The 69261-nt window shown below is 48.2% G+C and overlaps 15 protein-coding genes across 15 annotated transcripts; 10 read left to right on the top strand and 5 right to left on the bottom strand.

Annotated features, from left to right (window-relative positions):
* Positions 1 to 333: 333 nt before the first annotated feature.
* LOZ57_001841 (uncharacterized protein) lies at positions 334 to 2684 on the top strand (the record flags this gene model as incomplete). The annotated part of the gene is made up of 5 exons (XM_049250923.1): positions 334 to 892; positions 952 to 1149; positions 1219 to 1351; positions 1400 to 2017; positions 2105 to 2684. The coding sequence occupies 5 exons, from the start codon at positions 334 to 336 to the stop codon at positions 2682 to 2684; spliced, it is 2088 nt and encodes a 695-aa protein (XP_049110507.1).
* Positions 2685 to 6845: 4161 nt separating this feature from the next.
* On the top strand, positions 6846 to 7830 carry LOZ57_001840 (uncharacterized protein; the record flags this gene model as incomplete). The annotated part of the gene is made up of 2 exons (XM_049250922.1): positions 6846 to 7657; positions 7722 to 7830. The coding sequence occupies 2 exons, from the start codon at positions 6846 to 6848 to the stop codon at positions 7828 to 7830; spliced, it is 921 nt and encodes a 306-aa protein (XP_049110506.1).
* A 1777-nt stretch (positions 7831 to 9607) lies between these two features.
* Positions 9608 to 10708, top strand: LOZ57_001839 (uncharacterized protein; the record flags this gene model as incomplete). The annotated part of the gene is made up of 2 exons (XM_049250921.1): positions 9608 to 9641; positions 9696 to 10708. The coding sequence occupies 2 exons, from the start codon at positions 9608 to 9610 to the stop codon at positions 10706 to 10708; spliced, it is 1047 nt and encodes a 348-aa protein (XP_049110505.1).
* A 742-nt stretch (positions 10709 to 11450) lies between these two features.
* Positions 11451 to 27488, top strand: LOZ57_001838 (uncharacterized protein; the record flags this gene model as incomplete). The annotated part of the gene is made up of 2 exons (XM_049250920.1): positions 11451 to 25889; positions 25947 to 27488. The coding sequence occupies 2 exons, from the start codon at positions 11451 to 11453 to the stop codon at positions 27486 to 27488; spliced, it is 15981 nt and encodes a 5326-aa protein (XP_049110504.1).
* A 591-nt stretch (positions 27489 to 28079) lies between these two features.
* MNR2 (CorA metal ion transporter) lies at positions 28080 to 30809 on the top strand (the record flags this gene model as incomplete). The annotated part of the gene is made up of 4 exons (XM_049250919.1): positions 28080 to 28483; positions 28541 to 30427; positions 30478 to 30680; positions 30739 to 30809. The coding sequence occupies 4 exons, from the start codon at positions 28080 to 28082 to the stop codon at positions 30807 to 30809; spliced, it is 2565 nt and encodes an 854-aa protein (XP_049110503.1).
* A 1176-nt stretch (positions 30810 to 31985) lies between these two features.
* VAC7 (Vacuolar inheritance and morphology protein) lies at positions 31986 to 34632 on the bottom strand (the record flags this gene model as incomplete). Its single annotated transcript, XM_049250918.1, has 2 exons — positions 31986 to 33403; positions 33462 to 34632. The coding sequence occupies 2 exons, from the start codon at positions 34630 to 34632 to the stop codon at positions 31986 to 31988; spliced, it is 2589 nt and encodes an 862-aa protein (XP_049110502.1).
* Positions 34633 to 39267: 4635 nt separating this feature from the next.
* On the top strand, positions 39268 to 42022 carry LOZ57_001835 (uncharacterized protein; the record flags this gene model as incomplete). Its single annotated transcript, XM_049250917.1, has 4 exons — positions 39268 to 39505; positions 39632 to 41038; positions 41133 to 41543; positions 41601 to 42022. 4 exons carry the CDS (start codon positions 39268 to 39270, stop codon positions 42020 to 42022), a joined length of 2478 nt encoding a protein of 825 aa, XP_049110501.1.
* Positions 42023 to 46468: 4446 nt separating this feature from the next.
* LOZ57_001834 (uncharacterized protein) lies at positions 46469 to 47699 on the bottom strand (the record flags this gene model as incomplete). The annotated part of the gene is made up of 3 exons (XM_049250916.1): positions 46469 to 47419; positions 47499 to 47575; positions 47642 to 47699. 3 exons carry the CDS (start codon positions 47697 to 47699, stop codon positions 46469 to 46471), a joined length of 1086 nt encoding a protein of 361 aa, XP_049110500.1.
* Positions 47700 to 50626: 2927 nt separating this feature from the next.
* LOZ57_001833 (uncharacterized protein) lies at positions 50627 to 52079 on the bottom strand (the record flags this gene model as incomplete). Its single annotated transcript, XM_049250915.1, has 4 exons — positions 50627 to 50832; positions 50891 to 51118; positions 51187 to 51704; positions 51766 to 52079. 4 exons carry the CDS (start codon positions 52077 to 52079, stop codon positions 50627 to 50629), a joined length of 1266 nt encoding a protein of 421 aa, XP_049110499.1.
* Positions 52080 to 53257: 1178 nt separating this feature from the next.
* On the top strand, positions 53258 to 54007 carry LOZ57_001832 (uncharacterized protein; the record flags this gene model as incomplete). Its single annotated transcript, XM_049250914.1, has 1 exon — positions 53258 to 54007. One exon carries the CDS (start codon positions 53258 to 53260, stop codon positions 54005 to 54007), a length of 750 nt encoding a protein of 249 aa, XP_049110498.1.
* Positions 54008 to 54510: 503 nt separating this feature from the next.
* On the top strand, positions 54511 to 55060 carry RBL2 (tubulin folding cofactor A; the record flags this gene model as incomplete). Its single annotated transcript, XM_049250913.1, has 3 exons — positions 54511 to 54711; positions 54789 to 54875; positions 54953 to 55060. The coding sequence occupies 3 exons, from the start codon at positions 54511 to 54513 to the stop codon at positions 55058 to 55060; spliced, it is 396 nt and encodes a 131-aa protein (XP_049110497.1).
* A 312-nt stretch (positions 55061 to 55372) lies between these two features.
* Positions 55373 to 56516, bottom strand: LOZ57_001830 (uncharacterized protein; the record flags this gene model as incomplete). The annotated part of the gene is made up of 2 exons (XM_049250912.1): positions 55373 to 56424; positions 56480 to 56516. The coding sequence occupies 2 exons, from the start codon at positions 56514 to 56516 to the stop codon at positions 55373 to 55375; spliced, it is 1089 nt and encodes a 362-aa protein (XP_049110496.1).
* Positions 56517 to 57710: 1194 nt separating this feature from the next.
* PTR2_1 (peptide transporter ptr2) lies at positions 57711 to 59873 on the top strand (the record flags this gene model as incomplete). Its single annotated transcript, XM_049250911.1, has 8 exons — positions 57711 to 57986; positions 58044 to 58095; positions 58142 to 58185; positions 58243 to 58570; positions 58625 to 58976; positions 59026 to 59204; positions 59258 to 59625; positions 59691 to 59873. 8 exons carry the CDS (start codon positions 57711 to 57713, stop codon positions 59871 to 59873), a joined length of 1782 nt encoding a protein of 593 aa, XP_049110495.1.
* A 1448-nt stretch (positions 59874 to 61321) lies between these two features.
* LOZ57_001828 (uncharacterized protein) lies at positions 61322 to 63235 on the top strand (the record flags this gene model as incomplete). Its single annotated transcript, XM_049250910.1, has 5 exons — positions 61322 to 61457; positions 61512 to 61582; positions 61648 to 61775; positions 61826 to 62007; positions 62070 to 63235. The coding sequence occupies 5 exons, from the start codon at positions 61322 to 61324 to the stop codon at positions 63233 to 63235; spliced, it is 1683 nt and encodes a 560-aa protein (XP_049110494.1).
* A 1410-nt stretch (positions 63236 to 64645) lies between these two features.
* Positions 64646 to 66755, bottom strand: LOZ57_001827 (uncharacterized protein; the record flags this gene model as incomplete). Its single annotated transcript, XM_049250909.1, has 6 exons — positions 64646 to 65717; positions 65773 to 66121; positions 66190 to 66268; positions 66337 to 66449; positions 66510 to 66616; positions 66682 to 66755. 6 exons carry the CDS (start codon positions 66753 to 66755, stop codon positions 64646 to 64648), a joined length of 1794 nt encoding a protein of 597 aa, XP_049110493.1.
* Between the last annotated feature and the right edge of the window lie 2506 nt (positions 66756 to 69261).

The following is a 69261-nucleotide window of genomic DNA, read 5'->3' as shown; positions in this document are numbered from 1 at the left end:
AATAACGCGACGAAACCTCCAGCGTTGACCGGCGTTACTGCGGAATCCGTCTGATTTTGTTCGAAAAAAAAAAAAAGATCTCCCGACACCTTCCTACGTACGACTTGCTTGTTTTTTTATTTTTCTATTTTTTATTTTTTTGCCTCCCCCAGCTCGCACAGTTATCCTTCGGCTAGCGTTCGCTCCTCGCCCCGGAAGCTTCCCTCCTAGCGCCCTTTTCAAGAAGTTTTGTTTTAGACCGGAAAGCTGGAGCTACCATCGATATCCCAAGTTCACACCCGGGGCCTCCTTGACGTTCCCTTTTACAATCATCACGCCGCCCAGCGTCCCTCTATGAGCGGCGACAGGTTGCGCTCATTCTGCCTCCCAGAGCCGAGTTCGTCAACTCAATCTTCCCTCCCGGGTGCAAAACAGGACTTCTCCGCTATTTTTGCCGCGCCGTCACAGACCACCAGTGCTGAAACCGATCCCGCAGCCTATTCGACCTACAATTCGGATATCAAGGTTGCCCAATCGTCATCGGCCGAGGGACCTGGTGTGTTGCATAGCCAGCCTTCGTCGGAGTCCGCTCGCCATATCGACTACATCGGCTCGGGAGACGGCTATCTGCATAACCCAACCAGCCTGGGAACGATGAACCAAACCCAGTCTTACATGGACGTGCACTCGTCGCATCTGGCCTCAGCGCCCCCATATACCACCCAAGCGGGACCGGTGGAAACACTGCCCCATTATCCTTACCAGCAGCCTCCTCTTTTGCAGCCCGGGCCAACTGCTTACGCTCCAACGACAAGCGCATATCAGTATGGGTATTCCAATTCCACCACCTCCGGCCAACCCGTGAGCAACTCTCTCGCACCGCACATGCCTGCGCAAATCCTGCCGTTGCCTGGTAAGCTTTCCCCTTCCTACTATATACCTCTTAACTACGAACTAACTTTGCTCCTTTAGCAATGACCACTGCTCCGCCTGGCTATCCTGGATCCAACAACCATGGTTCTCCATACAACCCCCCACATACCTTTGATACCACCGGCCAGGTCGCTCCTCCGGGCATGAAGCCAAGGGTTACGGCAACCTTGTGGGAGGACGAAGGTAGTTTGTGCTTTCAGGTTGAAGCAAAGGGTGTTTGCGTTGCTCGCCGCGAAGGTAAATTTGGGCAATGCGCTTTTTTTTTTTGACTGATTGGAAGAACTTGTATTAATACGTGGCCTACAGATAACCATATGATCAACGGCACCAAGCTTTTGAATGTTGCTGGTATGACGAGAGGAAGAAGAGACGGTATTCTTAAGAGTGAGAAAGTTAGACACGTTGTGAAAATCGGCCCAATGCATCTTAAAGGCGTATGGTATGTTCCCTGTCGTCCTCCACAAGGTTACACATACTGACTCTTCAGGATCCCGTTTGAGCGTGCTCTTGAGTTTGCCAACAAAGAGAAGATTACCGACCAGCTGTATCCCCTGTTTGTGCACAATATCGGGGGACTCTTATACCATCCGTCAAACCAAACACGGCCAAATTCGATCGTTGCGGCTACAGAGCGGAGAAGACTTGAAGCCAGCCAACAACAGGGTCGTCCTATTCCTGGACCCCCACCTTCTTTACATCACCACCACTCGATGCATAATCCCGTCACATCGCAAGTCTCGCAGTCTTCCACTCCAGCACACAACTCTGTTGGCAGACCCAATTTCGAGCGTGCTCACACGTTTCCTACCCCGCCTGCCAGCGCTTCAAGCTTAGTCGGCGTGACCACCCAAAGCAATTCCTATGATTGGACAGGAAACGTGCAAAACTCTCATCCTCTCTCTATTGACACTGGGTTGGGGAATTCGAGGTCGATGCCTACAACTCCCGCAACGACTCCTCCAGGATCTAATCTCCAACCCATGCAACCCTACCAAAACCAGCAGAGTTATGACTCCAAACCCTATTATTCTTCTGCGCCCTCGAGTCACCCACATTATGCATCACATCAGCCCACTCAGCCCACTCCCCCCCAGAATATGACTAGGTACGTGAAACCGACCCCGGGTACGACCACAACGGAGATTGTGGAGAAGGACCTGTACTCCAGATATACTAACGTATTTTGTCACAGCCAGGGGACTGCTGAAGTTTCTCATGGTGCCACAGTTGGCGACGGAAACCAGGAGCACGAACCAGAATTTATAAACGATACTAACGGCGCGTATAATGGTAATCGTGGTTCATACAGCTATAATACCAATCCTTCCAACGGGAACATGCAAGGGGAGCAGAACCATGCACCCGACGTACCAAACTCGACTACCGCTGACAGGATACTTTCTCGACCAAGTCAAGGCCAGTGGAGCTCAGGCTACTCGACACCCCGTCTTGGCCCGCCAAGTAGCCTTTACAACGTCGTGAGCGATACGAGAAGCACGTCCAATGGAAACAGCACAGATGCGTATTCCGCTCCGCCGAACAGCGCGCCGGTATATTCCTCTTCCGCTTCCTCTTTAAACGGCTCCACCAAGCGCTCCAGGGACGATGACGAGCAGGACGAACCTCCACGGCCCGAGAGCCAAAAATGCGACGTGAGCTTTGAGCACAAACGCCGAAAAACCCTAACGGAAAATCCTGTTGGGGGGCCCGTTGGCAGCTCTGCCCTACCTCATCAAACTCTCAAGAATGGAATTTCGTCTCGCCGTCGTTAAAACGCGACGAGCTAGCTACATTTCTCTACCCCGCTCTCTCTCGTCCCAGGCCTTAGCAGTTGGCATACACTTGAACATTGTATGTTTTGAGAGTGTTGCCAACCCTTTTGACCTACCATAAACTCGAAAGTAGCCCTTAAATGTCTTTCAAGGCATTTTTGCTCCGAGACCTAGTGTCCTTCATCTCATCTACAATGGAAACATTAATTGCAGGCTGGGCTGGTGTATCTCATCACTTTTATTTCTCTTATTCTCTTCATATTTTCCTTTTTCTTCTATTTTCCGCAGCTACCTTGTTTTCTTCATCTCTTGCCACATTTCCATCAACACGCCATCCTTTCGCTGTTTGAATTGCCGCCGTTTTTTTTACTCTTCGTGATCTATACAAAAAATCGTTGACGATGACACGAATCTCCTTGACGCAGCCTTTTTTTTTTTTTTTGAACAAACAAGCCACCACACCTAAATGTCTACACTTCGTTTTTGTCGAGCATGCCTTTACTCCTTAGATCGAGGCTGGTCGTTTTGCTTTTTTTTCTCCCCAAAGATATGCAAACTTGCACTTAATTCTCTCCACTTTGATAATTCGGACGAGGACACGCTCGATGAAATCGGCTGACCGTCTTTGTACCAGTCAGCAAAAAAAAAACATTGTTTCTTGAAAAAAAAAAAAGCGCTTCAAACTTGGATGCATGGTAACGATTATGAATTGTAGCGAAGACCAAATATTTTTAACAACGCCTCTCCCCCTCATGCTGCCTTCTGCCTCTATTCTCCCTCGCTCTCTTTGTTTTATTTCTAAGACCTTTGCCGTTTCTAATCAGTCTCTTCCACCTACCCTTTTTTTTTTCCCCTATAATTTTTTTCCTTTTGCCCGATACGGGTTGGTGCAGACTTGGAAACGGGGATTGACATATATGTTTTCTTTCTCTTTCCTTCTCTCTATGTGTTTCTTTCATACTCCTTGCTTCGCCATGTCATATAGATCTACGGGTGAATGAATGAATGATAATGGCCTTCAAAAAACCGCAATTCTCGGCGTCTGCTCTTGGACCTTGGTAATTTCCCTCTGAACCCCCCCTCCTCCCCTCGTCTTTTCGCTTTCTTGTTCGTGTTCGTTGAAGGATGATGGGGGTATCTTCAAAATTTACAAAACCCGTGCCGAGAAGGGTAACGTTTTGTTTGAGAGGGGGGAAGGGGAGAGGGAGATCAGTTAACTAGTTATATTTGGATAGGACACCGATGATGCTTCCCTCCTTCCAAGAGTACATCCTGCTCAATGTATATCATAGAGGTGGAGGGCCCCTCAGATCCCTTGTTCATACGCGAATCACACTATAATTAAATAAATAACAATAATACCATAACAAGAAAGGCGAGCGAGAATAATACAGGGCAGATGGGATTTCTCAGGCGGTGGAGGATGATGGATGTGGTCTCTAACGAAACCCTGCAACCGAACCTTGGCCGGTTTCATTGGGCCCTCCCCCCCGCCTCCGAGAAAAAGAACAGGGAATAGCATGGTCGGCTATTTTGAGTGGGTGGGGTTTGTTTTCCTTATTTCTTTCTTTCTCTGTTTGTATAACTACCGGTGTAAATTTCGGTTTTTATATTATTATTATTGAGATTGGTAGTTCTCTGTATGGTTAAGAACGGCTAGGATTGAATCAAGAGCAGATCATTCCGGAGTCTCCAAGTAACTCTAAACCAACTAGTAACTAGCTAGGAGGTCATGGCCTATTTCGTCTTTTTCAAATCGTCAATAATAATAGTCCTTTCAAAAGCGCCGACAATCGGCCCCATAGGGTGAGGGGGGGTGGGAAATGTCTGGATCCTTTGGCGTGTCGATAGACCGCCGCTCCAAAGGGGAAGTATATTCCCTGCTATAATCCTATGCAAATGTGGCTTGACACAGTCACAATCACCTCGGTGGGAAATTCCGCCAGGGAAGATTATCAGCCCGTGAGTAGATTTGCAGTTTTGGCGTTTGTACTCCGTACATGATAAACATCTGTTAGTAGAAACCTCTGTGTACGAACAAAAAATAAAAAAAATATAAATTGACAAGGCAGACTAAATATTTATTATCATTGACAACTAAGCCTACTTACCAACCTTCTCATAACCTCGAGTTTGGCGTTCGAATTAATGAGGAGTTTTGATTTGAATCCGAGCTTCGCCGCCCGCTGTTTGCCCTTTCCCAATCACAAGTAACATGGAGATCTCTAAAGGTAGTGCAAATTGATAATATGATAGTAGCTTGGAACGGCGGGTCTTGTGGAAGTTGCGTTGCTGCTGGTCGCTTTTCTGGACTGTAGTCGAAGCACTTGTGTGCGATGGACAGTACAAGTTCAACTTTCCTATAATAGATAAGTCTTGCAGCGAGACCACTGTCAGTCATAATTGGAGATCCGGTGTAACAACTGTCAAGATCGTATTTAGATGAAAAATAGTGGCCCTTGTACTCCTCTGGCAATGGCCCTAGTTCCTCAACAAGGGAGCTCACAATCCCGCCTTGAACAAAAGCACGACAAAGAGTGTATCCAGCCCAAAGTTCCAGGAAGAGACAAATGTGGTTCCACATATCAAAAACCGTGCTCGGCCCTTGGTTAAAACCATGATCTGGGGAGTAATATTGGGAGGATGGTCGACACCATGATCTGGGGAGTAATATTGGGAGGATGGTCGACAAAGTTCAACTCTTCAAGCACTGAGCTTCATTGGTCTTGATCTGTGAAAGTCACTCAAATAGAAAGCATCCAGGCATAAATTTGCTGGGGTTTCAACAGCTTCGACCATTTTCTCTAACTTCCAAGGTATCTTCAAGGGCCCTCTTCTGCGGACGACCAAGTAATTTGTATTTCGCATCTTTCTCAAGATGGCCTAAAGGAGTCATACCCTACATTCCAACTATTTCTGTATAAGACATATCAGCAAGTTTTGAACGTAGGCTCGTGGATTCATTCCTTACTTCCAGACAATGTTCCGCCTGGATGGAGGCTCTCTGAAGCTTCAAGAAACAGTTTAGCTGTAGACATAAGAGTACATATTGATTGTTTTGTAAATAGAATACATCTAAGCATAGTGAACATACAAACCTGATAGCTCGTTCCATCTCCATCCCCACAAAGAATAAATTGACCCAGACAGGTAACAAGATGTGCGATTTCTTCCACAGATTTGGCAATCAACTTCTGAATATCAAGCTCACTGTCTCCATGTCCTTCAGCCAAATTATGAGAGCAACATCTTTCCTTTCAAAAATACCATGGGCCATAAAAACCATTGAAAATTTACCATACCCAGGTTTAACACGGTATTGGGATTTTAGCACTTCACCCAGGCAAATCGTACATGTTCAGGCACAGATTTGTCTGCGTATATCCAAGGTTGCTCGGTGAAGTCGTCAAGGCCATGGTACTCATAAGTATCAGGGTAAAGGAAGACACCGCAGTCCCGCCCGTGCTGTAAAATCGGAAGGGTAGGCGGAGAAACAGTGATAAGTAGGGTGATAGTGGTCAAGATCCATGGAAGTCCTTGGGACGGTCGCGTGCGTATCGGTGACCGAGCAGTCAACCGGCTCCTGTTATCATGTAGATAGAGCTCGACTCCATCTAAGAGCATTTGACTACAGTAACCACATAACCATGTAGCTCACCGACAGTAAAAAATTTCATGCATATATCATGCTGCATGGCAAGTTAACAGGGCAGTCAAGTCTTGTGCATAAATATAGAAGAGACGGCTGCCTGGAAGTGGTTGCCTAGGCAACCAAGGAGCATCATCAAACATTAAAGAAAACGGGGAGCAGAGAATGGGAGTAAAGCATGCACACTCTTTAAGGCCAAAGGTGATTCTTTGTGTCCTTAACACCTAAGGTGTGGGATGAGAAATTAATTACGGGGAGATGCGTTGTAAAACGCGTTGTCGTGTCTAAGCTAAGAAGGGTGGCAACTCAACCATAAATATCAGAATCTTGGCATCACTAACTGCCTGCCTATGGGATGGGATCCCGACTCCAGGCAATTGTTCTCTATATATGTGAGGGTACTCTACAGGATTAAGGGTATATCTGAGGAGCCAAGGCGTCAAGCAGCCTTCAGAATTGTCCCCTTTGGCTTCGACGACGACACCTGGATTTTCAGCATTCTACGAGGCAGAATGCCCCACAATAATAGCTCGAAAATTCCCCCGTCTCTTCGGAATATCCTTTCAGCACCCTCCCCTGCAAATCTGAGCCGCTTTGACCCATGGAATTCGTCATCTACCGGCCATCAACGAGCTGAGAATCGGTCTGCAGGTACTGCCTGGCGTGAGATAAGAGCCCAAAAGCTTGCAGCGCAACACGAATCAGGAACAGACTGTAACCATACTGGGCAAAATGGTGAATGGAAATGGGTAACTCCTACGCATATCGAGCACGAGGAGAGGAGAGTGCAAGGAAAACAGGATATAAGATCCTTTTTTGGTGTTCGGAAAGGAAACTCGGCCAGGAAGCCGGCCAGCGAAACAAAACCCGCGCAACAGTTGGCTGTGATGAGTACTGTCGGGAAGACGAAAGAATATCGTACAGGACATGCATATGGTATAGAGTACGGAAATGACCGGGCGCTCCCTGAAATACAAGAGCCACGGGCGTGTTGGGATGCTACGCCTACCGAGATTTCCTTGCCGTCATCCACGCATCCTCCGGTCACAAATAAGGGTATCTTTAGGAACCTTACTATCTATGTCAATGGATCCACATTTCCCGCGGTGTCAGACCATAAGCTCAAGCAGATTCTTGTGGATAATGGTGCGAAAATTTCTATCTATCTTGAAAGACGGAAGGTTACCCATGTCATCCTCGGCCGTCCAAATATCAATGCGAAATCTGGGAGGGACGGATGCGGAGGGGGGCTTGCTGGGAGCAAACTTGAACGGGAAGTTAAACGAGTAGGGGGCCAGGGCATCAAGTTTGTTGGGGTTGAGTGGTTCGTGGCTCTTAAGCTCTTTTGATTTCTCTTGGGTTTATATATTGATACTTATTCTCTACAGGGTTCTGGAAAGCGTCAAAGCAGGGCTCCGCCTACCGGAGGCGCGATTTTCAAACTTGCATATGGCATCAGCGAGACAAAGAAGTGTTCTGGATGACTTTGGCGGTTGAGGTAATGTTACGAAATAGGAGCTGCCGCGACATACTTTGACCATCTCTGCTTGTGAATCGGGCCAGGATGCTTCATCACTATGTCGAGGCTTATGTACTTCGACACCACATCTGGTCGTATTAAAGCAAGTAATAAGTAAGCCAACAAGTTTCATACTGCGTTGAGCCTATGATTTCTTGTTGGTATTACGTAGTAAAGCAGCTCGGAAAAACATATTTCAATGGTATGTTGTTTAACTATCCAACTGTGTATTGTTAACTAACCAACTCCGTAGTTACGTCGAAAATTCGAGTTCCTGTGTGGTGCTGATGTTGCGGTCGAAGGCAAAACTGCCACTACCGCCAGTCACTACGGAAGTACCCGCCGCACCGTATGGAAACACGCAAAGAACAGGCACTTATGACTGTTGCTGATAACTGTGTTTTTAGGGTTAAGGCTATGCACATGGTTGCATACATAACTTGCACAAGGAACTTCCAAGTTCAGTGAAGGCCCATTGGACTTGGAATGGTGGAGTCATCTAACGACTTCATTGCAGGTTGCCTGGCACCGGCGAGCACGCCGTTTTTATGAACAGCAATTGTTTCTTCTTTTATCTCCATACCCTTCTTTCTACCTCTTCCTATAGTGCACCTATATCAATAGTTTCGCAAACATGGTTGAGCTTTTTGACTTCCTCCCCTCTTCTTTCTTATTCCTAAAATTCCTTAAATGGCAAGAATTCTTTGACGCGGATTGCAACGCGCAAGGCATGCCGGTTTTTGTTTGGAAGAGACTCGTAGGAGTGCGAAGATGCATATGCTAAACCGGACGAATGTGTTAGAGCTAGTTGATCGTGCTATGAAACTTCTGTATGCAGAGCATCATGGACTGAAGCCCTCACATCTCATTTCTAGCCTCCACTACTCAGATTGCTATACAACAGCAGTGGTATTATCAATCCGGAAAATAGTATCTCGGTGGTCAGACGAAGAAACAGTGGCACAAGAATTTTATGGAGTATGGAGTATGGAACTTTTACTCAACTCACCATCCGCCGTCCACTCCCGAGCTTTAGTGTGCTTTCTGAGAAACTCCACCCCCTACATGTGCACTTGAGGTGTCCATGAATGTTCGCACGGTGCTAGTTTCATTAGGCATCTCAATTAGCTTGTGTTGTTCATTCCATTTTAGATGTCATCTAGTTCGGTTGAATTCATTTCTTTCCTGAGGTCAGCATTTCTTTTTACACAATGCTCGCCATACGGAGCACTGGACTCAAAACTGGGTTAAACTTTACTAGCGTTATGTTACATAAGACAAGTTCTGCTCAGTCGGTAACTATACTCCGTACTCCGTACACCTAACTGCTCCGTAATGGAGGACGGCGTAAGGCCAGATCTGCGCCCTTCATATCCCTAGCTTTTTCTTCGATCTAAACACTTAGCAACTACTCCCTACACCGTACAGAGTACTCCGTAGTTAACCATGGTTTAAGTGCACGGGCCAGAAAAGTGGCTATGGGGAAGTCAGATTCAAGCACATGAAAAATTGGACCTGGGACTCCGCACTACCGCGCGTGGCCCTGTTCCCACTACTGGTTAGACTTCGCAGCCCCTTGAGCTTTACATATGCTGGCCCGAGGTACAGACCTGATGGGGACCAGATATTTGTCTGATGCACATGTGTGTCCAAATCTTCTATGGGCGACGAGACGCTGTTCCGTTGACTTCTGCTTCTACTGATTTCATTAAATCCATGAAGCTTGCCCTTCTTTCTTGATACCGCATCGCGACAATGGCTTCTCCAAAACGCTGGCAGCCCCGCGAAGGTATGTTTTGCAACCACCCAAAAGCCGCCTCTTTGCTAAGTTGATGATGATTAGGATTCTCAGCCGACGTTATCGCTCGCCTGGTCAACGGTACGCTGCTGTCAACCTCCTTAACCCTACCTTTGTTCCTCCTCACGAAATTCACAAGCTGGGGGCAAGAATACGGCGAAAGGCGGCCAGGGGTTGTTCGAGTGTTGAGGCTTTTGCTCTCGATTGGGCTGTACCGCACTATCAATGCCTGGTTGAGCCGCCGTTCGCTGAACAACGGAGTTTCAGACACATATAACTGGCGAGCGGAGATTGCCGTCGTTACAGGTGGAAGCGATGGAATTGGAAAAAGAATCGCACTTCTGCTTGCCGCACGAGGACTGAAAGTGGCGGTGTTAGATGTTCAGCCGTTGAAATATGAACATCCAGCCAATATCGAATTCTTTTTGTGTGACATTTGCTCTAGCGAGCAGATCGCGGGTGTAGCTCAGCAGATTCGAGCAAAAATGGGCGAGCCGACTATTTTAGTCAACAATGCTGGTATCCTGAAAGGAAAGACAATCCTCGGAGGGACAGAAGCGGAGACCCGTCAGACTTTTGAAGTGAATACAATGTCGCACTACTGGCTCACCCGTCAATTTTTACCACATATGGTATCCCGAAACCACGGAATGGTCGTTACTGTTGCGTCACTCGCCTCCCATGTCACCAGCGCCAATCTAGTGGACTACTCTGCCAGCAAAGCGGCAGCGCTTGCATTCCATGAAGGTCTTGCTGGCGAACTGCGGAGTTGCTACAGTGCACCTAAAGTGAGAACGGTGCTAGTGACGCCGGGCTTCGTCAACACTCAGCTTGTGGATGTGATTAGGCCTGGAGGAAGCTTGCTGACTCCGCTGTTGCACCCAGACACTGTTGCCGAAGCTGTTACAGACCAAATTCTAACCGGTCGCAGCGGCAACGTTATCTTGCCGATTTTTTCTGGAAACATTGTCAGCAATGTCCGGTCTTTTCCTCATTGGCTCCAGAAGCGGTTTAGGAACGAGGGTGCGCGCTTGATGTCGCCGCGTAGCAGGGGTTAATGCGTTCTTAGCATCGTAAATGCGCGAAACTTGTCCATTTTGTTTGGCGCTCTGTTTTGACCTTCTTTGAAATGTTTTGGAAACTCGCTTCATTTAGAACACAATATACAGTGTGATCCTTGGAATAAACTTTCAAACTCAAGCCCAGTGCGTGTACAGTAACTATGCCATTAGAGTGCATATACGGGGTATTTGCGCAATACCTACTTAATTCCGAGTAACTATACGTACAGCACATTTGGATTATGATGAACCGGTCATCCTAGATCGTTTGCTCGATATTCCGTGCTCAGCGCAGCATCCTAAATGTCGTCGCCAGCAGCAACGCCTCCATCCGCCCTGCTGCCTGTCAGCTGAATCGATCGCTGCATAAAGTTGCCACAACGTCCTCTTGACATGCTTGGCTGCCCGCATCTATCGCCCCCAGTCTTTCATCAATCCTTCTGTTGTCGACGCCCGCCAAAAGCTACCACTATCGATTTCCTCGGTTGATTGCGACATTCATTTATCTCTTCACTTTATGCTTTGATTCATGGTTTCGACCCGCCCGGCTTGACCAGGGAAAACACCCGAGCGGCGGACCCACGGTTGCGGCTGCCGGCCACCAGCCACCCCAACCACAACACCAACCAAAACAACAACCCTCCCGCATCAACAAATGAACTGATTCTGCAGCGAACTGGACTCCCTTGCAGATACATTTTTTTGCACTCGTTTCCACATTCGAATCATTTTGTTCGCCATGTTACGAGGCTTGTTCATCAAGCCTTCCAATCGCTCATCCACATCCAGCTCCAGCTCCAGATCCGATCGCCATCGGCATCGCGATCGCGACGAGCGATCCTCCACTTCCTCATCACGCCGCAAAACAAAGAGCCGTCCCGAAGATGACCTTTCTCCAGCAACGCGAAAATCTACTCGGAGCGAAGAGCCCGAGCGCTCAAGAACCACAAGTTCATATCCCGAATACTCCGAGAACGCTGCAAGGTCGGCGGTGTCTAGTAGTTATGTGACGGCAATAGACGATGATTATGACGATTATACTCGATCGAAAGACAAAAACGATATTTCTGATGACGATAAAGCCGGTGAAGGTCCCGCTTCACCGAGATCTCTGCGATCGGAGGTGCGAAGACAAGAGCGACGTGCTCGTGCTGGCGAAGGTGAGCTTTCTGGCACTAGAGAACAGCGGAGATGGCGTAAGGAGGATGCAGACGAAGCTGCGCAAATATATGACCTAGAGGGTAGAGACTATCGCCCGCGAAGAAACGATGACGAGTTTGGAATCGACGAGGAGCAAGAATTGAGAAACTTGGAACGCGATCCCGATTCTCAGGAAACAGGATATGAACGGCGACGAAGTGATCGTGACAGAGTCGTTGTTAGTGACCGGGCGGATAGGAGACGTCACCGAAATGAATTTGACGCCGAAGATCCGCTGGCATATCTAGATGAGCGGAAATACAAACAACGAAGGGCAAAAGCCGAACCCGTCGATGAAGATATGTCATTTCCATATTCTTCTCGCTCCATACCCGATATACCAAGAGGCTATCCTACAGCATATTTTGCGCCTGAGACTACGCCAACGAATGACATTTCGGTGCCGCCGAATCTCTCTCGTGCTGCTGCGACTCCAGCCCAAAGAGCAGACAACATGTCTCCTTCAGCAGCCTACGGTTTGGCTGCCGATTACTATAATGATCAAGGTCAGTCTGTTTCAACACAGCCTGGCGTAAGGCCAGATTCGCAACCTGTCATTGCTGGGACTCAGCCGCATTTGATGTCGCCTTTGGAAACACCGGCTCCCCCGGTTGAGCCCAGTGCATTGGGACAACCAGGCGCGGCAGAGTCTTTCTACACTACCCCTACACCACAAAATAATCAGCCGCATAACGGTTCGCCAGCTTCTTCTACGGCAACCTATGGCATTGATCCCATTTTATTGGATGAGAACCCTGCCCAAGAACCGCCCCATACGTCGAGCCTACCAGCTTCACACTCTCAGGGTCAGACAGATATGTCTCATCAACATCACTCTAAATTTTCTTCTGCTCATGCCGGCATGGCTGCCTTAGGTGTAGGTGCCGGACTTTCAGCTGCGTCAGCCCTCGGACAGAACACTACCCAAGGCATGCACTATCCTAGTAATCAGTTGTATTACCCGGGGAAGCCGGGGTACCAGCGCAAGTATCACGGGCCCTTGGGTCGATTTATCAATTTCTGGAGAGACCCCGAGGCAGTCGCCCAATATGAAGAGTATTCCGAAATAATTGGTGTTTGCAAATACTGTTTTGAGCCTGGTACGACATCTCGAGATGCACCTAGAAAGCACCATTATCGGCAGAAGAATTTCAATAATAATTTCAACGGAAGATCTAAAGTCGATAAGTATAGTCGATATGCGTCATCCTCTGACGAAAGCCGTCGTAGGAAGCGATCAGGCATGAAACCTTGGATTGGCGCTGGCCTGGCTGCTGCTGCTGGAAAATCGATTTACGATATCACGAGATCGAATGCCAGCGGCAACTCTAGTAAGAGATACGCACGTTCGGCAAGTCCAACCTCCTCAACAAGTGGTTATAGCGCAAACCCAGGAACAAGAAGTTATGTATCTCAAGGTGTAACTACTGTGTCGAGTAACAGCCATCCAGCAACTTCTGCAGTTAGCGGGTACGGACTTCCACCAGCTCAATATGCTTATCCACACCATCCTCGATCTAGGGAACGGACACGACCGGGATCCAGCGGATCTTCTTCATTTTCTTCAGAAGAGTCTCGTGGTGTTGGTAGAAAAGGCCTTGCTCTAGGTGCGGCAGCTGTAGGAGCGGGAGCTTTGGCATCCAGAGCTCGACGTCGAAGCCGCACCAAATCTCCAAAAAAGCACCCACGGAGGAGAAGACGGTCGTCGTCTAGTTCTTCGGGCTCCCTTGTTGATATATCCCGCGTCTCTGGGAAGAGCGGAATGGCTGGCCTATCGTATTTCTTTACAGCACCATCAGAAAAGCGAATAAAGGACAGACCCGAGGGATCCAAAAAGAAGCAGAGAGGATTCTTCAGCTTTCGATCTGCATCGTCCTCTTCTTCAGATGATGATCTAGCATTTGGTCCTGGGTTCTACAAAGGGCCTTCCCGCCGATCGACAAAAAACAAAGACGACGGCAACGTGGACGCCAAACTGCTCGCACTGGGGGGCACTGCTGTCTCACTTGCTGGCGCAGCAGCTTATATGGATGGACGACGACGCCGTCGGCCAGATCTTGTAGCTGTGAAGGAGCGACGCCATGGCTACCCGAGCAATGCACCTATGATATCCACGGCCGGCCACAAATATGACGATGATGACGGGTGGGAATCGATGTCCGAGTCAAGCCTAGATTCAGCTCTAGCATATGGCGGCGATTCGTCAGATTCAGGAACTTCGAAATGGGGCTGGCGATGGGGGAAACGTAGAAAGCAGCCAAAGCCAGTGGCTAAGCTTGGGGCGCCGGCCTTGGCGCCAGCTTTAGCGCTAATCCCAGCAGCGGCAGCCATAGAAAGTTCTGCGAGCCAACCATCGATGCATAATGTGTACCCCGTTTCTACCTCTGACCCGTCTCGCTTTGAGACTGTGACAGAAACTCAAGCTTTGGAGCCATCTGATCGCCGTGAGCGAGAGCCTTTGCGTTTGACATCGTCAGAGCCACTGCTTCAAGAAGGGCCCGAAGCCACTGGACATCCCCAGCCCACTTATCCTCAAGGTCAGGCTGCGCAGCCTCTAACCCGCAGAAATGACGTCGATCACCCGATGACCACTACTGGGCCATTTAGTGAGCCTATTGATACCTACCGAAATAGACGAGAAGAATTTGACGACCGCCATGCCAGAGATTTACGAGGGGACAGGGGACATAGAAGAAGGGAATCGTCTCCTGCCTTTTCCTCAACCCAATTTGATACGTCTGATTATCGTTTACCAAAACGGCATTCGGCATCGCAAGTTCAATTTAATTTGACTCAAGAGCAGGAGGAAAAAGAACTGCGTCAGGAGCTGGATGATGAAAGAAGAGCCCGCCGTAGAGAACGTGCTTCTCGTCCGCCAGTAGATGACTCGTATCGGGACTGGCCTGAATATGAGGATGATCGTTCTAGCAAGAACGGAGAACGCGAAACATCGTCCCGTTACTATCGAGCCATACCAGTAGGCGCTGCTCTTGTCGGTGCAGCAGCAACTTCTGCCATTTTAAGCGACCTAGGAGACAAGCAAAGTCGCAAGCTGATAGACGAGAGCCAGGAGCGAAATAGCTCTAAACGCCATGATTATTCCGAATCTGACGACGATGGCAGGAAAAGTTCTAGGGTGCCTCGACGTGACTTTGATTCGGATGATGGCGACACAGACCACGCTCGACGAATCGCGGTGGAAGCTACCAAGCGCATCATTGCATCGCCTGCATATGACAGCTATGTGGAGTACTTCACTCCTGAGGAATTTAGATCATCTAAAAATCATTCTCGATCAGATACGAGTTCTGATCCTTCTTTGAAGGATCCACCCAAGGTTCGCTTTGATAAAGAGGCTGCCAAAATTTCTGATGGTGTGGATCCTAGTCGTCTTCCGTGGCCCGTTCCACATCTGAATTTGATAGAACCCACTCCTCCCCATAGTACTGATGGGTCTGTTATTTCGGACGGGTACCATGAAAACGAATCTCCCATCGAGCCCGTGAGAGATCAGTCGTCAACCGCGAGTGACAAGACCGAGGATGCTAGAGACCACAAAACCACCGAAGGGCCACAAGGCATAACCCGTGATCCTATTGTTGGTCTTGCGGAAGTGCGGGGACCGGAGAATACAGACATTCCAAAGGAATTTCAGCAAGAATCAGCTATGACACGCAGCACTGAAACACCAAAAGCGGAAATGGTGAAGGATGATGATAGTCCTATCGAAGAAGTTGTGTCCCAACGCATACCCGGAGGATTTGATGATGATATTGAATTTGCAGCTACTCTGGCTGCCGGCGCTGTACTTGCTGGTTTTGATCCTTCCATTGTCACAAATGAACCCATGTATCATTCACGCACCTCCCCTCCTAGCTCTGAACCCGAAAATGTTTCTGTGGAAACGGCAATTTTCGGGGAATTGCCCGATTTATCGACCACCGGAAGTCCTTCACATATTCACGGATTTGTGGAGCCCGAGTCACTACCTTCTTCCGACACAGAAGATTTCTATGGCAAGAAAAAGTCGGCACGGAATGTTGACGATCGCTCCTCTAAGATTGTACCGACGAAAGAAAAAGACGACATGAGTGAAGAACTAACTCATCAGGTGCCGGAATATTTACCAGCGCATAAAGTTGCATCAGATACTCGAGAATTCTTCGATGCCCAGGAAGAACAGGCGCCTAAGAGTCTTATCACTGAGGAACGTGGTTCTCAAAAATTTGTTCCCCTCATTGACGATCATTCTGGCGAGGGCTTAGTTTCTTCCGACACTTTTGATAATGAAGCAGAGACCGGCTTGAAATTGAAATCTCAAGCGCCTGTAGAGGAACCTATCCAACCTGAACCCGAAACTAAAACAATCAGCAGCAAGAAACAAAAACGAAAGAACAAGAACAAACAAGTGCGCAGTGAGGTAGAAGCTGATCCTGTTGAGCCTACTGAATTTTCAACTCAACGCCGTGAAGTCGATTTTCAAGAGCCGACGGACATCAAATTAGATGAAAAACAGAGTTTTGTGCGTGGCGATCTAGGCCCTGATTCAAATCTTGAGGCTCAAAAGGAAGATTCACTTCCAGAAGGTGAAAATGACGAAGTTGTTGATGTGCCAGGAATTTCGACCTCAAAGAGCAAGCGAAAGAAAAGAAAACAGAGACGTGCCGATGTGGCGCCTGAACAAGTCCAGCTGCCTTTTGGGGTCCATGAGGGGCAGCTAGCAGATTGCAGCGAAACCGACCACGGTACTTCTCTTACTGAAGACCATGTAATCGACAGTGTGGGAGGTGATATACGCCGGAGATCGCCGGATGAACCGGTCTGGGATGAGGTAGAGTCGTCGGGCCGAAAAAGAAACCGTAAAGAACGTACAAAAGACCGAAAGAGTCGGTATGAGGAAATAGTTGGATCTGGAAAACCGACAGATGATGAGGTACGATTTTCTGTCATTTTAACTGGGCAAGTTCTAATTTCAAGGCAGACTGAAGCTTCGACAACCAAATCTTTGCCAGATTCTTTTTTAGGCGAGCGCCCCGAAATACTATCGATGGGTGATAGTGCTTCGGGGATCGATGCCGAAACTCCTGCTTTTGTGAAGGCGCCTACTACGCCTGTCACCTCGACCCCGCCTGATACGCTTTTGGGCCAACGTGGCCGTAGCCGCTCAAGCTCTCCTTTTCCTGGAGAGAAATTCGACCTCCCACCTCTCTCACGGAGTCGACCTTCCTCTCCTTCACCTGGTATGGTCACACCAAGAAGAATTTCTCTTCGCGGCGATCATGATCTGTCTCCAAGTGCAACCCCTTCTCCAACCGCTGTACCTTTACATTTTCGCCGCCCATTCAGTGCGCACAGTGCATCTCCCACAGCGCCGCCCGCACCAGAATCCTCTGGCTCTTCCCCAGCCACGGCGAGGGCCCATAAACGACCTAAATCTACTGAATTTAAATTTGATAGAGAACTGCGTCCTCTCTGGCTAGTAGAAAGACATAGCTATTCCAAGCCAGAAGAACAAACTGAAGGCCCCTATCCGTCTCTACCATCAAGCCGAGCAACATCTCGAAGCCCCTCAGTAGAAGGCCAAAGGGCTTCAAGTGAAGCAGATTTTGCGTATGACCAATCAGCGGGGATTCCACGTCGACAGCCAATAGAACTACGCCTTGATACTAATCAAATGCCGGAGAACGACGATGTACTGGATTCTAAGGAAGCAACGCCCACGGCAGCCACATACCAGGACGCTATGAAGAAGCAGAAGCCAAAATACGAATTCCATTCACCTTCAGAACTTCTTATGGGACATTTTGACGAAAGTTTAGACTCCTTGCCTCCTTTACCCGAATCTCCAAAATCGGCATCTATTCCTGATGAGGAGCTTCCACCACTGCCAGACAGCATTCCTGAGAGTCCAGCCACAGAGGCCGAGTCGTGGCGCACAGCTGGTGATAGGTCAAGCATCAGTGTGCAATCCGATGTGACTGCGATTCCTAACTTCGGCCATGAATCTTTTGAAGCCGATCAACCCGAATCTCGGGATCTTGGGAGTCGTCCATCCACTGCCTTCAGTGCGTACGAATCAGCCGTTGAATACGACGCCCTAGAAGCCACCACACCTGTTCCAATCTCACCTGTATCGACCTCGGGGATTTACGTTCAAAAGCATCTTCATGATAATCTTGAGACGAGCCGAGGGGTTGAAGGGCCTGCTACTATTCCATTTACTGTTAACGATGCTTTGAACACAACTGCACCTCCGGCAGACGAGCTATTTCAAGAAGCAAATGACCACATAGTTGATCCCGTATCTGCCGAGGAAAAACAATATCAAGGTGTGGTGGGGGCCGTAAATACGAATGAAATGGGCTCGGTCTTACCTGAATATCAAGGTGAAGATGCTATGCATAGCCGAGATGGTGATACGTCTAATTTTCAGGATCCAGCCTCTGTAGCTGAAACGATATCCCCGGAGCAGGAAACTGAGGAGCCAACATCAATTTTGGCCCATGAGCCGTCCCCAAATATCTTTCCTCAGAAAGTAAAAGCGCTACAGGATCCTGACAATCAACTCATTACCTCAACGGATGATCATGACGGTGAAACTTCGGCCAAGGCGGCTGTGATCGAAACCGAGCCCATTCTTCCAGATGCAGTTACAGAGGCCCCGAAGAATGCCCCCTTGCAGCAAACAGGCGTAGAGTCGAAACCTACGGAGCCAACTGCAGTAGAAGACCCAGAGAAGGCACTAATAAGTGGAGAAGAGATGGGTATTGAGACTTCACGACAAATTGGCCATATTTCAACCCCAGATCCTGTTTTTAACTCTTTCTTTCCCCAGGTAGCCGACATCTCAATTGAAGAGGCCTTCGGACCCGGACTTCCTGATGTTGTCCAAAGAGGGCCTCAATCGAACGAACAGAACATGCCTCCCGAAACATCAATTTCTGAAGTTTCAATCCCGTTCCCACTTGTCAAGGATCGTGATGTAAGCCCTGAAGCGGTCGCCAGCGATGATAAACCTTATGAATCCCCTGTCACATTTTCAATCAAGCCGACCAAATCAAAGAAAGGGAAAAGGGGGAAGAGGAAAGGACGAGGGTCTGTTGCAACTTCTGGGAAGGACGATGCCGGACTTCTCGAAGGAGACTCCGACGCGCCCATTGCTGAGGCGGAAGAAGCAACGGTATTAGCCAAACAGGGGCAAACGCCACCGTTCGACGGCCATATTTTTACTACACACGATGTGAATAATCCCTTGGAATTTCCTACTCCTAGCAGGAAGGAAGCTGTCGAGATGAATGACCCAACCCTTACAGCAGAATTGAGCCACAAGGATGAAAATCATCCATTTACAGCTATTACCATTAGCCCTGAAGATATTGCTTCTCCTGAGGCCGCGGCTGATCAGGTGGACCGTTCTTCCCAAGATTTTGACCGAAACACGGATACTGCAGAAGCGCTGACGACTTCCTCCGTCGCTGAACAACCTCAACTGTCATCTGCTAAGGATTTTATACTTGAAAGTAAAGAAATTGCCCCTACTACTTCTCCAACGGAAGAAGCTAGAGAGACCTTCAAGCCTTCTCCGGTGCAGGATGCGAATACGCAAGGAATTTTTGTGGAGGATGGAATTTCTGGATCCGAAGCAGTCATTGAGCCACTAACAGCACTGCAGAAGGAGGAAGATAACCACTCTATAGTAGCCACAGAAGAAGCTGTGACGGCACACGATGCTATAGAACCACTCACAACGGCCATTTCCCCCATAATTTCTCATGATATTAGCGATGGGCTGCAGGATAAAGGGAACCCAACATGGGAGGCTTCGACGGAACATATTGCTAATGTAGAGGGTAACGGGCAAGAGTCTCCGGAGTCATTGACCGTGGTGACAGAAGAGTCACTCAAGGATGATTCGCAGAACAATACTGCATTAGAGCCCCGTGAGATAGCTGATGATTATTTTGCCCCTGTAACTTCTAGGAAGGACAAAAAGAAAAAACGAAAGAGCAAAAAATTTCGGGTTGAAGATGAGCCTTCTACAGATGCCAATGACAAGAAAGAACTCGATTGTTCAACAGTCGAAGAATCAACCCCTCCACAAGAGCAACCGCATTCACCGTCCCAGTCCCCACAGGAAGCTGGCACTGACGTATTAGCGGCTTCGGACGAAGCTTTGGGGAAAGAGGAGGTAGATGATATGACAACGTCTAGGTCATTGGCAAACGAAGAACATCTTGAATATTTTGTGCCAACAGAAAATGTTGAAGCCGAGGAAGAAATTGCCGTCGCGACCGAGGAACCCCTAACTGACATTTTCCCACTCATAACCAAAAAGGCCAAGAAGAAAAGGAAAGAAAAGGCATTGATTGTTACGCCCACTCCTGAAGACTCACAAACGTTGCAAAAAGATATGGAGCAAGTGGACGCTGAGCCTAGTAGTGAAACGCAAGAAACTTCTCCAGGTGGAGACGGCGTGGGAGTAGATAAAGACTTTCCTGGGGATGATGCGGTTGATAAACTCGGATCACTTAGTTCGCCCCAGAAGCTATTAGGCGAACAGCAAATTGTCGAAATACCTGACAATGAGCATGTTCATACCTTGGATTTGAGCAATACAGGCGTTATGGACGTTCCCTCTGAGATTCCGCTGGTTGGAGAAGATGCGTCATTTCCCGCTGCAGGCTCTTCGATGGAAGCCAATACCCCTGATTCTGCGCCTGAAGCCCTAGGGCAAGGTACGCAATTGGGGGAAGAAGAGACGCAAACTTGCAGAACTTCGCCAGATGAGATCACCAATCAAAATGACACAGAAGTTTTTAATGATGCCCCCGAATTCTTGCCATCTGTCACAGCAAACGACGCCACTGGACCTCAGATGGATCCTATTGATATCGATATCGACTCTTCTCCCTTTGTAAGAAAGAAGAGCAAAAAGGGCAAAGGAAAGAAAAAACGCCAAGAACCGGAGCCTAGAGAATCAGATATTTCTGTTGGAAAAAATAAAAATAAACAGGAAGTCTGCGAGGAGAAAATTGATATGGAACAAGAGCCCACCCAAAACCCCATGGAGTCTGTTACTATGGGAAACGATCATGAGTTACACGGATCGTTAAAGGACGAACAAATTCCCACGCCTTTTAGAGCAACTATCTCTAACACGGATGAAGTGGTCCAGGACCAAGGCACAGTACCAGAAACTACGAAAGTCGTTGATGATGGAACCGAACCTACGACTGGCACATTTATAGCACGTCCAGAGATCGTTTTTGTTCCTCGCGATGGAGCGGAAACGGGATCTATTATTGCTTCTAATCCAAAGGACCCCATGGCTTCTACCACGCCGGACGAAACGCCTCAACCCGCAGCAGTTCCAGCAGAAGATTTGGAAATTAGACGTATGGAAACTGACTTTTCATGTGGCGACAACGAAAATGGCCCGCCTCCTGTTGAGGGATTCACATGTCTTGACGAACCGACAGCCAAATCATCTACCGAGCCCGTACAGCTCGAGGCAGTCATGGAGTCCCCAGAGGGGATCGTACCGGTTTTTGAAACGGGTGGTCTAGAGACGGCCTCATTGGACACTAGTACGATGGACGAGATTCCTACGGCAATAGTGGAGAAAGACGAGAGCCTGGCGGAAGATTTCTGGGATGAACAAGTAACAAAAAAGCGTAAGAAAGGAAAAGGAAAACGAATGGAGATACTTCCAGTTGATGATAAACCATTGGCCGATACAGCGGATGTATCCCAACCAATGGATTTAGAGCGTAATTTACCACCCTCAGCGATTAAAGATACCGAATTCAGGGATATAGAGATGAAAGAGTCGCATTCTGAGTTAACGCCTGACATCCACACACCATTAGCCAATGAGCCTATCCCAAACTCTGAAGATGGCATAGCTGTATCAGAGTCTACAAAACCTTCTAGAAAACAAAGCAGAAAGGATAAGAAGAAGAAAAAGGCAACCATGGATGTGGGGCCACCTGAAGTTGAATCTAATGTTTGGATGAATTTGGACAAAAATGCGCTATCGGAATCCACATTGAAACTTCCAGAAGAGTCAACGGCACAGGATACTTCAAGCGGGTCGCAACATGTAATACTTGAAGGCTCAAGTACCGATGGTATTGAACTTTCCCCATCTACCATTCTAGAAACCGTTGAGCCAAGTGCTTCCATATCTCCATTAGATAGTGACAACAAACAGCCACCGCTGACTGAGGACAAAAAAGCGACTGACAACGCCGCTTTAGAACCTGGAATTCGAGAAACTGAGGTTGTGGCCGAGCCTCTAATTAGCAAAGTCGAATCTGAGGAACATCAAGATGAACCTGTCGCAGCGTGGACTTCTGGCGGAAAAAAATCGAAAAAGGACAAAAAAGCAAGGAAAGGCAAAAAAGTGGATACAGAGCCGCAAAAAGACGAAGTACAGCTTTCGGTTGTTCCACAGGTAGACCAACAAGTTGAAAATCAGTTCAACGAAGGAGATACAGAGCGCTCCGTCAAAGAAGAGCCAAAGTCAGCTAAATCCAAGCGGAAAGCCAAAAAAGACAAGAAGAAGCAAGATTTCTGGGAGGATGAGCCGCCGCCCCTGGAAAAAACAACTGCCACTGAAGTAGCTCATGCCGAACATGCGGAGGATACTACTGTTTCTCCCTTACGGGCTGATGAATCTGAGCCTGAGGAACCTAACTCGAGCAAAACAAGAAGGAAAGCAAAGAAAAACAAGCAAAAAGAAGCTTTCAATCTCACCGGTTCTCCCCCCGCTGTGCAAAATCCTGTCGACCGCTCGGACATCGAGACACCCTATCCTCCAGAACCTGAGCTGCACAGTGATGTAGACGCGACGACATTAGAGCAATCTACGACAAAGCCAAATGAAGCACGGTCTGAAGAACATCTAGAGGAAGTAGTGTCAAGGGAAGGCGTTGATGATCAATCTACAATTGGCGGGCGTGAAACGGACGGTAAAGAATTTCAATCTTTTAAGAAGAAAAGTAAAAATTCAAAGAGAAACGCTAAAACGACCGATTGGACTGATGAAATTCCCACTGAGCAGGTTATACCGGAGCCTGCTGATCAAGGTCCTCCGCGACCGCCAGCTACAGAAACTTCGCCAGAACACGCCGTCCCCACGCCGTCTATCCAACAAACCGATTTCCCCGATGTCATCTCAAAACGAGATACGCATTTCGACGATGAATTGCACGGGCCTGTGGGTCCACCCGGTTCCACCACCGTAGACAATTCCGATCCGCCCTCTGGCAACCAGCAGCCTCCCCCAACCGCCGACACCATCACAAAATCAGAGACTTTGGGAGATTCCTCGGATGGGCTTGGACCAGCTACTGCTTTAACGCCTATCAAGAACCCGTTCGCCCAAATAATTTCTCCTGACACAACAACCACTCCGATTATCACGAAGAATAATCATTGTTTGCCCATAACTCTTGACGCATTGCCTGAATCCAAGCCATCGACTCATTCTCAAGAGCAGGATAGCGTTCAACACGAGGTCCCACCAAAAGGATTAGATGCAAATCACCACACTTCGGAAAATGGTAGTCGGCTTAGCATCGAACCTCTCATAGAAAACTGGGGTTCTGAGAACCGCTATAGTATGCAACTTGAGCCTCATATGGCTAGCGATTGTCAAGTAGAATTTAGTGGGAATGAAGAACTAGATGCCAAGAGCGAGGAAGACAAAGCGGCCCCCCTTGAGACCCAGTCTGCTATGTTGGAGTCAGCAACATTGATGCAAAGTGATTCAGTCATTCGTCCAGTAATAGAGGCTCCCGAAAAAATTGAAATTGCAAGTGAAAGCTGCGCTCTTAAAGAAATGATTGTTGATAAAGACTCACAAGAGGTGGATACCCCTTACCAAAAAACATACCCGGCTCAAAACGAAATGACCCAGTCACCGGAAAGTCAGTCATGTGATAAACAGCTTGAGGACGAAGCTGCAAGTTCTCAATGGGCGAGTAAAAAACGAAAGAAGAACAAAAAGGCAAAGAAAGGCGTTTTACCCCTTACTCGGCCAACTAGCCCTTCCGTTGATCCGGTGAGGACAGATGCGGATATGTCTAATTTGTGTGAAGCACCTGTGATCATTTTGCCTGAGGCATCCACCGAAACTGTGTTAAGAAAGGAGAAACGAGGCAGAAAAGGGAAAGGGAAGAAGATAGATTCGGGAGCCACAGAAGAAGACAAGGTCAGTAGTGATGATGCTATAGGGCCACCAGAAATGATGAGACTGGAGAAGCGGGTTCCAGAGGACAAGAATACATCGGATGCTATTGGCGTGGCCATCCTACAAGCACAGCTAGACACTACTGCAGCTAAAGAAACAACTACCGACGGACCCCCAGCTAAAGGTATAAACTATAGGCTAAGGGGAGAAGGGTTTTCTGGTCCTTCCAGCCCGATTTTGAACGATCAAAGTAACGCCAAGGACGTTGGTGAGAACACATTTGAACAAGGCCCTGCTCGCATCGAATCATCGAGGCAAATCGCGGATGTGGAGAAGAATCTTTCAGCCGAAACCCCATCCTCAGAGGCTCTTCCCCTAACTTCTATAGAGGTATTAAACCCAGATCTGCAGAGGAAAGTTAACCAAGTTGCACCAAAGTCTGACGCCCTAAAAAATGAAGCGGTCCTGGGAGAAATTATCGAAGATGACTGTGAAGACTCTCCTGTTAAAACAATCGAGCCATCTATCAAACCATTTCTACTAAGCGAGAAGAAAGACGACACGCCCAGAGACGATGACTCGCTACCTTCAATTGATTGGGATCAATCGAAGCAAGGCGCGTTTCACGATTATGCCTTGAAGTCAACCATCTCTCTGCCCGATTTCCAAGTACCAGGTGGAAAAGTCCATGGCCCAAGATATTCATTTGAGTCCGACCAGCCTCACCTGTTAAAGTCAATTGAGGGTGGTATTGAGGAGTTTAATGCCGATGCCAGACCGAATTCGACCCTCTATGATCACAGCTCGGGTCTCCCCCGGCTATCTAGACAGTCAATGGAGTTGACTCCTGAATTAGATATGAGAGCGCAATCAAACCCAAGTCGGCAATTTTCGCAGCCACCCTCTGAAGGCGCACAACAGCAAAAACAAGAATCCTGGCAAACACCAATCGGGATCGTTGCCAGTGTTTTCCCGCATCTTGCACGGGTCTCAAGGAAGTCCAATGAAAAATTAAATCCAGAAACGTCCGAAGTTATCGAATCCAAAGTAATAAATCGGCAAGGAGATGGCCAATTACAGCATAGAGAACAAAGTAATGCCATAAGCCAGGCACAAATGGGTAAGGACGTGGTGGAGCAAGCACCAAATCTAAGCCCAAATTCGCCGTTAAGGGGCTTATCATCAGATCTTCGTGAATCCGTTTCCACACCTCAGTTGCAACAGCCACCCTCTATATTTGGTGGACCTTATGGGCTGGCAGACCAGTATCGGACGAGATCTCCTCCAAAAAGCCCACTCGCTCCCATCAAGGAACAGGCCACAGTGGGAGGTTTAGCTAGCTCTCGACAGAGTTATATATTAGACTCTAGCTCACTGGATCAAGGCAGCAGCGTTAAACTTGCTCAAGCCCCCCCTGCCTTCGCCATTCGACCCATTCAAGATACCCCGCAAGCTACCCCAAGGGCTCAGCTACGCTCATTCTCCGGGCCTCCTGACAATATTTTAAAAACCCCGGAAACTAGCGAGATAGTCCGGACAGGAAGCGTTACCAGCCTTGACAGCCTCAGGTCCACTGACTCTCTCCGGCTACGTCGCAGCCGTGGTAGCGGTGATCTCCGGGCTCAAAGCAACATCGACCATCTCGGCGGGAAAAATAAATATCCGACGCCCCAACCAGAAGAGGAAGACGTAAACATTGAGGCGATCGCATCGTCATCCACCTACGACCCAGTCACCGACAAGGGTAAACTCCCACTGCGAGGCATGGCCGCAGACGTCTATGTAAGCGATTCATTTTCACTGTCTATGATAACTTTTGATGGAACTAACTTTGGCTAGGAGGGCTGGGGCGACATTCCCGGATCCCCGCTTTCTCCATCTCGGCCTCCAAGCGTCCGTCGCCGTCGCAGCTTGCAGCATCTTCAAGATCTTGAGACTCGGCTCGATCAATTGGTGTCAGAAAATCGCCTGCTCTCCACTGCAAAATCTACCTCCGAAAAAGCCTTAGAAGCGCAGACAATTGCCCAGAGGCAACATGCGAAAGCGCTTGAGGCACGTGAACAGGAACTCCAGGATAAAGACTCACAGATCCAGCAATTGAAGAAGACTGCGCAATGGCTCCAGACGGAGCTTAATAAGCTGACAGAGCTTAACGAAGGTCTCACTGCAAGCAATGCTGGCCTCCAACAATCACGCGAACACCAAACGAGTCAACACAATGAAGTTGCGCAACAATGGCAACAGTCAAGGGAGGAGCTCGAAGACCTGCGAGCTAAATATACTCAGTTGTCCGCTGGTATGGCTACTATTGTGAGCACTGAAGTCGATACGGCTCTGGCAGAGAAAAACGCAGAAATTCGTCGACTACGCGAGGAGCTATTGGAATCCCAAGAAAAAATTAAGGAATTGCAAGAAAAAATTATCGCTTCCTCCCATGACAACGTGATTACATTTCGTGATGAAGACTATTTTGAAGGCGCATGTCAAAAGCTGTGTCATCACGTTCAGCAGTGGGTTCTACGGTTTTCCAAGTTTTCCGATATGCGGCTGTGCCGTTTGACAAGTACGCTCCGCGATGAGAAAGTTGCTGATCGTTTTGAGAATGCAATCTTGGATGGCTCAGATGTTGATTCTTATCTTGCTGACCGTGTGAAACGCCGAGACGTATTCATGTCTGTTGTTATGACAATGATGTGGGATTATATCTTCACACGGTATCTCTTCGGTATGGACAGGGAGCAGCGGCAAAAGTTAAAGATCCTTGAAAAACAGCTGAGCGAAGTGGGACCGCCCGCTGCTGTTCAGAGGTGGAGAGCTACAACACTCTCACTGCTTGCCAAGCGACACGCTTTCCAAGACCAGCGAGCCTTAGACACTGAAGCAGTGGTTCAAGAAATATATCGCACCTTGTCGAAATTACTCCCGCCTCCACAGGACCTAGAGCAGAGTATACAAGATTCACTCCGTAAGGTGATGAAATCTGCAGTGGACCTGTCCGTTCTCATGCGCACTCAAAAGGCGGAATATATTATGCTTCCTCCGTTACGACCGGAATATGACACTAATGGCGAATTGACCCGCAAAGTTCATTTCAATGCAGATTTAATGAATGAGCGGAGTGGCGAGACTGTGTCTAACGAGGAACTTGAATCACAGCAAGCTGTGGTTCGCATTGTGCTCTTCCCGCTAGTTGTCAAGAAGGGCACTGATGAGGGCGAGGGTGATGAAGAGATAGTTGTCTGTCCTGCCCAAGTGCTTGTAGCACGACCGGCAAGGGATAAAAAGATGGTTAGGATCCTAAGTGGCGATCGGCTCTCCGCGAATCCAGCCAATCAATCCATGCAAAGTATTTCGGAAATGGGTACAGGAACCATGATATAAGATTCCTGCCTCATATCCTCCTACTTGTATTTCGACTTTCCCGGGCATCATTTTCTTTCATATTATGGCGTTCTGGGCTCGCTCTCTGATAAGGTACATACATTGGTTTTTTCGGGGTACACCTTTGGAGGCTTAGATGATCTTGGAACATCGGTTCGTATGTTCTTTGGCCACTATGCTTTGGTTATCTAACAGCAACTCATGATTTTCCTTGGTTCACTTCTTTTTGCCAGCTTCTGCGATGTGCAAATGTGTTTTAATATGTTTTTGATGATTTCTATGATTGATGATGTGACATGCAATATGCAATATGTACTGTACGTAATTATATCCTCAGATAGTATTTAATTTAGAATAATCCAGATATCGTCTCACCAGCTTTTGATACGCCGAGTCGTCAAACGCACTATTTTAGCGCGCCTGTCGGGTGCAAGCCACACAACGTCATTGCTTTTGCCATCACGAACATCGTCTTCTCGGCGCGCCAGCAACCGCACCACACCATCTCCCTTCCACAGAGCGAATTTTTTGATTCATGTTGGTACATATGGTGCTTAGCTGCTTTAGATACCTCGAGTACTTCCCACCATAATGTCAGGCACCAATACTTCGGCGTCTCCTGCCAAGGGTAGCTCTTCAATCCCTCGTCGCGAGACATCGGTAACCTACCAGGAGAGCCCCCATGCGCGTTCGCCCTTCCCAGAAACGCAAATCGGCCCTCAGGGACCAATTAATAAAGCGGGGAAAAAGCGCAGGCATCGCACGCACAGACGTAGACGACATCGACGGCCCTCTTTCGCCCCTACTGCCATCGAAGTTCCACACGCCGAGGCTGGTGACCGCCAGCCTGACAGGATAGAGGAAGAAGCCTGTATCGATGTTGCCTCTACGCTGCCGTCAGGTAGCCGTCGGGCACCATTCTACAAAATGGGGCCGCTAGGGAGCGCTGACCTGAGTGACACGAGCCTGGACAGCGAAGTGTTACTCGACCACAGGTAGGTGTAGACTGTACGCCAATTTACGGATGATAAACTTATAATACAAATCTATAGAAACCAACCGATGTTGCGACCGCGCCGTGACAGCCGAGTCACTCAAAGCTTTCGGCTTGAGCACCCCCTTCAAGCATTTTCCACGACGGCTGATTATCATCCTCGTCCCAGCCCTACGAGTCGGACGTCCCAGGCATTAGGCGATAGCGAGTCGGAATCAGAGACAGCAGATGATCGAACGCCACTGATTAAACCTACTCCTGTTCAGAATACAAATTATATCCGGTATGGAACGGAGAGTAGAGATGTCCCTCGTTCTTCCAGGCAATATTCCGGGGCTGGCGTGAGTTCAAGTCCTCGCTCATCCAATGGAGGGTATGATTTCAAACGGGATTATGATATAAATAACCCACCATCTGTGCCCGGCAGCCCTAAGACCGGTCCTGATCTGGGGTATGATGATGCTCTTGTCACTGGCCGATCCTTCAGTTGCTCGGCCTCTCAGGATGCCAGGCGTACGCCTAGTGTGTCGTGTGATGCCGTTATTAATATTGAGGGCAGTGGTAGGGCTGATGGAATCGAGTCAACTCCACGACCGTCTCCTTCCATCTCCCCTCAAGACCTGAAACGACGCCGAACTGTAACTCTTCCCGTAGAAGAGGATGTTTGTTTTCCTATTGGGGCACTATCTGATCTTGGAGACGAAGAGTTTCCCCCTCACCCCCCAGATGAAGGTTATACTGCAGAACCTCGACGAAGGCGACGAAGGGTCTGGCCAGATCTGTCAGTTTTGGACGAGTGGAGCCGAGAAGAAAAGGAAGAGCGTACAGAAGGTATCCGAGCAAAAACAATTAGCGAGCCCGTTCTGGTTGGAGGACGGCTTCGTATTCGAAACACCTCGTGGCGGCGTGAAGAGGAAGAGGCACCCTATAGGTTCTTTTATTTCAACGAAGAATTTCAAAGCACAATCCACAGTCAGACTATATCTGAGCTTGTTCAGCCGGGCCAAACCTTCAAGAATCTATTCATACCTGATCCACCGGAGTTAGAATCCGATGATGAAGACGATGATGATGATGACTTTACTCCATTTGCGACGAACGGATTTAGAACAAATTCTTTCTCTTTGGTTGGCAATAATCATCCCAAAGCTGATCAGGAGTGTACAGCGGTAAAATCGAGCGTAGCGAGTCCCAATCATATTTCCGAGACTGCTTCTAAAGCAAAGCAAAAGCGCTACGGCCCTCGGCCGACATTTTGGCTGGATGTGCTATGTCCCACCGATGCAGAAATGCGGGTGATCGCTAAAGCTTTTGGTATCCACGCGTTAACAGCAGAGGATATCATGATGCAGGAGGCTCGAGAGAAGGTGGAACTCTTTCGAAACTATTATTTCATTAACTACCGTACTTTTGAACAAGATATGAACAGCGACAATTTTCTTGAACCTGTTAATATGTACGTGATAGTATTTCGGGAAGGGCTCCTGAGCTTTCGTTTTTCCCAGACACCGCACCCTGCAAACGTTCGACGCAGGATTCGTCAATTAAAGGATTATTTGATTTTGAATTCTGATTGGATATCCTACGCCATTATTGATGATATTACCGATGTTTTTGCTCCACTTATCCATTCTATCGAAGATGAAGTTGATCAAATTGATGATACAATTCTACGCCTCCATTCTGACTCCAAAAACTGTCATGATCAGTATCCTGCTGATGCTGCAGTCTCTGGTTCTGACATGCTTCGTCGTGTTGGTGAATGCCGGAAAAAGGTCATGGGCCTGTATCGCTTACTAGGCAACAAAGCAGATGTTATCAAAGGATTTGCAAAGCGGTGCAATGAACAATGGCAGGTTGCTCCGAAGTCAGAAATCGGGCTATATCTGGGTGATATCCAAGATCATATCCTGACTATGACGGGCAACCTTACACATTATGAGACGTATGGACCATATTTTATCCCTAGTGATTTTCAACTAACTTTGCTTCTAGCTTGCTATCACGAGCCCACTCAAATTACCTTGCACAAATAAATATTCGCATGAATGAAAGACAAGAGCAGACCGCTGATGTACTAGGAAAGCTCACTGTTCTTGGAACAATCGTACTTCCTATGAATATCATTTGTGGAATGTGGGGGATGAACGTTAAGGTGCCCGGCCAGGATGTTGAGAGCCTGACTTGGTTCATGTCCAGTGAGCCACCAGCCTTGCCCCCTTTTCGCAGCACCAACCAATACTAACCTTTCTTTAGTCACGGCTGGCCTGGTTGTTTTCGCCGTTGTTTGCTTCTATGTTGCGAAGCGAGTATATAGAATTGTGTGAATGGCAGAAAAAAACTCCTTATATTTCCATTGTTGTCCCTACCAATGCCGCCAGTCGATGCATCTTTGAAAGGTTATAGTAAAAATGTTATCTAACCACAGCAATGGTGTCTTGGATCCATACCCCTCTTTTTTTTTGTCATTTTATTTTATTTTATTTTTGCCGTCAAGGTTCAGAATATCCCATTGCCTGTTCTTTTCTTAAAAAGGTTGAGAACTGGATGGCATTTGCAAGTATAAACATATACATACAGTTTAGATAAAATTTGTTTATTGATATAATAGTCAAAGGTCTTAGTTATTTCTGAATAACTCGAACTTCAAAGGTTCAAATGCAAAATGTTTGTACAAGGGAATTTAAAAACACCAGTGAATAGTAGACTTGTGGTACTATGGTAGTAAAATATTCATTCTGGGTAGCAGCTCTGATTTGCTTCTGTATTCCTCCTTCAATCCAACCATACCCTAATCCCGCTGTTCATCCAGATACAAAAGAAATTGTTATATCTTCCTAGTTAAGGAGTGACTGAACTGTCAAAAGTTCGCCAAAAGAACGTAAACAAAAAAAAAGTGCTGAGTGTTAAGGTGTATGGGTATAAAGTAACAGAATGGACAAAAAAAAAAGAATACTAATCTCCATCCCTAAAGCCCAAAAGAAAGAGATATTATAACAACGACGGTAAACCAAGGAAATAAGCAGACCAGAAAGTCAAAAAAAATAGTAAATAATCCCATTTGCACTGAACACCATCCGCTGTGTTGTCGTTTCAGCAGTTGCCTTTTCCCATCTATATAACTGCAAGTTTGCATTTTGTGTCATGATTCGTCATAAATTTGAGGTATGCCTATGCTCCCGCTCTCAGTAAGTAGAGAGAGGAGCAAGGTAAAATTATCAATTTTCTTCTTTTCTGTTTTTTTGGTCCTGTTTTGGTAAATCGATGGCTCTTGCCTTCTCAGCTCCGCGTCTCAAACTACTCCAAAGAGTTGTAGGAGCGGGCATAATTACAAAATATAGTAGAAAAAAGGCGTTGATTGCCAGAAGAAAAGGCATTTGAAAATAGTGCAATCGGGGTGATATAAGCCCGAAGTGCTCAAGATGATCTCGAAAAATAGCACAGAAAAAAGTGACTTCAAAAATAGGCGGATAGTTGCGGGAGACTGAACGATTCATCGATAATCACTCGATGTGAATCGAATCATCAGAATCATCATCACCATCCTTATCGTTATCGTCCCCTTTGTCCGGCAGGACACTGATTTTTGAGCTCACGGAAGCGGATCTGGTCCCAGAGGTTAATGGTAGCTGGTATTTGACGACACCACGCACAATCAACTCGAAGGGATGCTGGAGAACGCGCTCCCACCTTAGAGAGCCTCCTTCTTCGGTTTTATTACCTGGTCTGGTCAATCGGACCTGCCCAGTGGAGTTGGAGGGGCGATGTTTCCAAGGCGACGAGTCAAAGACCAATGGTGATGCAAAATGGAAAATCCGACCTAGAAGCATAGTTTGGGGGTCGCCACTTGGGTCGTCCTCTGGTGGAATAGGATCAGTGCCTTTGTCCACCCCACCAGCTGTGGTAACCTCAGTTGAGTTCTCTTGGCGATGGTTGATCTTCCCCGCCATAATAGCACGCTTTCTGCTATCCGCAGTGCGGGGAAGCGATGGTGGATGTGGACCATGATCTCTCCAAAAAGCGTCGGTGCCCACAAATCTGCTCTTTGCGAATATATTCACATCCATATCGCTAATAGTGAGTGTAAATATATTAGGGTTGATGGCTTCGATATCCAGATCAAGCATGATTGTTTGTTCAGAAGCGAGAACGTTCTGGATTTCTCGAACATGGAGATCTCGAAGAGGCTGCGTAGCGCCAAAAATGAAGATAGTTGAACCGCCTGTTAAGATAAACAACAACGTGAAAAGTATTGCACACACGCCGTAGCGTGCACACCATCCCATTCGTAAGGAGCCCGAATGGTCCAGTTGTCGTAAGCCGGCGCTGTATGGGCGTCGTCCTTGCCGATTACGAGCCGCTCGCAGAGCGCCAACAAGTGGGGTTCTTTCATCATCGGCACCTTCAGCATCAAAATCGTAGCCATATGTATCTCCATCCTTTTTGAAATTTCGATTATGACCGTTGCCAAGTAGTTGCCTGGGTGACTTAGGACTGTGCGATGATTGAAAAGCTGGATCATCAACAAAAGGTTGATGGACGCCATTCCTCCCATGGCGTCCCATTTGATAATGGCGCGCCGTATGCATATGTCCATTTCCCCTTGAACTCCCTCTGCCCAAGCAACGGTCCTCGGTTTCACCGTCCATGGTATTATAGGAAGTATTTGTAAACTTCATACTCCGTTTCCCAGTGATTCCATGAAGGTCTCGAACACCAGGGCGGATTCGGCCACCGTACTGGTCCAGCTGGCCTACCATCGATGCCGTGCTTGGGGTTCGAGAATGATATCGGTGTTGCCGAGCAGGATGGGGGTCAGGAGGGTTTGACTCGTATACAAAGGTCTCTGCAGAATCTGATGAATCTGCATCGTCAACTGCGCTGGCTACTTTGGCCTCGAAAATATCCGCCTTCGATGAAACTACACAGAAAGTCAGCTTTTCTAAGAGTTCGCCTATTCATGTATTGAATCTATTTACCTGTTCCGGCAGGCAAGTTGAGCTTGCGAGTTTTCTTCTTTTCTTTCTTGGGTCGAATTGTCTCATCACTTGGACGTAAACGGATCATTGGGCCCCCCTCTTTCCTACCCAAACCTGCTCTCTCCCCAGCCCCTACACCCAGGGAGACTTGGGGTATTGAACTAACGGTTTCGGTTTCGACGGTCATATTGGTCATGGATGTCTCCCCGGTTTTACCGCGGGCAGAGCTCAACGAAGTGAACGATCGTTTTGCAACAGCCTCGTCTGGCTTCGGCTTACTAGGAATGGTTTTCCTAACATCTGCCTTAGACCCAGCACTCTTGTTACCACTGTCGCTTCCACTATCCCCAGGAGACTTTGTGGTTTTTGTAACTTCCCCAGATTCTTCGCTGGGAGATAGATCGGATACGGTAACCCTTGGTACACGGCCTTCTTGAACCGTCTCAAGAGCAGGCACAGTTCCTCGGGTAATTGAACCACGCAGAGTGTTCCGTCCCTGAGAATCTTCAGAAGCTTCAATAGAGATATCCGGCGACGGTATTTCCTCAGTTCCAGCATGGTACCGTTTACTCGAAGTGTTGGCAACAATACTGTCATTTTCCAAGCGTTTAGGGGATGTTGTGCGTTGGAGAGGGGTTCGTGTAGGTAGATTAGGAGGGGGTGACTTTAATCGATTTAATCGGGGCCATTGAAGTGGCGGATCACCCGACTTGGTGGGCATAACGGGCAGGGACGGGTCCGTCGGAGCATCAGTAGGTGGTAGTAGAGCGTGAGAAGCGTTTGAGTCAATGGGATTCCCCTCTAAGTCCAGGATTATAGGAGCAGAGGTATTGCCAGTTGATGTTGTACTCGATTTCCGGCTGTGGCTTGAGTCTTGAATATTCTTACGGGGTATGGAAAACGACCGTGATGTCGTGGCTCCGGGTCGGATCGGCGAAGTTTCGCGGGATGAGGCGGCGGAGATTGTGGAGGATAGCAAGGGGGTTTGTACGGTGGGAAGGTGTTTTGCCTGCGTCGTGCCATTTGACTGCAGGCCCCGGGTGGAGGGGACAACCGGGGAATATGAGGAACGAGGCCCTTGGCAGTGAGTACCGTTGCGAGAAGTTGACACGACAGGAGACGACATCTCCCAATCAGGGCCGTGCTGGCCATTACTATTCCCAGAAGACATGACAAGCGCGCAAACAGCAGGGCGCCCTTCAACAAGGTGAGATTGTTCACTATCGAATCCGAAGGTATCATTCACGCACGCAGGAGCCTGCCTGCAAGAAGGAATTTGCGCAGAGTGAATGGTATGCTAAGTTCTTCACATCAGCCAATAATCACAACTCCATCTTTATAACCGGGATAATCAAGCCAAACAGATTCACGGGGTTGTTGTTTTTTTTTTTTCTAGCCTCTCTCCGGGGAAGTGTGACAGTGAATGGCACAGAAACCGTCAGGGTAGGCGAGCAGACGGGAGGGAAAGGATTGGTTGGTGTTTGTTTGTTGTTATTGTTGGGCAGAAGTGAACCACATCATCGGAGCAGGGCGTTGAAGTTTGGGCAGACGAGCAGGCGAAAAGCGGTGGACGGGATTGGCGGGACGGATAGCCGGGGACAGAAGCGACAGTGGCTCGGAAGCGCCACGTTCCTGGTGCGTCTCTTGATTTAAAAATGTCGTTGAAAGGCCCTTTGTCTAGCTCCTCACAGATGCATCGTTGGCGGGAAAATGTGGTTCTGCTGGGTGGTGTGGATTTGCCGTTAGCGTCGATGAGACCAATGAGGGCAGCCCACGTCAAAAACGGGGAGGGAGGGATTGTTGGGAGCCTGAGCAACGAGCCCACAGTCCGGCAAAAGTTCCAAGAAGTGAAGCGGCCAGACAGGCACTGGGCTAAATTGCGCAACGAATCGAAGGCCGGCCACTCAACGAGCCTGCCAGGGGTCACGGGTGTGCGATATTAGGAGCCGGCAGGGATTTGCGGTGACGACGAGGAAGAGTCAGCGAGGGGGAGATTCGAGCGTGCGGAAGAGAATGCCAGAACTCGAAGAGCAGACGAGTGGGTTCTTGACTCCGGCGAGCGAGCGGGCGAGATGTTGGCGGTGGGTGGAAGTCGAGAAGGCGTGGCGGTTGGGCTTCCGCTTCGGGCTGGGTTATGTAACCAGCGCTGCCCGTGCGTCCCGAACGTGACGTGACCGTACGTACGCCAGGTACGGCCCTCCCGCGGCGATCTCGCGCCGTGTGATTGGCTGTGCGTCACCGCTATGACGCTTAGGTAAGTCGACTACAGTGTATGAGACCCGTCATTACGCCGGATTCCCCTCCCTAGCACAGCGCGACGCCGTTCTGTCGCTTCCTTGTATCTTCGGCGCCTGCAAACATACCGCGCACGATGCGTTCGCGTCAGCGGGAGTGCGTGCGCCCAGCATCGAATAGCCTTCCCAGTTTTGTGCATGACGGAGGCCCGTTTCAGGGATCCGTGCAGGCTGGCTTCCCGGTCTCCGTCATCTCGACTCCGTGTCAATAATAATAATACTTCAGAACTTCCAAGAAACCCATGGCATTCCGTCAGCGTCAGCGAGGGCCCAGAACACCTCCCAAACATCTAGATTCCTGCTAGCGCGGAAAGCTCCACTCATCCTGAATCAAGGGCTGATCAAGGGTGTCGGTGGCCGCCAGCCCGGGTTTGTGACACAAAAGGCGTCGGCAACTCCAACGCCGGTGCTGGCTTGTCCGGGGCCCGTGAGTTCATCTTGAAACATCCAGCTCGCTAGCAGGAGTCGACTGACATCCCTCAGAGGCGCCATCGCTCACCACGATCCAGGAAATACCCAGTCAAGATGGCGACTGCAGCGCCTGTAGCCAGTGCTGCCGGGTGTCTTTTGAGGACAGAAACAACAAGCGTAACGACGATCCAGTTTCTTATTACATGTTTTGAACTCTGTCAGCCACGCAACATCTAACCCCAAGCTACTCCCGTATTCTTTCCCGAGAAGGGGCCAGAATCAGTGCTAATAAGCCCAATGACGCTCAAGGAAGGTCCTTTGTATACATATGCGGGGTAGAAGCCCCGCTGAGTCAGTTCACGGGTGGACTGGAGCTGCTAGCTGCCGAGCTGCCGAGTGGTGTTTCCTTCCCTCTGCTTGCAGTGGAGCAGTAATGTTGGCTCCAGTGTTCAATCTCAGTTCTGGTCCTGCAGAGTCCTGTCGAGGCACCGGTTGTTTATCGTGCTTTTAGCTGCAGATACGGGTAGTTACGGAGTAACTAGTGGTCGGCTGGGCTGAAGCTTTTCGCTGCAGAAGATGAAGGCTAAGTGAGAGATAAATCCGTTTCCTGACCGCCGCTCCTTATAATACTCCTGTGTCCCGCCTACAAAGATGCAGGGGGGATATCCTCTTCCTGGAAACCAGCCTACACCCCCAGAGTTGCATCCTCGCTTCTTTTCTTCCTTTTGCCTATTCTTTCAGGATCGCAATTCGGAACGTAATGCAACCGCTATCCATGGGGTTATTATATAGGAAAAGGGCCTGATATTCTTCTTCTACCCATATCCTCCGAAATATTTCTCTGTTTATTTCCCTATACTCATGAAGCGTCACGCACAGCGTCGTCAATGGACCACCAAATCTTCAGTGATGATCACTAATATAAATTCCTCGATTAAAACATAATTAGGACCCTTTTCTATGACATATTTTCAGGATTGCTTGGTATCTTCCCTCATTTCAGGCAGGCTAGAATCTAAACAAAACTCGATAGAATTTGCTACTACTTGTAGGTAAACTTAACAAGTTTTACCCCAAAATGATTAAGGATTCCCAGCGACTATTCTACGTATTCCACTTTGCTATTGCAATTAGCTGATGATAATCCTGAAGACCTTCTCCCGCGTAAACCCACGGGCCAGACAAAGAATGAACTCCATATTGTTGGCAGAACAGGGTGATATTCGAGTGAGATACCCGTTTAGTGAGGCCTCACATAACGAAGCCTCTTCCTGGTGGTGATTTGGGTATCCAAGAAATGGTTAGGTTGTATCTGACATCGTCTCTGTTCATTTCAATGCAGGTCGCTTGATCCTTTTGGTCACATGGCTGGTTAGGATAAGGCTGGAAATCAAAGCGGCCGGAGGCTCGGAGCCTTTACGATGTACCCAGACAGCACATACAACTGGATGCGTGACCACAGCGTCCGGATATCGGGGGTAATGTCCGACCGGTAATGATAACTCTTTCGAATAATTTGATGAAGGATATTGTGCAACATACATACCTAGGCCTTGCAGTGGCGGAAGAGGGCGTTCATTCCAATATCCTTCCCGAGACTACGTTTATTGTACATACATACATAGCTATCAGGGTCCTAACCCAGACCATTTTGGCGGGGTGCACAACGGCCTCGAGGACACGTAAGAACAACGCGGCGTTGCGGCTGACTTGCAAGCTAGCATCGATGCAACATCGCAAGTGACCATTGGGAGGAGGCTGTCGAAGTTAGAGAGGGCGCGGGTACGGAGTATGACACCATTATTGTCTCTGTACACATACTGCACCGGCCCATCTTGTACTCTGGAACCGCGCGGGCCCAACCATGGTTCGCAACTGTGCCAAATAGGAAACCCGGACGACATCTCCGCCGTTCAACGACGCCCAACATAGCCGTGAGTTGTGAACCAGCCGGGCGCTGAGCCCGTCGGCATTGGGGGCGAGCTGAAAGCCGACCGAAACATGAACTACTGGGGGCTGAGTCCTCTAATATTATACCAGGCGCTACTATAGCTAATTACTAGTAGCTGCACGCAGGATGCTGGCCGCATGCAGCGGGCAGACAAAGGAGAACATGCACCTGCCACCACCGCCACGATGCCTAAGTATGGCGTACAGGCACCTTGATCGCAGAAAGAGGATCGGGCGTCAGGGCGAGCCGTCGTACTGGCGCCCTGTTTTGAAACCCCAGACCGGCGCAGAAGAGAGCCTATGAGCTCACGATCCTCGCTGTTATTGGCGCCCAGCAGGCAGAGGGCGCCGACTAACTAGACAAGGCTGCGGCTCTGGCAGACAAGATACGCCAGCCCGCGGAGATCGCCAGCGCCCTGGCCGGCACACAAAGGCCGAGAAATGAATCATTCTGACGGTCCCGCCAGACACCCACCGCGCCCGGCCGCCCCGACGTCAGCTCTTTCACAAGCAAGCATTCCCCGCCGCGGTGCCTGAACTCGGCTTCGTCCTCTGGCCGCCCTCTTTGCTTCCTTCCGCGGGCGACGTGGGATCGCCGTCGCTTGGCCCGCGTCATCTGGCAGGGGCTGCGTATTGCCAGCGCCGTTCGCGGCTGCTAAGCGCACGCCTGCGCTACGATGCGCCCGCCTGGCTTACAGACGACCTTACGCGCACAGCCGCCAGCCGCTTCGACGCATCCCTGCCGTATGGTACCGTCCGGCTCTCGTTATTTCGCATCGTGACGCCCCGGCTCACTGCGTTTCGCGCGGTCTTTGGCGTTCTGCGCCCGTCTGTACGGCCGCCCGGCGATCCTTTGCCCCTCTCCTGCTCCTCCTCAACCAACCTCGTTGCCCGCCCGTCTCTCTTCTTGTCTATCAAAACGCCGCTCAGCCTTGTTGCTTGCGAAACTTGGGTGCTGAACTAGCTGCCTGCCTACCTGCCTACTAGCCCACCAGCCCACCAGGGCGCCAGCCACCGCCCTTCTTTATCTCTGCTCTCACCCCTCCCCCGCCCTCCAGCACCTACCACCTGTTGCTCATTGACAGCTGAGGCGTCGGCATCATTCTGTGATTTGTATTAAAGCACCTTCTCTGTCCGTTTCATCAGCACCGATGAGCTATTCCTACAAAGAACGGGACCGTGACTGGGACGAGATGTCTCGCCACTCCGACCCAAGAACGACGTATTCCACCATTAAACGTTACGTCATTCCAGACGACCGTTCCTCTCGTCGAGACGATCCCGGCACCAGTGAACGTCAACTGGCCGTCCGGACTCTGGATCGGGAGGATCGTAGCGCAACGTCTCGCCGCTATGATTACGAATATAACCTGGACACCGACTTCGATCGTGGGTCTTCCTCCCCTCTTTCTTCATACCGCCTCTGGTTCTTTTTATACCCTTTTAGGCCCTGCCTACCCAATACTATTCTCCATTATCAGGATTAGTCTTTACTAAACAATATGGAGGTTGCAGCCGTTTATCGTGGCGCCAACTACTCCCCCCGCTCCGAGGCCGACTACCAAATCGTCCATCGTTCTGAGACAGATGACCGCTATGTAGCTCGCCGTGATCCAAGAGATGATGACTATTACTACTACCGGCGGGTTCGTGAATATGACAACGCGCGGCCCGGTTCAGAGTACGATGGAAGAAGCTACCGCACCGAAAGCCCCCGGCGCGCCCGGTCGCGAAGGCAGAAATATAACAGTGATGACGAAACGATATACACCTCTCGGACCGATCGTGACGAAAGCCCTCACTACAAACGCCATCTAGCAGAGGGTGCTCTAGTTGGTGTAGGAACCGCAGAGCTGATCCGCCATCAAAAGAAACCGCGCGACCGTGACACGGCTTTGGCGCGTGTGGGCAAAGATGTTGGCGCTGGAACACTTGGTGCTCTGGCTGCCGACGCAATCACTCGTGCCCGCAGCCGTCATAGAAGCAAAAGTCGTCCGCGCAGCAAGAGTCGCCATCGTGGAGGCTCTGTCGATCGAGGAACGGACCACCTTCATGAGCATTACCGATATCGCCATAGACGCTACCATCGCAGCCGTTCATCTTCCCATTCTCGTGTCCGGACTCTGGCTGGGTTGGGATTGGGCGCAGCCGCGATTGCCGGAGCTGTTGCTTTGGCTAAAAAGCACTCTGACAATAAAGCTGAGAAAGCAAGAGAGGAGAAGTCGGATAAATCGAGCCGTCGAAGCCGATCCCGTCGTCGTCGTTCCTCCCCCAGCCCTGTGTCAGATGCTCGTGATCCCAACCACCGTAACAAGAGAATGGCAGAAGCAGGCCTAGCAGGCGCAGCGGTTGCCGGCCTGATTGAGCATGCACGCAGTAAGTCTCGGCCAAGAAACGCCCGCTCAAAGAGTCGACTTCGCACCGGTCTTCCAATTGCTGCCGCTGGCCTAGGAAGCGCTGCAATTGCGGCGGTCTACGAGAAAACTAAAGCGAAAGGCGAAGAAACAAAGGCAAAGGAAAAAGAAAAAATAAAGGAAAAAAAAGAGAGACGTGCTCGGAGTCGCTCTAGAAGCACAGCGCGATCTTACACGACCACTGCACCAAGCGTGGCACCCCATTTGATCGAGTATGGCGGCGACCCAATACAAGGCCGAATTCCGGCTGCCGATTACTATGGCCGACCTGAAAGCCCTCCGTACTATGCCAACAGGAGGTATAGTCGAAGCCGCAGCCGCCGTCGCAGCCTATCCACCGACAGTTGGTCGTCTGACCAGGAGAGAAGACACCGGCGCCGTAGCCAGAGTCGATCCAGGGAATATGCCACTGCCGGTATTGCCGCTGCTGGCGCTGCCGGTGCGGCTGGCTTGGCTGCTCATGAGTATAAACAGCGAAAAGAGCGAAAGAAAGCCGAGAGGGCGCGAAGTAGGTATTTTTTTCCCCGTTTTCCTTTCTCCCCCTTGCCTCGGCTCTCTGCCGTGGCTCACAGAAAGAATTAATCCACTAATGTATTCTATAGGGCTTGAACAAGAAGAATCTCAAAGTGATATTGTAGAGAACAGTTATGATTCTGCACGTTACCCGCCTTCTCCGCCTCCTCCCAGCGCCTCGTCCGTTTCACAAGAAAGCTTTTATCCCCATACAAATCAGTTTCCGCCGCCCCCTACGCCAAGACCAATGGAGTATGCCCACAGCCCTGCCAACTATTCTGATTATCCTCCTGCGCCTGTTCCTCCTCCCGCTCACCCGTATTACTCTTCTGACTACCCACCACCCCCGGGTGCTGGGCCTTCCACTCCTCAGCCATATAATTATGCACCTCCAACAACACGCGATCCATACCCGCCACAGCAACCCAGAGGTGATGAGAATGTGAGTGCTGTTCCGAAATCCATCCCCACTACCGAGCAGCATCACAGTACAGATGATGGTGGGTTCAGGTAGTGCTTTTGTTAGAGATCTCATAGCTGATATTTTGACTTGATAGGTGTAAACCAGGACAATCCGTCAGAACAGCCGGGTGATAATCACCCTCCTGCAACACTTCAGCCCTCAGATTCCCAGTTCAGGTCGCCTAGTCCTCTGCCAGGCAAAACTGTTCAATTTGATCTAGAACCTGATGTTGCCTCCATTTCTTCCCCACAGGACAACGGTTACGAGACTGATGATAGCGATTCGACTGTTGATGAATACAAGGATTATCGCCGTCGCCGCCACCGCCACTCCTCTCGACGTCGTCAACGTCATTCTCGATCACCATCACCAGTACTAATAGCTTCACGGCATGAGCGTAGCTCTAAAACTCCGCTTGGTTCATCTGGAAATCATTTCTCCGATTCTGATGCTACTGTTGATTTGCCAGATAGATTTGATTCACGGGGGCATCCGATGTCAACAACATGGTGGTAGATCATTTGGCCCTATTTGGTTTTGCCTTTTGGTAATTTCTAGTATTTTCCTCGCCATTCTCGCGCGATTTGTTTATCTTTCTTCTTGAGCAACGTTTTCATTATCACACTATGTCATGATATATATTTCCTTATTATACTATTGACTTCTGTTACATTTTAAATTGGTTCTATTTTTGATATCTCTACATTTTAACGATTTCTTGATGAGAATAACGATTTATGAGTCTGGAAATGACTTGGAAGGAGGATTTTTTTTTGAATCTTATTTTGCAAATAGTTCACTTTTCCTGATATTCATGGAAAGAGGGTAAAATATTTCATCACCATTTGGATATGTCATCTGTCTTCAATCACTACTCCACGGCCTATCTTCGGACATAGTCTCATAACAACTGAGTTGGGCACTGCCGAGGTTTGAGCGCCCTACGTCATCCCATCAATAGATTACGCCGAGACTGGCTAGTGACAGATATTCATAAGCTTCAGGTTACATCAGCGGATTAGCCTTTAGGTAACTATGGCAAACGAGGGTGGCACGCCTAACTAGTAAAGAGGACACCCCAACTGCATTACGTGCGGCTAGTTGCGTTGGGGAGGTTTGAGAATGGTTGTTGTTTCCAATCCTAACAATAACAATGGCACTGTTAAGAAGAAATGCGATCCAGGTGTTGCAGGTGTGCATGACCGCATGCTATTGAGCGAACAGACTTAAAGATATTTTTTGAAAAAGATATCAATTCAATTCCACTACCTGCATTAATACAGGTAGTATAAACCTTTCTTCGCTTCACCCCATCGGATGAAACAGTTCTGGCAGTGCTTTCTGAGCAGCGCTAGAAAACTTTCCAAACTCATAGTCTGCCCGATTCACACCATTTTCGTCCCCCAAGGCGCGGTGATATGAAAATATAAAGCTAGGTATTCTTTCAAAAGATTCTCACGACTTCCATTCCTATAACCAGTCACCTGCCCTAATTACAGAGCTTTCGCCGCCATGCCTTGAAAACAGGAAATAAAATGGATATGAAAAGCGACATGACATGACCATAATAGTGTTTGATTTTATGAGGAAGAGGTTTAAAAGACGAGAGCAGCACCCTTTGTTTTCTTGTCACCACTGTTATTTTGATAAATAGTTAGCAAAGTTCACCAATAGTGAGTGCATCGAGTATCGTTCTTAGGCAGGCAGAAAATAATAATAGAGAGAAAAGGTACGCACCCCAATTCGAAGTGCTTGCATCGTTTCAGAGCGAGCTGTGCCTTTGTCTTGCAGACGGTGCACTCCAATCGCAGAACAACTTTCTTTGTGGTCTTCGCCTTCTTTCTGAACACGGGTTTGGTCTGACCACCGTAACCACTCTGCTTGCGGTCGTAACGGCGCTTACCCTGAGCGAACAGGGAAGCCTATCATAATGGAAAAACATAAAATTAGCCACTGTCACAGAGAAAGAAACTCTCCCAGCAGGTCGAAGGATCACAGGTGGTAGCTCACCTTTCCAGCCTTGTATTGTGTAACTCTGTGCTGGGTGTGTTTTTTGCACTGCTTGGCCTTGCAGTATGTCCGGCGGGTTTTGGGAATGTTGACCTGTTTTGCGCAAATGGCGAATTGTCAGCCAGGCATTCTTTTTAATGCTAAACGACAGATTGGAGCCCATCTGCATTCCACCGAGACGACATATTCGGAATTCAAGGTAACGGTGCATTGGCTGTAGCACTGGGTAAAGTACGTATATTGTCGATCGTTTGTGTGCGAGTTCTTAAGTTGTGTAGATAGATCGCATCAAAATGCTTCCGCCCCATTCTGAACGGGCTTCTCATTCAAAATCTTCGAATTTTTCATTCAAAAATGTCCGGTCCGATCATCCACCATCTCTGCCGTGCGATTTAACCGCAACATCTCGATCGTGGGGTGCTTCGGTATCGGTCAGGCGTCGGTCATCGGTGGAATGTCGCAATGCCTCGCTCTAACAAAATTCTGGCTCCAAAAAGTAATGAAAAGTATATCCTTACCATTTTGACTGATTTGCCGGGTCACGAACTGGGTGTGGTCGTTGTCGTCTCGATCGTTGAATCGCGCGGTGCTAAAGATGGAGTGTGCGATACCTTTTCGCTTATGGTGTTCCACCACCGCGCTAACCCCATTCGGCAACCAACCAGTCATTAGGTACCTGCCTGCATCGCCCTGGGTTCAACAGCTTCAACACAACCACCATTAGTTAAATGGTTTACTGACTTGCTTGATCTTTTAAAATTTCTATCTATATATGTGGACATACTCCGTATATCAAAACGGGAGGCCCATTCCTGGTCGCTTTTACTAATTATTTAAATGGCGGAGCTTCCACAAATACATTAGGCTACTTTATTGATGACTCCTAATGCTGATTTTTAGGAAATAGCACTCATTTGAGTGCTCTGGATTTGCTCAAATGCTTGACTCTAGCTAGCCCGACATTTTGTACAGTACTTGCCGCATCCAAACTTTTACGGTTACCCAGTCTTTCAGAAGTTCCGCTCTTAAAATATATCACACGTAGATGCCACATTACTTGCCTTGAAGCTGCTCTCAAGCTGCCGCTTGTCCATTTTCACCAGTATGTAGTTGAGGTATTTCTAAGCTTCCACTCGCTATTTGATACAGCCAAATTTCAGTGTATGAAAGTAGGCTGCCTGCCTGCAAACGCATAGGCTGAATAATTAGGGATCAAGCACTTGTGTTAATTTCATTATTAAAATGAACATATAGGCTGCAAGCGACTGGTTCTAATATGTGATGAAAAAACTGCCGTTATATAGTAGCCATGTCTTTAGTTCTGAATTGACAGGGTGAAGAACCAAACGCCCTACCCCACCCTGGTGGCCTTGCCTTGCGTGTTTGACCCCGCTACGTAAACAATTCAATTCCAACATCAATATCACCCCAGATCCTACCACCAGAAAGCTCACTACTATCTACCTCGCAGCACCACCAACTACTAATTAAACAACAAACTTCGCTGTCCTAGACCAATCGAGCCGGCCGTGGAACCCCAAAGTCGAGGATGCTGATCAAGTTGGGTCCCATCCGTGTCACTGAAAAGCGCTCTGTATGGAGACTAACACCTTTTCTTCTCATCTAATAGAGTCCGAACGCTTACGGGAAAAGAAATTGAGCTCGATATCGAGCCGGATTTCAAAGTGCGTCTCTCTGACCGCCGTTACCATTTCCCCCCGCCCCACCGCTTCTCACGCGGGTATAAGACGCTTGAACGCGACATTCTTATTGACAAGCCCTGCTATTCACAAATTCTAGGTTTCCCGAATTAAGGAGCGTGTGGAAGAGAAAGAGGGCATTCCGCCTGTACAGCAGCGTTTGATTTTTGGAGGGAAACAGATGTGTGTCACTTTCCACTTATGCGTTTCAACAGAGCCATTTTCGCGGCTACATCAACCATTCATGTTCTGAAAATTCCAGGAGAAATTGATTACTGACTTCGCTGGATCAAATAGGGCCGATGACAAGACCGCGCAGGACTACAACCTTGAAGGCGGGGCCACACTTCACCTTGTCCTCGCTCTACGAGGGGGCAAATAAATGTGGTACCCATTTGAAAAGAGAGAAATTTTATTTTGAAGTTGTGTGTGCCTGGAGTGCCACGGATATTGGTTGACTAGCGGGGTGGGCTCATGACGTCTCCAATTCTTTCCCTGGCCAAACTTCCAATGGCATACATTGAGAGTGTTGCGTTTTTTGTAAAGGCAGATGAAGTGATTCCTGCCTCCCCGAAAAGCTCATCATTATGAGTGAGCCGGTATTTCTTACAGTTTAAGTTTGAAAGATGTTTCTCTCTTTCTCCCTCCCCTCTTTTTTTTTTTTTTTTTTTTTTGAGGGGGGCGTGTTGTGTATAGATCCAGTTGCTACGGCCTATAAACAACGGTCTTCCCTTTGGCAAAGCTGATGTACAATACTCAGGAGTGTCAATTTTGCCCCTTGGTATCCTTTCTATTGAAATAACCTTCAACTGGAACATTTACTATACATTCATAATCAAAATTGATCCATCACACTCCAGCTCAATTGATAACTCCAGAAAATATGCAATCGTTTCCTTCGCTGTCTTTCAATAATAAATAGCTCCAGGTAAGCGCTCGCCTGCCGGTTAAATCGGTAAGAAGCCGCTTTCTATTTGGACAGTGTATGAAAATCCGGTATATAAGTCAAAAAAGTGTACGTGTTTAAAAAACCTTGCCGTAAAATGGCTGTATATCATGATAATTCTGCTCGAGTGTTGTAATTGCTATCATATCCCAAAATATCCTATGCACCCATAGCGCTAACCAAGTTGTTTGAAGAAGATCGGAAGAACAATGCGGTTTTGGTGTAATGCCGTTAAATTGCTGGTGTTATATACCTGCTGGCTCCTAGCTTGTTCATTGGTTTTAGAGGTATTTAGAGATTGGCACATTATGCTAGTCTCTTCGGTGTTGAAGATGCTACCCGCTTTTTAGGAATTAGAAGCGGGTTAGCAGGGGGTAATCGACGTTTGCGTGGTAGTACAGGGTAAGGCTTTGGTGATAATTGTAACTCTTTTGATACCACGGACTCCGCTGGTGAGTCGATGACGGGCTTTTGAGTTGTTGGGCCGGCATGTTCCGTCTGTGAAGAGCCGGTTCTAGCCTTAACGATAGTGGACGGCGAGACTGGATTTAGTGTAGGGCGCGAGCGAATTGCTGATGAAGCCATGGGAAGCAGTTTGCTAATAGCTGGCCTCTGTGGGCTACCACCGGTGATTCCACCTGGGATTGCATTTGGCACCCCATTTTTAATATCTGCCCGCCTCTGCTCATACTTGTAGTCATCAAGAAACGATCTCGGAGCTTTGGTAACAGTTGACGCTCTCTTATTTAATTGGTGGGTAGGAATGCAAAGATGTCCATTCCGCTTTACTACTGGTAAAGCCGACTTCTTGGACTTTGTTTGTGAGGGCAATCTCGGCTTTTCCAAAAGCCACCGCGACTGCTGAGAGAATGGCGTCAGGCCTTTACCATCATCCTTTGCAGGAGGAGCTAAAACAAAGACTGGCTCTATGCCGCCCATCTTTCGGTCGAAATTGGCGTATCTTTGCAGGCTGGTCGGCTTTTCCTTTGGCAGGCCCAGCTTCCTAGCATTGACAACCTTTGGTGACTGCTTCACTTTTTTAGAGTTCAGGCCATTCATGACCTGTCTGACTTGCTCGGCTTGCTGCTCGAGCTCTTCTGCGGCTTGTTTTCTCAAGGAGAGGTAGAAATAATACCAGCTCTCTTGGGGTACCTGGAGGTCCACCTCCCTCCAGAACGGGATGTCCCGCTTGATAATTTCGACCCAGAACTCACTCATCTGCTGTTTGAGCTGCGGTGAGCTGGTTTCAATATTATGCTAAATGATAGCTTAGCAAAGAAGTCACGCTACAAAAAGGGGCAGTGGAGAGATGTGGGTAAATTGTTTCTAGTCTTACCAACTGCTTTGGGTTCTCGACTTTTGCGAGAATAGGTCGTACAAGCTCGAATGGGGCATCTCCCAAGCCGTGTATTGCTATTTCAAGTAAGTTAGAGCTGTTCTTTTGAAGTCTAACGGAGGTTACAAATTGGAGAGGCTCACATTTAGCCTGCTTGACGCAGGCGTTACGAGCAAGCTGAACTAGTGATAAAACGGCCATCTTAGTAGGCGATGGCTCGTTTGAAGAGAATATTTATACTATAAAATAAGCGAGGAGTAATGATATCTTGGGCAGGTAAAGAGGGTAGGCTCGTGGTCCGAGAGAATGAATGTTCGTGGGAAGTGAAGGAAAATGAAAAAAAGGAAAGTGAGTGGCCGGGTAGGCATATAGGTAGGTATATATAATTCATGAGGAGCCGGATCTCTTAAACCGGGAACGTTGGCCGATGGCAGGAGTCACGATAAGGTATTCGCTGTAGTGGCAGAATTTCCTTGGTTCCAGGTGGTCGCCGTAGCCATCGCGGACTGTCATTGGCCGGTGATGCCAAGCGGACCCTTCCTACTTCGGTGGCGCGTTTATTTTCGGAATCATTTGGACGTCGAGTGATCATCGATCCAGGGTTCACGCACTGCAACAACAAGCGCCATGAGCCAACAAATACTACTACTTCGGTACGCGGACGTTTAGCTGCTATTTTCTCCAGCAATAGCATCTTCACACCGAGGCTCACTTGGAGTCGGGGTTTTGGACACTACACCAGTCTACATTCCTTAGTTCAGAGTGGCACCCGGCCTAGTTATTCCTAGTTACTGCCTGGAGCGCCTGGTGAATCAATTTTAGGTGTTACAAATCAGTCGGTACCCATCGTATCGGTACTTAGTACTTTAAAACACTATGATTCACAATGGTCAGTCAGGCTACCAAGAACCCATAGGAGAATACGCTATAGGGCAGCTTCTGCTCCTAACGTATTTTTATACTGCTAATCTGATGGCCAACGTCGCTCTTTCACCTATAGGTGACAATACTAGGAAACAACTGCTCGCTAGAAGGCGATATCGCTGACATGCTTTTCCTTAACTCTCCTGGTCTTGGTTTTGTTTCTGCGAGTGCGATAGTGTCAGTATTCAGTTCCTAAATTGCGGGGAGCATATACTGAGTACCCACATTGCAGCAACACCTTGGATACCCCTTTGGAGGTGGAATGATAATTTCAGATACCTGGTGGTCTGCCCTCAGGTTTCTCCCCTTAGTATTGACTCGGTGCGTTGACGCTGCTTCAGTCTGGGGAGCCCGATTGAACTAGCTACGTAGGTGTCATATATTCATCCAGCTCTTTGCCTGATACTGTGTATTTTGATACCATGTATCGATATGTGCTTGTCATTGGTCACTTTCTCGCAAACAGTATCGCTGCTGGAACTCTGGGGCTCAAGACCAACTAGGCCTTTAGCTTACTGTTCTCTATTCAAGAAGTCTGGCCCGCTGTGATTTCTTTCAGGGACACTTTACCCTAGAAGCTCGCTGGAGAACGCTTTGTCGGATTACATCTGCCAAAGTAGATGCAAAATCGGCATTGACACACCTGATTTTTTAGTATCGGCCTTGTGGGCGCCTGCCTATATTGGTAGAAAGATAATTTATTACAGTGGCTTGGTTGCTTGGTCATTTTTTTCATAGTCAATATATTGGACAACCTTACTTTGGCCCAAGTTAGCTTGATGGACTTTCACCTAAAATATCTCTACCGAGCCACATATTTTTTTAAACTGCGCTCTTAGACCAATTCTACTACCATTACGACCCAAGTTATATTTAGAGCAGTGAAGATCGTGGCTATCCCCGCATATCGTCAATTTCGAGGTTGGAAACATGCGAGGTAAAAGATTCTATGAAGTATGTTTTAGAGACAGCTTTAAATTTACGCTTCCATATAAATTTTCGATCTTAATGAATAGGACTTCTGACCTAGAAAGCAGCTTTTTTGAATCCTTTGTCACCTTCGAACTGGGTATCGGACTACCTAGTTTAAAAAACTACAACGCAACATACTAATTCCTCTTTGTTAGTATTAATAACTGCCTTTGGCCGCATTGTGCAATATATATTTTGAAGTTGAAATTCTGCTGTAATGCTGATGCTACCGACGGCAACAGCTGCAACTTTTACATAGGGATGCTTTTTATTTCTTCCACGTTCCAGGATCTCCTCATTTTTTCTGCCCCAAGCTCCCTCACTTCCTCGTCCAGATGTCTCCAAAGCACCTCTCCAAACTCGTTCCATCACTCTTTTCAACTCATCCAGCTCCAGTTTTCTCACCCTTCCCTTGCACTGTTCCAAGTAAGCCGCCGGTTTTTCCAACCCGGTATGGATCTGCCTATGCTGATTAATGAGATCTAGCTTCTTACAAAACGCGGGCATGCGCTGCGCTAGGCATGGAAATATGTGCTACTCTTCAATAGAGTGGTGAGCCTCTAGAATTGCACAGAGGTCGAGGCCGTCCCGGAGAAATCGAAGAAGAGAAAGGGATTTCGGCTGTTGGCCGGAGATACAAGCATCGTAGAGTGTAGTCCAGGATTCCCTAAAATGGCTGTGCTATAAAAATAGTGGTCAGAATTGGGGATGCTTGCGCGTGGGAGGCACAGACATCTTACAAAACATCCATACGCTCAGCGAGGCTATTATAGGTGCGAAGCTCTGAAGGGGTGACTTGCTGGGTATTGATAAGTCTGCTTCCTGGTCCATACTCGCTGGCATTTACTTGCCTAACTGTCTATCGACTCTTAAAAAATCCACTGGGTTTTAGCGCCTTTGTACTCTATTTAACCATGAGCTTTCCCCGCATCGCGCGCCGGATCCTTGTTGAATCCACACCGACGTCATTATGGATTTTGTAAGCTAAGCTGTCAGCAATGAATACCGAAGTCGCAAGTGAAATCGGAAAAGGAGCTGGTTCTAAGATAAATAGCTATGCTAATAAAAGTATAAAGGAGACCAATACATTAAATCGCCATTCAACATAGGTAACCAAGTCATATCAAAAAACAAAGCGTCGTATTATGAAAATGAGGGTATCTGTACGGAGCAAGGAAATACATATTGAGATAAGATGAAAGCATCTTTAATGATACTTAATTAGTTGTTATCTAGTTAGCGTTGGCCGTTTGCACCTTGGGTGTGATGTCGTTCTTAATAGGTTCGGCGGCATTCTGCTTCTGTCCCTGCGGCATCTGGACCAACCAATTGGGTGGGGCAATACCGGTTTGATCGTGGATCGTGGAAAAGAGCGGTGGTAGGCTCTGCATCAGGTTTCGAATGGGAGCAGTACTGTCTTGAGAGGCATCGGCAGCACCTAATAAATATGCATTAGGTCGCAAGTACACATATATGTGGATGAATTTTAAGCATACCGGTATTCCAGACTGTAATCTTTGGCTCCATGCCACGGACGGCGTGGGCATTTGCATTCGCGAGTTTCTCATAGGTGTTGTTCTGGATCATCATGTACTGTAAGAGCCCTTGGGGACCGCCGAAGGCATCCGCCATTGCACCGTATGCCTTGGCCATCTCCATCATGCCTTCTGCTTCTTTCTGCCTGGCGACGAATGCCGCTTCTGCAATTTTTGTCTCGCGGTAGACTGAGATTCAGGTCAGTAATTTAAGCACTATACAACATGGCATATAAGAGGAGGGTAGGGGAACTAACATTGGGCGTCGGCTTTCATCTTGTTCTCATAGAGCTGCGCGTCTGCATTCCTGGTCTGGGTATAGTAGCTAGCATCGGCGTCTTGTTGGGCCGATTCTTTGGCAACTTTGCTTTTTGTGACATCTGTGGCTCTCAGCCTCTCGAGTTCGGTTTCCGCACGTTTCGTTTCAACTTCCTTCTGCAACTCAGCATCTCTCATCTCAGACTGGCGTTGGGCGGCAATCTTCTTGAGACGAATGTCCATATCAAGCTCTGTCTGACGGTTGGTAAGTTGGGCATCTGCTTGCGCCTTTTCGCTTCGGCGTTTTGTTTCCAAAACTGCCGTCTCTGCATCGATCTTCGAAATCTCCTGTTTGGTTTTACCGCGTTTCTCAGCTTCCCCAATCTCACCTCTCATTCGGGCTTCAGCGACGTCAATCTTTGCCTGATTTAATGCTCCTTCATGTGCCTTCCGGCTAAGATAGGAGAAATATTCGCTCCCAGGGGCATCTTGGAGCTCTTTAACGTTTGCGTTGTAGCTGTGATGCGAGAGTGTGATTAGTGGTTGTGATGTAAACATGGGGTGAAGCCATGGCCTACATCCGAAGACCAAACTGGTCCAACTCATTCTGCACGTTATCAATGACGTGCTGCTTGAAGATCTGTCTCTCCTTGAAAATCTCTTCCATAGTCATACTGGAGACGATGACGCGAGTTTCACCCTCGATAATGCCTTTGACGATGTCTTGCACATGATTCCCCCTTGTACGGGTAGTGAGCTTTTTATCAGAGGATTCAATTCCATCGGCTTCCCCAGACAAAAGCAGAGCATATTTTTTGAGGGCCTCAATGTTGTTATCTGGGCCAATCGTGAAAACTGCTGGCAGAGAGAATTGGAGTTTCTCAATTGTCATGGCCTGCAGGTTGAGAGAGAAGTCAAAGGGAGAGATAGAGATTCTCCGGCACTAAAAAAGGGTTAGATTTTCAATTGCCAACAGCGGCTTAGAAGTTGTAGTATCATACTTTCTGCCAGGGTAGAACGAAAGCAGTCTTTTTAATAAGCACATCTGTAACCCCTCCTCCGGTAATAACCAAGTACTCATGAGGCTCTGAAACGTTGTACCTGCGGCTAATTCAGCAATGTAAATTTTTGGGGGGTTATAAAAAGCTAAGGACTAACCACATGGCGAGTATAAAGGCGAGTGGATCGCTTCTCTTGCTATAAAAGTCGACGGGAGAGGGCTTGCTAGGTGCGCAACAGAGAGTCGAGGAAGGTAAGGTACAGATACTTGAGGGGCGATGATACAGCTTTATACTTCGTGCCACGAGCGATTTCGAGATCAGCTATGAAGGCGGACTTCGATGACTGATTCTTTGGCCGCAAGGCGGAACCGTAGCTCGCTCTGCGGCTGGGCGTTACCTTGGTTAGTTAGTGTGATTCATGAGAATGTCACGAGGCCTAGCTAGGAGTGAGGTAACAACCTGCGGTCTCGGAAACTGCGGAAGCTGAGAAGTCAGTGTGGCTTGACCACGTTCTGAGAGACTTCCTGGTAGAACTGCCTCTTCCAATGAACCTTACGCACGAAGCGGATTCCCTGGTGGCATTGCGAGATTGGCAACCCGAAGCGAGTACTCCGTACAGCCCAGTGCGAGGCAGTTCTGCGATATGGAGCCATAACCACGGGGCATAATCTGATGCTGAGCATATCTTCCCCCATAGCCTGAGCGCATGCAGGGTTTAGTTACTGTGATGCTTGGCCTCAAACCTTCGTGAGGTGGTGGCGAAGTCGAGGCTCATTGAGCCTCATCATTCCAAGGGTCAATACGGAACAAAGCGGCACTGCCCCGTGTTTTGAAGCCTTGGTGGGATCAACGCTCGCTAACTACCTGCTTCCAGATAACCGAGTTTCCCTGCCAGTCGCAACTCTATGGACTTCGAGAACGCCTAAAAGCAGGCGCATGGTAGCTATTTTGCTCATTACGAGCACCGCTTTTGACAGACCAAGGCTTGAGGGCATTGCTAGTTATTAGCACCTTGGGTTTCATCTACAGCCTGATATCGTGAACATAGTCGCGCAGCTCTCGTTCCACTATGGGCCTGCCGGACGATCCGGCTCCGTCGTACGAAGAATCGGTCTCCTCGCCGTCCTTCACCGGCAGCACACCTAAACATGGCTTCGACTCGGCACCCCCTATGCCTCTCCAATCGCAGCTTGCTGACACTCGATGCCATCGCATCAACTCCATCCTGAGCACGTATGTCGACCCTCTTCTTCTGTCACAAGGTCTAGCGGGGCTCTACAAAACCACGTTTGTCCTGGTGCCGTCCACTGTGTCTACTCTCCAGGATGCCGTGAGCAACGCGTATACTGAGTCTTTGGAGCCGCAAGTCGTCGGATTTCCCATGAACGAGGTGGTAAAGCTCATCCAGCTCAGGGGCGAAGAATATGCGATGGAGTTTCTCCGTCAACCTGCTGTAGTCGCTGAGCTGGAATCATCAATGAAGGCGAGACTCGTCACTTCTGGACACAGAATATATGAACCATCAGATCAGCAGAGCGAGACAACAGTTCAGTCTGCAAAGGTTCAGGCACCGAAAAAAGTCGGGTTTTGGAAGAGAGTGCGGGCACTGGATACGCATGACGATGAGATTCAAGACCGCAAGCTTGGATGGCGGGCAGAGGAGCCACAAGCCCAAGGCTCACCGGGGAAAGTGCCAACGGGTTTGGTGAAGGTGTCTATACAGTGGAAAGACGTTGCGTTACGAATTGCAAATGAAATGGGACTGTATGAAAGTCGGCGGGGCCCTGCTCTCTGCATCAGTGTCGAAGTAGGAACATAAGCTCAGCTCCCGGGCAATCAGTAGTTTATAGTTAATACTGTCTCTTGCCCTGTTTAACGCGGCCAGTCGTTCACTCATGGCGGCTGGCTTCATGTCGTCTCCGCCGCGTCGAAGGATTGACCTGGACTGGAGCCCACCTGCCGTCACGTGAAGAGGTGGGATTAGCTATGTGCCTCAAGCCCGACCGGCATGAAATATGATGGAACCAACAGATTCACCACCTTTCTTGCAGTAGTGAGGTATGTGGCCGCATTTATCTCTTCGTTCTGTAAGATGGATGATTCATGTAACTAATAACACACGGCACAGCTCCTCAACTTTTAGTTTACAGTTACATATTTGTATGAAGACCAGCGAAAAATCGCCATCCAACTCTAACCTCACCTATCTTAAGGCATCTATTTAAAGCAATACGAACGTGCAGTGAACGAATTCTCTGATAGTAACTCTCATCAATCCATAACCCGGCTCCAGCAATATCCATAATAAAACGAAGAAGTACGATGCCTCAAATCGAAGGAAACGCTCGCCATCCTATATCACTAGCAACCTTGTCACTACGCCGACTTGTCGCGGAGGAGGCATCTTATCACAAGGAGCTTGAACAGCAAAAAACCAGCATTGAGAAGAAGGAGCAAGGCCTTAAAAACATTAAAGAGTCCCCAGAAGATGAAGGAAATGCGCAGTGGATGCTAAATCAAGAAGTAGGTTAATTTCCTAGAGTTCAAATGGCCTTATAAATACATGGCTGGCCAATTTTACTGATTGTAAATGGCCTCAGCGTACCGCTTTTGAAGAAACGAAGAAAGTAATGGTTCGCATGGAGGAAGTAGCTAGAAATGCAATGGAGAAATTGGAGGGGTTGTTAGTGAGTTCACCAAAATATGATCAGAATGATCCATTTAAGAAAATAGCCATCCTGACTATATTCTTTTTCCTAAATAGCGAGCAGTTAAAAATGAAGATGATGTCCCCGAGTCAATAATTAAGGAGGCCTCGGAAGAGATCGAAAAGGCAAAATTGGCAATTCCTGGTCTTGCGAGGTCGGCATAAGTGCAATTTTCTGCAGCTGGAAGTTCCCACGGGACGTGTTTCAATATACCTTTGAGCGTTATTCAATACATTCATAGCCGATATATCTACTTTAATGACATAGGCAAGGATTCCCAACACAGAAGTTCGCAAGAGCTACTCCTGAGCCCACTTGCAAAAGTTATTCATGAGAATGATACTCGATGAATTGGCTATTCGAGAATGTGACTCCCTCGTTTTTCAAGGTACCTCTTAATCAGCGCCAGGTATTTGCGGACTCGAGTCTCAAGATGTAGTCGCTTTCTGGGGTATCGAAATCAGTATCAGCGGTAGTTATGTGGTATCCATGGTATCCTTTTCATCATTTACTTCCTCTCCTTCCTCCAGCTCATCTGATGGTCTTAAAGATGAAACAAGGCCATCAGTGCCTGTAGTGGTCGTCAGACCAGCTCCCGCTTCATCCCCTGTTACTTCTCCTTCGTCACCCATGCTTTCATCCTCCATATCTCTTGTATCGGTATTTGATTCTGAGACGGCAACTGCATGCCGTAAGGGGGTACTACCCGGGGTCACTGCAGCTTTTAACTTTTCGACTGGCATCTTTCCGGAGGTCGAGGCAGTATCCTCCATCGCCTGAGACGGAGTCATACTATCTTGATCAGGTTGCGGAGTGCCAACGGTGCTTAATCTCCCCTTAGAGATAGTATCTCCCTCATACCCCTCTTCACCGTCCTCCATACCTTCACGCCTCTCCACCTCTTCCTTTTCATCCCGAATCAAACGTCGTAAATTCATTCCCTCTTCAACTATTCTGCCAAACTGCTCTCGACGTTCCGCCCAGGTCTGCGCATATTCTCCACTTTCCGTCTCCAGCTTGGCAATCTCGGTATTTAGTTTTTCGAGGTTTGCCAGCTGATCCTCCCGGGGTCGAAGCAGCCTGTTAGCGGTAATCTTCTCGGCGAGTTCGTCATATGTCTTGCGAAGTGCTAGAGTCTTCTGCGCTTCTTCCAATTGTCTCCTCAAATTTGCCGTATTTTCCTTCACCTCCTGCGCGGTGGCCAGTATTCTTAGCTTTTCGGCAGCATATCGTTCGCGCTCCTTCGCATTACTTGATAATAGAAATTGGATTCTGGCTATGCTGCTCTCAAATGCCGCAAAGTCCAAAGTAACGTCCTCCTTATACTGCCTCCACTCTTCTAAAAGTTTCTGTCTGCTTGCTTCATGTTGTGCTAGAGTACCTTCATCCCCAAGTGCGGAGTCAGGCGGGGGCGTTGGAAAAATTGAGGAAGGCGTAGACACTATGGAAGCTGGAGTAAGGAGGCGTTTTGTGATTCTTTTGAAAGGCTTTTCTTCGACATTTAAGAGACGCGACTTATGCAGGGAGTCTACGATCTTGGGTTAGCAATTAAAAGAGTTCATTACTGCAATGTAACTGTTCACCTTCTTCTGCTTGGTCAAGGAGGTGATACACGTCCATTTCCGTATTATTTATTAAGCGACGTACCCTCAAGACCCTGTCCTCACTATCCCAAGTCTTTCGTTTGCCTTATACGGAGTATTCCTTGTTCCTTCAAAGCATGTGGAGATGGATAGTTAAAATTATGCCAAGAAACAAAACTTCACGTGCCTAGTTATGGGACTTGGCATTTGTCCAGCACTGATGAATTGACTTCATGATGACGAGAATACGATAATAACTTTCCATGCAACTTTCTAATTTCAAGGACTACTCCGTACTGTTCTTTCAAAGATCGAAGTACATTAATTAGTACATATTCATAAAGTATGGGCATCCGGCGATGTAAAACAACGGCTGTGGTTTGCTACTCACGAAGTTCTTTTCCGAGAAATCTGGAGCTGATTACTTTTTTTATTTTGGTTTACGAAGTAGAGACCATATTGGCTATGTATGACAAGAAAACCTGGTCACAACAAAAAGGCTAGAAATGGCCATGCCCAGCTTCAACGGACTCTGTTCCATGGTTTTCAGATTCTGCATTGACACCTGCATCTCACACACACTTTTGCAATTTGGCGATGGTAAATGGCCACGCCGAATTGCAACGGTTGTATAAAGCTTGCCCCGGATTTATCATATGTGCCAACGACTAAAACGTGTGGTACCAACCCTCTGACGCCATCTGACCTTGTTATATCCCCAGGTCCCCACGAAACTGAATGCAAGAGTCTCGATTTTTCGATTGATTAAGCTATATTTTGAGCTTCTATTCAATTCCCCGGGGCTGCGTCTACACCCAGCCCATTGCTGAGGCCTGCTGCATGCCCATGTCCTAATAGCACACGCTAATCATGTATGCACCAATTTTGTTTGGCTGGCGTTATTCGCATAGTGGCAGTAATCTGAAGAAGCTGTCACTCTTTTTTCTGCGGTGATTGCCCTGCACAGGCCTAGGACGGGACCATGGCTCTCTGCATAAGTATAGTTTTGGTCATAAACGATGCAAATACACAAGAATGAGAGTTCTTAATATTCCGGTTTTAGGCTCTATATATGCTCTGACTTTCTGAATGCTATTTTATACCCCGCACCCCCAGATCCATTAGAATATATTATTCGTAATATCTCGATCTACAAGCTCTTTTGAGATATTCTCATCAGAGCTCTTTTTCACCCTAATAACTTGATTGACTTTCGAAATCAGATACTAAAATGTCCTATATGCAGCAAGAGAGTATGGGCAGTGTGAATAAAAACCCAGTTGAGCAGTTGGAAATCCAGCCTGCAGGCAGCGGCAGCCAAGCCAAAGTCGAACCTGTGGTCGATTACGACGAAAATACATCGGGCGATTCAGAGAAGGAGCCTACAGAAGAAGAATGCTATTCTCTCAGACGCGTTGCGGGACCTTTGCCGTGGTCTGCGTTTCTAGTTGCTCTGGTTGAATTGTGTGAAAGGTTCGCATACTACGGAATCACAGGACCTTTTCAGGTATGTAATTTTTTCATCCTCGGTGTTCTGTGCTAGGGTTTGACTTGATATCCGTAGAACTACGTTGAAAACCCCTACAAACCCGGTAGCCCAACTCCGGGTGCGATTGGTAGGTCGTGGCGTGGTCATCAAAAGAGTACTACTAATATTTCCAGGACTTGGCCAATCCGGTGCAACTGGATTGACAAGCTTCTTTCAGGTAAGGTGACAATTGAAACCCGATATGGTCTTGATTATAACATTTCTGTTTTGCCAGTTTTGGTGCTATGTCACTCCTACCCTTGGTGGCATTGTGGCCGACCAATATCTGGGGAAATACAATACCATCCTTCTGTCTTCCATAGTATATATTGTGGGCTTGGTGGTTTTGTGCTGCACATCTTTACCTGTGGCTATCACACATAATGCAGCGCTCGGTGGCCTTGTGGCTGCCATGATTATCATTGGTCTTGGGACCGGTGGAATCAAAGCCAACATTTCTCCTTTAATCGCAGAACAAATCCAGTTCAAAAAATTATTCGTGAAAAAATTGAAGTCTGGGGAGCGTGTTATTGTGGATCCTGCTCGGACTATTGAACGAGTGTGTAGGTTTTATAGGTCACATTCGAAGCTATTCAATGCTAATTTTATTTACTTAGATATGATATTTTATTTATGTATTAACATTGGATCTCTCTCACCTATTGCGACCACATCATTAGAGAAACATATTGGTTTTTGGGCTGCGTATCTACTACCAGCAGGCGTATTCCTTATTTCATTTACCGTCGCCGTTCTTGGGAGATCGCAGTATGTTGTGCGTCCGCCAAAGGGATCAGTTATTCCACAAGCACTCAGAATTATATGGATTGGTATAAAGAACAAAGGCAACCTCGATGCAGCAAAGCCTTCCTATAGAGCCATTGTTGGAGGTAGAATATCCCCTGTTCCCTGGGATGATCATTTTGTGGACGAAATAAAACGGACGCTTGTCGCCTGCAAAGTTTTTGTGTATAAATTCCTTCCTCAACTTAGAAGTGCACCTCTAACAATATACCAGGTATTTTCCTATTTACTGGGTCTGTTATCAGCAGATGTTGACCAATTTCATATCCCAAGCGGGTACTATGGAGCTTCATGGTATTCCAAATGATATTATGCAGAATATTGACCCGTTGACCATCATTATTTTTATTCCAATTTGCGACAGGTTGCTATATCCTTTTCTGCGAAAAATGGGTACTGAATTCCCTCGTGGTCTACCGTCGCTTTACTATGCTAATAAACATTAGGAATTCCTTTCAAACCAGTTACCCGTATTGCAACTGGCTTCATATTGGCGTCACTTTCTATGGCGTATGCTGCGATTGTACAACATCTGATCTACCAGTCACCGCCATGTTATCAGTTCCCCAAAAAGTGTCCGGCCAGCAAGGATGGCAAACAAGGAAACCATATCCATGTGGCAATACAGACTCCAGCTTATCTTTTCATTGGATTGTCTGAAATATTTGCCAGTATTACCGGAATTGAATATGCCTTTACCAAGGCACCCGCCTCGATGAAATCCTTTGTCACTGCGGTATTTTTGTTGACAAGCGCTTTCGGCGCTGCGCTTGGTATCGCAATATCGCCAACAGCTAAGCATCCTAAGCTTGTTGTAAGAGATATCTTTCCCTTCTTCCTACGGGGATCTCAAATGTAATGCTAATGGGTTCAATTCAGTGGATGTATACTGGTTTATCAGTTGCCTCTGCAATTGCCGGTGTCATATTCTGGTTGTTGTACCACCGGTACAATGAAACAGAAGAGGAAATGAACTCTCTTGAGGTTGAGCAGAGAGATGATGAAAAACCAGTAGCCGCGAACCAAATAGGGATTAGTGGCCGCCGTGACGATTATTCCTAAATTATATCCTTAAGGCATCAGAGTCCAGTTTGCCTAGTGTTGAGAATATAGTATCTTTCCTTGACCCTGAGGAGAGAACACATCATAATCTTCCAACGGGTTTCCCATCCTGCTACTATGAGGTTATGAAAAGAGGTTATCCATATTTTGCACACAAACGGGGCCTGCTTGCCACTCTTGCTGGTTTTTACAGTTTATTCTGATAATCTTGGACACAGGGTGCGGAATTTCTCTTTTTTGTAGAGGCATACATTACTGCAAAACTTCATATATCTGAATCAAGGCGAGACTCTATGTACTGGTGGGCATATGTCCCTATGGAAGATATTAACACAGGAGTATTAAGCTTGGATGTTTGAGTCTATTCTCTGAAACATTGTGCTTTTACATACCGTGATTAGTTGGCTGCCAATTGAATTCCATCTAATATTTGTGTCGAGGGCTTTCCATTAGAGTAATCCAACAACTGTCACTCCCAACTACACGCATCCATAAAATTTCGAAAAAAGGATACTACGGAGTAATCGGTACCCTGTACTCCGTATTGTATCTCGAGCTCGAGGCTTCTTTCTGCCTGAGGTTTGGTGTTCTGCTTAATCAGCACTTCCCGTGCACTTAACTATGTAGTTAGTTAATTATCCCTAAAACCCCCACAGAATTCTGTGAATGCTCTCAGTAGGTAAGCCTATCTACTATGTTACTCCGCAGGTGGTGGGCGATCTGTGAGACTCAGTGGAGATGCAGTTGCATTGAGTGACTGGATATCTTCTGAGGTGTCATACCTTATAAGGTGCGGGCCGAATCTGAGAGCACCACATGACGATTAAACCAAAGGCTGCTATGTCCAACTGGCTTGAAAACATACAACAACCCTTAATTCTTGCCTGCTGCTCTCACTCGCTATTTAGAAATCAAGAAGCCGGACTTCTTTAGGTCCATATATTTTATACCCACAATGGAGAACAATGCTTGCCTCGGCAATATCTTTACTCCCTTATTTTTTTTGGGTACGGAGTATTTGGGCTGTTCTCTGCCTTAATACAGAGAATGAACATCCAAAACAACAAAACACTGGCCTTCTGTGTGACAGAGCACCGTACTACATACCCATCCCGCAACCTTTTTCCAATTTTCAGACCAGCAACCCGGCCTTTTTTTTGGCCCTTAGCAATAGGAAAAGAAAGTTTGTATCACTGGAGAGCATGCAACCCCAGAATGCACTGCTTCCAGATAATGATCAAGAACTAAACGGGGTTTCTCAAGATGCCTATGCCAGCATCCACTAGTCCCTGCTGCATGATGATTAGCTATACTGTTCTATTCTGATTGACCACCTCTCCCAAATCATTTGAAAATACTTTTTATGAAGTTATTCCCCTCCTTGGATAGCATGTTTCATTTTATGAATGGAATTTTCTAAACTAATTATTTACCTTCCCTGCACCACAATGACATCTAGCGCCAGCAAAAATGAGGGGGACGAAAATACCAACCAAAGAGGCTCCCATATTGAAGATGCTGAAAAGGAGAATGCACAGTTGGTGCGAGGCCTTCAGGAAAGACATTTACAGATGATAGCAATTGGTATGTAAGCCATTCTTCAAAACATCCCTTTCCTCTGATAACGAGGTATGTTAGGTGGCTCCATTGGTGCAGGACTGTTCATTGGGTCTGGAAAAGCACTAAGCTCAGGTGGACCTGCCAGCTTAGTATAGTCTCTCCTTTGCGGCTCTTATTCTTTTGCGGTTCGATAACTGATTCTGCTGGTATTCAGTTTCTAGGGTTCATACTCATAGGCATCATGGTATTATGCTGTATACAATCTCTCGCTGAAATGGCAGTGTTGTATCCCGTAAACGGGGCATTTTACATATATTCATCCCGATTTATTGACCCAGGATGGTGTGTATCGGCGAACTAGCTGCAGTATTGTAAGCTAATACTTCCTCAAGGGGATTTGCTCTGGGATGGCAGTATGCGGTGGGCTGGCTTCTCACGCTTCCGTTCGAGATTACCGCTGCGGGAATAACAGTCAAATTCTGGCGCTCTGATATCAATATTGGAGTTTGGGTCGCTGTCTTTCTCGGAATGCTGATTCTGGTCCAGTTTTTTGGAATCAAAGGATACGGAGAATGTGAGATCACGATCTTGGATGAGATTAACCACTCCTAATATTAGCAGACTAACTTTGAATAGCCGAATTTATTCTTGCTCTTATCAAAGTAATCGCGTGCACAGCTCTGATTATCCTTGGCATTATAATCAATGTTGGAGGCGTGCCAACAGATAACCGGGGATACATCGGCGGCAGATACTGGCGTGACCCGGGAAGTTTTCGTAATGGCTTCAAAGGATTTGTATCCGTCCTTGTGGCAGCTGCATTCGCGTATGGGGGTGCCGAAATGGTCGGTCTGGCGGCTGCTGAGACAGTACACCCACACAAATCAATTCCAAAAGCATCTAGACAGGTGCTATGGCGCATCGTCATCTTCTACGTTGTCAATATCCTGCTGATAGGACTGAATGTACCAAGCGATAGCCCCGTGCTCCTGGGTGCGAAAGGGGGCAATACAAAAGCGAGTCCGTTTGTTCTTGCAACCCAGCTTGCGGGCATCAAAGCGTTACCGTCAGTTATCAATGCCGTCATCACCATCTCGGTTCTCAGTGTTGCAAATACATGTTCGTTTGCTTCAACCCGTACGCTACAGGCTTTGGCGTCAACGGGAAATGCACCGAAAATATTCGCCTACATAGATAGCAAAGGCCGGCCGCTGTGGTGCATTGTGTTACAGATACTATTTGGCTTATTGGCCTTTGTCAATGAGATTGCTGCCGGCGAGGTTGTTTTTTCTTGGTTGTTAGCTTTGGGGGGGCTCTCAAGCTTGATTATTTCAGCAAGCATCTGTTTAAGTCATATCAGATTTAGAAGAGCCTGGAAAATCCAGGGACGAAACGAGTCGGATATTCCGTACCGGTCTCCTCTCGGGGTTACGGGGAGCAGAGTTGGCTTTCTCGTGGCGAGTCTTGCTATCATAGCGACCTTTTATCTAGGAATATTCGTGAGTAAAAGCCGACTTTCTTCGTTCCTTGCAGCTGCTAAGACTAATTCCTTCGCCCAGCCTATTACTTCTAAGTCACGGGTTGAGTCTTTCTTCAAGACATGTTTATCAGGCCCGCTTATAGTAATTGTCGCGTTATGTTGGAAGATTTACTCCAGGGACTGGAGTTTTGGTGTTGATTTACAGCGCGTCGACCTGGACGACGGGCTACGAATGGATGTTCAAGTTAATCTAAGTTCCCCCGAAACGACGGAAGAAGAAAAACTGTCCACGGTTAGAAGAATTTCGGCTTTGCTCTTTTGAAGCGTACGGACAGTCACAGTCGATTGCCCTACCGATTCTCTGAGCCTCCCCAAACCTGCTTCTTCTGTGGCAACATTTGTTCTGCCGGTGGTCTGAAACCACCCAGTATGATGACTAGTTAACCCCGATGCCTCCAAGGAGGCCTTCAATAGGCAATTTTATGTTGAATTCCCTTTGTATATGTTTCATTCAAAGCTAAAAGGATCTGTTTTCTATATAGAGAATAGACTTTTATATACCTAGCTTCTCCAGCTTCTCCTGAAAAAAAAAACCTGGATCTACTCCGCACAGCCCAGACTCTAATATTGCGCCAGCCATTTCTTAACAGAGAGGGAACCCGGGTTTCCCCACAATGGCGAGAATACAGATGACCACAACAGTCTCCAGAAGCAACCCGGCCGCCAGCTGAGAGATACCTACCCCGCACTCCGCACTCACAAAGGCAGGGAGGAACCGACAACAGGCACATGAAGCAATCAATGCCAGTGCGGAGTCAAAGGTCCCAGTCCAACCCTGCAGTCATCAGGATGCTGGTTGTCGCAAGCAAATACCTCGTGAGGGGTTCAAACCCCCGCTTCCGAATCAGGCATCCAACCAGCCACACCGACGAAAACAAAACGCCCATACCAGCCACGAACTGGCGGGCGCAAAGGCATGGATACTTAGCTTCGTGTGGGGAGTCGGGGGAGATCGACAAACCCAAAAGACGGGCGCGGCTCTCGCTAGCTAGTAGTTAGTAGTTTGTCCACCGGAACTTGACCGAGCTCGCCCGTTTCCTCCCGGCACGCCAGGGCCCCGTCGGCTAGACTGCGCGCCCTGACATGTGGAGATCGGAGCACTCGAGCCCTTGTTCGTGCAGGGACTGAGCTCTCCCCGGATTCCCACCACGTGTGGGCTGGGAGCTTCTTCTCCACCGGGGGAGGGGGACGAAGGCCTGGGCGGTCGGACGGCCGGTTGATACGCGTTGTTGTTGCGGGGTGAGAGGTCTTCACGCAAAGGGTGTATGGTGTTTTGAAACAATTATTGGCCCATAGCCCAAAACACAATCTATTGCTATTAAGGATACCAAGGGTGGCAAACCCACCAGAAAATACTATAGGCTAGAAATGCACCAAGATGATTTCCCCGAGGATCCTGGATGTTGACGACCCTCTTCAATGCGTGCCGAAATCGGGATATCACAAACGTCCACAAGATGGTATTAAACCCAAGTAGTGGCATGCTCCATAATATGACTATTACTTTTGTCCCTCCAGAGCCCTCCACCTCGTCTCCGTGTTAACCAGTCCATAAGCCTCATGTGTAACAACAAAGAAAAAAGAAAAAATGCCGGCTAGAAAGGAAAATCACAAATGGGGTATGAGAATATGAATGCAAGACAGGAAATCTATCACGTAGCCAAGCGTCAGATCACAGCTTAGAGTCGCCATTCGCTTCCCCGTTGGTGGCATCTCCGTTTGTACTCAGACGCCCGATTGAAGAGAGGAGAAGGCCCACTTCTCTTTCCAAAGACTGCACCTCTCCATGGGGATTGTACATTCGGGCTTTGATCCAAGCGTCCAGATCCGAGTCAGTGAAGGACCGAATGCCCGTTTCACGGTCTACCTTGGCATCCTGGGCAGCGCGGATGACTCCACGAGCAACAGAAACGCTGACTTCCCTAATTCTCGTGATGTCGGGGTACAGAAGACCACGGTCGATTTCTTCAGCCGTGAGAGACTTGGAGAGGGCGTTGGCGGAAGCGTATATCATGGAGTCAGTGATCTCCACGGCCTTGGAGAGAATTGTTCCCAAGCCAATGCCTGGAAAGACATACATGTTATTACCTTGGCCGGGATAGTATGTCTTCGTCTCGCCAGTTCTGTCGCGGTGGGAGAAAGGCTGGAATGGGGATCCCGATGCAAAGAGGCAGCGGCCATCGGTGTGAAGGACAGCAGACTCAAAATTGCATTCAGAGTTAGCAGAGGGGTTGGACAGTGGGAAGATAATTGGGTGTTTATTCCAACCACCCATCTTCCTAAGAATATCAGGTGTGAAGACACTTCCAAGGGTGGACAACCCCATCAGCATCGTAGGTCTGGCATAGCCAACGACGTCGTCTAGGGTTTTGAACTGTTGGCCATCGTTGTCTGTTCGTGCAAAATATACCTTGTGAGGAGCGAGCTTGTCACCACGGTCGGCTGTCACAAGACCCTTTGTGTCGACGAGGTAAAAGCAAGCTCGGGCTTCATCTTCCGTCATGCCCTCGTTGACGAAGTAGTCCACGATCTGCTTAGCAACGCCGACACCAGCACTTCCTGCACCCAAAAACACGGCTCTGTGGTGCCTTGGGGGAATGCCGGACCTTTTAACAGCGTTCATTACACCAGCCAGGATGACGGCACCAGTGCCTTGGATATCGTCATTGAAGGAAGTATACTTGTGCCGATATCGCTCCAATGCGGGGAAGGGATTCTTGAAGTCTTCGAATTGGACAACAATACTAGTTACCTTGGTATTAGTATGCTTGTTTGACTCGGGCGGGGCGTATGACTCACCCTGGCCATCGTTCCGTTAGAGCCGTCATCAGCTCATCGAGAAATTCCAGTTCTTGCTCTGGAGTAATCTTTTCTCGACGGCTGCCCATGTATAAGGGATCCTCTCTCAACGACTTGTTGCTGGTTCCCAGGTCCAGTGTGAGAGGAAGAGTAGCCTCGGGTCGAATGCCAGCACAGGCAGTATACAGTGCCAGCTTGCCAATTGGAATACCCATGCCATTGATACCGAGGTCACCCAATCCCAAGATTCGTGACCCATCAGTGATACATGTGATTTCCACATTGGGCTGAGGCCAGTTCTGAATGACAGCAGCAATGTTTCCGCGATCCTCATAGCTGATATACATGCCTGTGGGGACGACGAAAACGTTTTAGCATGTGATTGTCGCCATTTGAACGGGGCATCGGGTGGATTACCTTCCGGCTGCTGGTATATTTCCGACCATTTCAGACAAGCTTCTCCGACAACGGGAGTATAGATCAAGGGCGTCAGTTCCTGGAAGAAGTTAGTCGGGACCCCCGACCCCATGCACGGATAGTGCCCGGGAGGCGTTCACTGCGTACCTTCAGGTGGTCTATTACCAACCGGTAGAATAAATGCACGTTGTTCTTGCGGATGGCGCTGAGATACAGGAATTTATCGATGGCAGTCGACTTCAGTGCTAATTGAGTGAGACCTAGAAATCCCATCTATCAGCACTGAGCTCCACGGCAGTCTTTTCACGCCCTTGACCAACATCTTGTCTTCTGCACCTCGTAGCTGTCAACGTGGGGAGGCGTCAGGCCGTATGTGCGAAGGTATTTGCGAATGTAGCCCGGGTTGGCGGTGTCGTAGTTCGCTTCTCTGTGTTGAGCAACGCCCTGTCAGCCTCCAGCAACACAGCAGCAGCAAAACTGCAGGGGACTCACGAAGCACTGGCAGCATGGCAGGGACTGTTATGGACAGCACGGAGCTGCTGGGAACGAGGGAGAGATTGACTCATTGTCAATACTGAGGGAAGACAGGACGGCAGACCAGAAGGGGCGGCAGCAGAGGGCGAGGAGAGGGCAGATACAAAAATCGGGGAAGCCGGGCGAGCTGGGAAGCAGCAGCAGCGAGCGATGCTTTTAAGGATTGGCATTGGAGAGCCGTCCACGCCAGCGACTGCGACTAGGGCAACCCAGAAGGGGGCCAGGCTCTTACAGTTATGAAGCGAGTTCCAGGATGGCGAGCGGGATGGGAAACGGCTAAGCAGAACAGCCCCGAGCAACGGGGGCCCTCGCGCGCGCGCCGCACGAGATTATTGCGACGTGCATGCGCTTTCGGCGGTCGAGCCAGCTCTCGGGCGATTCCGGGTCCCATTCTGCTTACTTCTGACGAAGTTTCCTGGCGCTCCATCATGGGCGTTTTGGTGCGTTTTTCGCGGCCCAAGGTTTGGTTGGACGCTGGCCCAGGGCGCGCGCGAACGATCCAATGCGGAGAACCCGAAAGTCTGATGCACGAAAAGAAGACGACGCCGGGCGATGAAGCTGTTCAGGTCGGAAGCTGGCTCCTCTTCTACGCTGTGCCGCCCGGTTTCAGCTGTGCCTCAAACCTCGGTTACGGCTGTGGGCTGGTGGCCGCCGCTGTGATTTGCGATCGATAGGTCTGTGGGATGCACTCCTGTGAGCAGCACCGGCAGATCCTCAAACGTCGCTCGCTCTCTGGCTCCTAACTATATAAATCGCACACGACCGCACGCGACACTGCAGTGGTCTCCTACGCTTCGTCTCCTCTGTCTGTCCTGGCCCCATCTTCAAACAGCTGGCACGCACCCAGCTCCAAAGTGGCCCCCGAGATCCCTGCGAGCGAGCTCCCCTGCGCCTCGGTGCGCTAACTAGTCGACAACGCCGAGTCTTAGTTCGATGCCACACTCATGGACGGGTGCTAATGCACTGCGGAGCCCCTAAGAACTTTCTTTGCCCTGCTGCCGGCTTACGAGTGGCTTGAGGGCCCGCAGCGAGCAGGGATTCGGGCGCCGCCATCTCGCCGGGCCTGTTCGTCATCAAACGCAAGCAAAATTGTGATAGACAGCCCCAAATGCCACGAGAAGGTTGGGCTCCCAACAAGCCAATTTGGTGGGAAGTCTTATTTGCTTTTCCTTTCACGAATCCTTCGGATCGAGCGACGAAGAGCCGTAGGATTCGCTGCAAAATACGCGCAAGGCCTGTGCTGCCCATTTCGCTCTCGCCTACCTCTCTTATACGAGTATTTCCAGATTCGGTCCCGATTGGTGTGCGAAGCCTGCGAATCGCGGCGCTGCTGTCAAACAACGTAACTTCATTCGATACTCTACTGGTAATTGCCCAATTTATGTGGAAAGTCTGAAGTTTTTATTGCTCCCAAATTCGAGATCGAAGTTCTGCCCCATCAACCACTATTCCAGAGGGATACTCTCCTTTGCCGCTACCTACTGAGGAGCATTCCGGTTTATTCTCACATAGCCAGTCTGCTGGTGCTGTCATATTTTAACCCCGGAACATCTTGATGTTGCACTTCAATTTCGAAGAAATTGGTTGCTATTTTTAAATCCCTTACGTGTCATATTTGGTGGCATAAGAGTGGTATGTGCGGAGTACGAAGTACTGGCCTACCCTTCAACCACTACATATTATTAAGACGAACAAGGCAGGTTCTTGTTTAGTACGACGCAATTACAAAGTCAATGGAAAATCGCCAATTCCAGCCTGCCACAGGAAGTGAATTAGTAAGATCGTCTCTACGAAGTTTACATGTTCGCGACGTAAGAATACAGCTAGCTCAAGCGCTACAGAGGCATTCAGAAGAAAGACACTTGTTGTGTCTGTCTTTTGTGACATTGTTAAAAGGTATTCTGTCAATAAGGGGCTGTCGAATATTCTGACGCCAACTATCCATTTATTTCTAGAAAAAGCCACTCGAGGCGAAGTATGCTACGGCATCATATATCCACATCCCAAAAAAGGCACTTTCATGAGACGGCCTTTCCTGAAACCGGCCTAGAAGGTTTGATAGTAGCAAGTATTGGCAGTGGAGAGACGGTTTCATTGTTGACCCTTCAATCTCAATTTTGACTACATGAGATACAGTTGCCGCTCCTCTAACATGGAGTTTTGTCTATGATGAAAAATATGTACTCCATATTTAACTTGACTCTTCTCAGCTTGCCAGTGCTCCCTAAGGAGAGGGCTTGCTCGAGTTGCGGGTTAGATACCGACTCAAAGACGATGCAACGGTTATGCTAAGTCCACCTGCAGGCCAATCTGACACCTGGGAAAATGGAAATCACTAAAAACATCATACTTATTCTTGAACTCCTGCGGTCAAAAAGCCCAAAGCATTTTGGACATAGCGATAGGAACCTAATAATATTCTACTACATTCTCTGTGGTGGAGCAGCTACTCTTGAATGCGTTCTAGATACCCACTTAAAAGAGGTCTTTTGGACCACTTTTACTGTGCACTTCCGGTGGTAATGTTGTCTCCCTTGG

Source organism: Ophidiomyces ophidiicola (assembly GCF_022830035.1).
Source record: "Ophidiomyces ophidiicola strain CBS 122913 chromosome Unknown scaffold_4, whole genome shotgun sequence".
NCBI lineage: Eukaryota > Fungi > Ascomycota > Eurotiomycetes > Onygenales > Onygenaceae > Ophidiomyces > Ophidiomyces ophidiicola.
The sequence above is the reverse complement of the archived record's forward strand: the minus strand, read 5'-3'. Positions and strand labels throughout refer to the sequence as shown.